The 57,135-nt window shown below is 38.9% G+C and overlaps 3 protein-coding genes across 5 annotated transcripts; all 3 read right to left on the minus strand.

Annotated features, from left to right (window-relative positions):
- Positions 1–16,094: 16,094 nt before the first annotated feature.
- On the minus strand, positions 16,095–22,121 carry LOC115680281 (ribosome-recycling factor, chloroplastic). 3 transcript variants are annotated; one of them, XM_056320084.1, is made up of 13 exons: positions 21,978–22,121; positions 21,673–21,811; positions 21,331–21,468; positions 20,950–21,019; positions 20,723–20,818; positions 19,768–19,865; positions 19,332–19,443; positions 19,199–19,240; positions 18,714–18,770; positions 18,522–18,572; positions 17,861–17,917; positions 16,533–16,607; positions 16,095–16,493 (listed from the first exon to the last, which is right to left on the minus strand). In XM_056320084.1, the coding sequence occupies exons 1-12, from the start codon at positions 22,063–22,065 to the stop codon at positions 16,590–16,592; spliced, it is 966 nt and encodes a 321-aa protein (XP_056176059.1). In that variant the 5' UTR covers positions 22,066–22,121; the 3' UTR covers positions 16,095–16,493; positions 16,533–16,589. The 3 variants fall into 3 exon arrangements, with proteins under 3 accessions (XP_056176059.1, XP_056176070.1, XP_056176065.1); XM_056320095.1 differs by lacking the exon at positions 21,331–21,468; XM_056320090.1 differs by lacking the exon at positions 18,714–18,770.
- A 357-nt stretch (positions 22,122–22,478) lies between these two features.
- LOC115665841 (very-long-chain 3-oxoacyl-CoA reductase 1-like) lies at positions 22,479–29,674 on the minus strand. Its single transcript, XM_056309107.1, has 6 exons — positions 29,335–29,674; positions 28,927–29,252; positions 28,379–28,448; positions 25,979–26,093; positions 22,638–22,899; positions 22,479–22,533 (listed from the first exon to the last, which is right to left on the minus strand). Exons 1-6 carry the CDS (start codon positions 29,626–29,628, stop codon positions 22,479–22,481), a joined length of 1,122 nt encoding a protein of 373 aa, XP_056165082.1. The 5' UTR covers positions 29,629–29,674.
- An 8,815-nt stretch (positions 29,675–38,489) lies between these two features.
- Positions 38,490–42,986, minus strand: LOC115664139 (very-long-chain 3-oxoacyl-CoA reductase 1-like). The gene is made up of 4 exons (XM_056318212.1): positions 42,645–42,986; positions 42,237–42,562; positions 41,706–41,775; positions 38,490–38,935 (listed from the first exon to the last, which is right to left on the minus strand). Exons 1-4 carry the CDS (start codon positions 42,960–42,962, stop codon positions 38,690–38,692), a joined length of 960 nt encoding a protein of 319 aa, XP_056174187.1. The 5' UTR covers positions 42,963–42,986; the 3' UTR covers positions 38,490–38,689.
- Positions 42,987–57,135: the final 14,149 nt, after the last annotated feature.

The following is a 57,135-nucleotide window of genomic DNA, read 5'->3' on the forward strand; positions in this document are numbered from 1 at the left end:
TTCACACGAAATAAAAACATAAACACATCAGATAAGGACTCCAATAACAATCAACAATAGCCACAATGTCATCATAGTTGCATCATAAGAAAAAACCAAACAATAGCCACAATGTCATTGTAGTTGCATCATAAAAAAACCAAAGTCTCAAGTACATAAGTCATACAATGAAATTAAGCCAAATATAAATCCATAGCATATTTCTCAACAATTACTTAAAGAGATCTATCACTTATTCAAAGTGTTATTCTAAACCATCTCAAGAAGTCTATCTTCTAATAATATCAATCTCCTTTCAGTCTTTTTGGTAGAAATATGATGAAAGCCAATCCAAGTGGCATTAAGGCTGATTTGTCTCAAGTTCCAAGTGCATTATTGTAAAGATTTTCCTCGCCGCTATCGTACCTTTTAGGATAAGGTTAGACATGCCATTTAGGAGGGCTTCCACTTTGGTATTTTTGAATATTGCGGAACCACAACTCCTATGGAAAAGGTAGGGTCTACAGGTGGTGGGATCGATCACGGGACGGCCTTTGGCGGTGGTTCTCGACGAGCTCAGCCAAGGAGGGACCGAGGATGGTTTCTTGGTTCGACAACATTTGGGGAAACCTGCAAAATTAAGCTCAACTTCGGCCGTATAAATAAGTTGCAGTGAACTCGTTGATCTTGTTGCTATTGGTGGACTGAAGTTGTGCCGATGCTTGCTGACTTGCTTTGCCAAACCTAGACACAATCAAAGGAACCACTTCAAGCTCTCTAATTTGACATATGTCGTGCTTGCCATTGGCTCCTCCATCTTTGTTTTTCTTTTTATTTTCAAGTGCTCACGAGGGCATGAGATCAGAGAAGATAAAACAAAATAATGATGGGATGTTAAGGATGGAATTTCTATGAAGAATCGAGAGCCCCTTCTGTTCTTTTCTTCTCTCCGTATGTTAACGATCCCTCCTTTAAAACTGCGGCTGCGGCCGTCTCTCTTCGGTCGGGCAGAGCATGTTGTCCAAGTGATCCACGATGCTGTAGCAGATAAGCAACAGGTCGTCGTTGATGCTCACGGCTGACTGCTTCGTTGTCGGAGGAGATTGCGCCGCAGCTGAACACCGTTGATGAGGTTGCCAATCCGTGCATGAATAGAGCGGGGTGGCAATATAAGCCGTCAAAACAAGGCGGCAGAATTGAGAACTCTCTGCATGACTTGTCTTTAAGATTTGTAAATGCGAATTTGATCATTTCTTGAATGGCTTTGCATGTGCCACTAACAACATATGTGTTGCTCTTTCTTCTTCTCTTGGAATTTGGAGTCTTATCCAACATGTGCTTCTCACAAACTAGGGTGGCGTCATGTCGGCGTAAAGACTCCCTCATTAATATGATGTTCATTAAATTCCTCTAAATCACTACCCCAACACCACCACCACCACCACCACCACCATTGTCTTCTCCTCCAACATTAACAAGTCTTCGACATTTCCCGTTGCATACTCCCTAGTAGCATATGTATTACCAAACACAATACACACTGGGATACAAAGGCAATCCATCATTATTTAGCCCATTCGCTATTATCCTACAATTTTCACAATAATGACATACGTCACAACATAATTGAAGCTTACATCCTTAATAAAAACAAAATGACCCAAATAAAGTAATACCTTGATGTAAGACTCCCATACACTTGCATCGTCTATGGTAACCTTTTTGTTTACATTATTCCATCCAAATCCAGATTGTGAAATAAGCTTCTTAAAACTACCATACTGTCTCTTCAGTTTGTTTACCCTATTCTTCAACTCAATTACACTAAGTTGGAGTCCTACTTGTTTATTGAATTCAGCATGTATGTTATTCCACCCTGCTTTGTTGAAAGTACAGGTGGTGCGATTTCCTTTTTTTACCTCTTCTACCAACAAGCTTACAAGCATATTGGTCAAAGGCTCGGTCCACTTTGCCATAAGAACCTCTTTGTTGGATGTCATTTAACCCTTAATAGGTTGAGCATCAAATGAGCCACATCAGATGATGTACCAATTCAAGTGCAAAAGTTTTGATATCAAGATCACAATAATATGTAATGACCGTTAATAAACCAAAATACACGAAGAAATTGAAAGAAAACATCGTCCTATCAGATCAAGCAAGCATATATCGCGCCAATCAAATTGAAAGAGAACATCCTTGTGACAACCCGATCCGATGAGGACGGGGAGTGGTCGCCGAGGTTTGAGGACTTGGACAAGGAGCGGCTCCTGGTAGGCTTCTAGGATGGCGAATGGGGCACGTCTCTCCTGTCCCACATCGCTTGAGGGGGGGAGTCCTGGGCAACTTATAAAGGCTTGAGAAGCCTTAATTTACAAGAGGCCTTTTCTAGGGGTAGTATGGGCTGCCTTCGGAGGAACAAAACCGTGAGGACTTGGTGTCCAAAGCGAACAATATCTTGCGAGTGGGACCCAGGTCGTTACAGGTGGTATCAGAGCCGACTCCCGATTGCGTGTGGGGCCACAGCGAGGACGTTGTGCTCGAAGGGGGGAGAGTATGACAACCCGGTCCGATGAGGGCGGGGAGTAGTTGCCGGGGTTCGAGGACCTGGACAAGGAGTGGCTCCTGGCAGGCTTCTAGGATGGCGAAGGGGGTACGTCTCTCCTATCCCACATCGATTGAGGGGGGGAGTCCTGGGCAACTTATAAAGGCTTGGGAAGCCTTAACTTGCAAGAGGCCTTTTCTGGGGGTAGTATGGGTTGCCTTCGGAGGAACAAAACCGTGACGACTTGGTGTCCAAAGCGGACAATATCTTGCGAGTGGGACCCAGGTTGTTACAATCCTCCTACCAATTCAACTTTGTAGCTAATGTCTAGTTGGATCTTTTCTATAGTAATCATTTAAGTAGGTTGTAATCTCCTTTTCTTTACTGTTTTCTAAACCATATGCCAACTTGTCCAGTTGGTTTTTTTTTAATGTAATCACCTGAGTTCTCCAAGAAAAGAGGTTTTTAGACCTCGTTTGAAGCATATAATTGGTGATTATTGTTCTGTTTGTAGATGCATGGTTGTTCTGTTCTTTTCTTTTTTCGTCTCCAAGCAAATCCACCATAGTTTTGAAAAGCTTAAGAACTTAAATCCTTTATTGTGCAACATAATAACATGATAGTATTACTACAAATTTGAAATAAGTATGCAATACACAGAACAAGACATCTTTCATTGCAGACAATTAAACACAGTTGAACTTGGATTTGCTAACACAGTTGAATACAATTTCACTTTTTTTGCATCATAACATTGGTCTTGCCTAGCATCTAGCCCTACTTATGCTACCCAGAAGCAAAAGAGATAGACAATCATCACCACCATACCCAATCCAAACTAGCAAGAGAGGTTATTGATCAATCCAAAAATCACTTCTCCTCATATACTTTCAACTGATTTCCATACTTTCCAATGATTTCTTTTCATTGATCAATCCAAAAATCACTTCTCTGTCATGTAATGAGGACTTAGGATCAATCCTTTTGAAAAACTCGCAATCATCGACCAGTCCAAGACAAGCAAGTAATTCACATTCCACAACATATGAAAAAATATTGACTTATTGGAAACACTAGAAATTATGTGAAACAGAGGCATTCAAACACAGCACAACAAATTCAAATTTAACAATGCACAATGAACGACACATAATAGTGAACTGGTCCTATACTCAACTATTGAATGAACAGGCGCAATTCTCTGTTCTTGAAGCGGAAATTAGCCTTGAAATGAATGTAATCATGTAAAGCTAAGCAAATTGCTCCTTCTCTAACAACAACAACATCAACGCAGAATCGAGTCGGTGGTAGGAGATGTGAATCAACCTATCCAACGAATCATCCTTCTTCATTTTTTTCTCAGCTTTTGAGTTCATAAAAAAGAAAACATGAATCCGAAGCATGTCTTCGGCACACTTCCACGGTCACGAGCCAACTAACGTAATCTAACATATAGCACCATAACATAGCCATCCACTCCAACAAATTCCACACGACACTCAAACACGTTCGACAAGACCGTGCCATTCTGCACATAGAGAGCGCAAAGACAATGGCGCTACGGCAAAGTCAAGGAACGAGGAAAGTGGCGCACCTAGAGTGAGACAGAGAGGAGACAAGGCGACGAGAGGCGGAGCAATGGCGGTAGCGAGCACGGCAACGAGAGCCGGAGCAACGGCGGCGGCGAGCGCGGCGACGAGAGGCGTAGCAACGTCGGCGGCGAGGAAACCAGGGCGCTTGAGGTCCGACGGGGGGAGCTTCGTCTTCGTCTCTTCCCGGCCCTCCTCCTCCTCCTCCCTGCATTCCTGCGGTGGCAAGGAAGACGGCGTCGACGGCAGTGAGGAAGACAACATCGTGGCGAGGAAGACAGGCTAGGGTTTTTGTGGTCTCTCTGTTGAAGAGGTGGAGATTTCGTTCAAAGCTGGTCTTCGTCTTTGGTGGATGTCTTTTAAGGCTGAAGAGATATAAATTGTTTATATTTCTCTTTGGTGGATGTCTTTTAAGGTTGAAGAGATAGAAATTGTTGCTATTTCTGTTTTAAAAATAGAGAAGCAAAATTTTTTTACTTCTAATTTATGTTCCAAATCTATTCCTGGAACAAAAATTTGTTCCAGAAATAGAAATTAAAATTGCGTTACCAAACGAATTTTTGTTCCAAACTTATTTCTGGAACAAAAATACAGAAACAAAAAGGTTATCATTCGCAGCCTTAGCCACAAAGAATTGGACGGGGCTTCTGATAGGTTGGATTCACAAACAAATGCCAAAGAATCATTATCTGCATGCTCACGCCCAGACAACCAACTCTTATATTTGTTGCAGTCTTTCTTTATGTGACCCTTCTTCCCGCAAAAGTAGCAACCACCATCATCCTTCTTCAAGGATGTTTTCTTAGGACCTAGACTGTTAGAATGATTGGCGGGTTCATTAATTCCTTTAGGAGTATGAGTTTTGAACCTCTTATTCTTCTTATTGTTGGAACTAGAAGCATACATGGCAATGTGCCCTTTCTCTTTCTTTAGTTTCTCTTCTTCTGCCACCACCCTTGCTATCAGGTTATTAATTGACCATGTCTCATCTTGGGAATTGTAATTAGTCTTGATAATTCCAAAATCAGGTGGAAGAGTATTTAAAACTTGATGCACAATGTAAGCATTAGGAATAGTAACATTAAGAGCCTGAAGCTTTGTCTGCAGATTTACCATCCTTAAAACGTAATCCCTAACTTCAATAGAACCATTATACTTCATGTTGAAAAGTGCTTGCAAGTGTGTTCCAATTTCAGCATTAGATGAGACTCGGTTTTTAGCCTCCAAAGCCTTCGTCATTTGTTTAGTAGTGTAGTTAGCTGGCAAACCACTTTTCAAATGTTCCTGAACAGACCGCTTCATTAACAGTAAGAAAATTCTATTGCTCTTTTCCCATGTAGCAAAATTGTGCTTTCTGGGCTTCTGTACTGGAGTCAGTAAGATCCGCCAGCTTATTCTCAGTAAGAGCAATATGAACATCCGCCAACTCCATCCTAAACATAAAATCCTCTTTCCATTTCTTAAAGTTTGAACCCGTAAGAACGTCAATCGCAATGGAGTCGCCGTTTAAAGAGAAAGTGACTGATTTGGAATAAACAATGTTTATAATTAGCATCATGTGAGAACTGTGTAACTTGAAAACCTTATAAGTACACATCCTGAAAGTTACATACAACATCATATAAACACCTTTGGACAGAATACATGACATACAGTTGTATATTTTTCACATTACAATGGCCATGAGAATTTATTCCAAACTTCGTAAATTCACCACCTTTGGGTGTATGAACCACTAGGATTAGTCACTCCTCAAGCATATGCTGTACATGTGTCCCTCCATAAACTAATACACGATCACCTCCTTTGGGATTATGACCACGCATTAGAATAGGAGACACCCTACCACAATATGAAATCGATATTTCTCAAACCTAATCATATGTGCCACTTTGGCGGTTACAATTCAATTGAATTCTTGAAACTCTCTCATACTAGGGATATAAACTCTACGTCTCACATTCACCATATACATGCAATTTTAGACTTGAAGATGGGCAATTTGTCGCTAAAATCATATGTCATGCCAATTACATTGTTCCATTCATTGATAGACAATGAATTTTACACTACATATACTTTACGTGATAACATTCATGTGAATCAACATTTGTATTTCCAAAACCATATAGAAATACACGAAAATACTCAAAATTACCCTAAAAATACACGTATACAGGCTTCCATATGTATTTTCACATCCATAAAAGCACCAAACACATAAAATAAATATACCACAATATAGAAAATCTCAATACGAGAACATAGGTACCAAGAACGCTCCAATTGGAGTTTGCATGGGCCTTCACACGCCTCCTCATTGCGCGGTGCGTGAGGTACACATGCCCCTGTTTCATTCGGCCTATTCGCCGGTCCAACCGCCGACGGTTCGACTGGTTTTCAGCACGACCAGTTTACGGTCCCACCGGTTGACCGGTCGGGTCAATGGATGAATTGGTTCAAGCGGGTCAATGGGTCGGATCTTCGGGTCGGGTCAACCGGTCAATCGGGTCGAGTCAACTAGTCGGGTCGGGTCGAATCTTTGCCTGTTCGCTGACGTTAGCCCTGGGCGTGCCTTCCACGTGTGCGCACACATGGACAACATACGCCACCACCCAGCGGCGGATGGCCGCGCGTGTGGCATCCCCCGGTGGCGTGCCGCATATTAAAATTCTCGTCTCGATGAGTACATTCCGAATATGTAATCAAAATCAAATTTTGATTAACAAAAAATCACAAAAAAGTGCAAAATCCGTACATTCTACATCTAGTCTATGGAAGCTCTAATACCACATGTTAGTCGCGATAAAACGACACCCAAGATCACAATAGCTAGAATCTAGAACACATTCATCGAGCGAAAGAGATTTGCGCACCTGATTTGGAATCCATCGTTCTTGATGTAGAATAGCGACGATCCTCTATGCAAGTCTTCTCCTATATCACCCTCTGTATCACTGGCTCAATGAGACTGCTTCTCACAGATAGCGTTTATTCCTTATGTGAGATATATGTGCGTTAGGGTTAGAGGAGGAACTTGAGCTCTATTTATAGAGTTTTAAGCCAGGCCCTCTCATTACGGGCTGGGCCTTACTCGGCCTACACTAGCCAGCCCCAAATTAGACTAATTAAGAAACTTTATATTTGACCTTATTAGACCAACCCCGTAAAACAATAAACTACAATATCAATTAATGTAGCCCACATCAGAAAAACTCTTACAATAAATACAAGATATAATCCTAATCTTTTCCCTATCTTCAATGCAACATATGATCTTTTCCTCATCTTCAGCATAAAATGAATATATCTTGAAGTGTATATATAAAGAGACTCACTTTGTAAACATAGTGTAAGGGAAAAAATGATCAATACTAAAAAGTACTCTTTCACTTTTCTCATCTTTGCATCCATTTATTTTCCTATTATCTCTCTGATCCGATTTGACGCTCAATTGGAGGTTATTGTGTCTTTCTTGCTCACAATCTTATTTTCCTAGTGTCCTCGCACGCAACTGACACAACTACAAAACTTATGTGAATTGAATATCTATTGAAAGATCTTCATGCTCTTCCACAACATCCTTTAACTCTTTGGTGTAATAGTATCAACTTTGTACCTCACTGCGAATCCTATATTTCATGCTCGAACAAACCAAGTGGAAATTTATTGTCATTTTATCCGGAAAAGCCTAGCCCACGGACAGATCAATGTCCATTTCATTTCATCTGTGGATCAGTCAGAGGTCACACTTTCACACGCTTTAGACTTCTGAGGTACAAGCTAATTGTTTGTCCTGTCCCGTTAGCTTTCGGGCATGTTAACTAAAGTCAAATATATGATCTTTTCCTAAGAAGATATGATTTTGATCTTTTCCCCATTTTCGGCACAAGATACAATATTTTCCTCATCTTCAACATAAGATTAATATTTTTTGAAGTATATATATAAAGAGGCTCACTTTGTAAAATAGTATAAGGAGAAACGGTCAATACTAAAATGTACCATTTCACTTTTTCTTATTTCTGCATCCATTTATTTTATAATTATCTCTATGATATGATCCTCTGTCAAACTTGATATCAGAGCTGGTAATAAAGATGATCGACGCTCAATTAGAGGTTATTGCGTCTTTCTTGGTCGGAATCTTATTTCCAGGTGTTCTAGCAAGCAACTTCAATAACTGCATAACTTATGTGGATTTAATATCTATTGAAAGATTTTCATACTTTTCCACAACATCCACCAACTCTTTGGTGTGATAATAAATCAGCTTTATATCTCACCGCGAATCTTGTATTTCATACTCAAATGAAACAAGTGGAAATTGATTGTCATTTTACTCGTGAACGCCTAGCCCGCAGACAAATCAACATCCATTTCATTTCATATGTGGATCGGCTCGCTGATATCTTCATTAAAGTCTCTCTTACACACACTTTAGGCTTCTAAGGTCCAAGCTAACTATTCTTCCTGTCCCGTTAGCTTGCGGAGATGTTCAACTAAAGTCAAAGATATGATATTTTTCCTAACAAGATATGATTTTGATCTTTTCCTCATTTTCAACACAAGATACGATATTTTTCTCATCTTCAGTATAAGATGAATATTTTTTAAGTGTATATATATAGAGAGAAAAACTTTGTAAAATAGTGTAAGGGAGAAACTATCAATACTAAAAAGTACTCTTTCACTTTCCTCATCTCTGCTTTCATTTATTTTCCCGTTATCTCTCTTATCCAATTTGACGCTCAATTGGAGGTTATTGTGTCTTTCTTGCTTGCAATCTTATTTTCTAGTGTTCTAGCAAGCAACTAACACAACTACATAACTTATGTAAATTGAATATCTATTGAAAGATCTTCATGCTCTTCCACAACATCCTTTAACTCTTTGGTGTAATAATATCAGCTTTGTACCTCATTGCGAATCCTATATTTCATGCTCGAACTAACCAAGTGGAAATTTATTATCATTTTATCCGTAAAAGCCTAGCCCGCAGACAGACCAATGTCCATTTCATTTCATCTGTGGATTAGCGAGAGGTCACATGCTTTAGACTTCTGAGGTCTAAGCTAACTGTTCATCCTGTCCCGTTAGCTTGCGGGGATGTTCAACTAAAGTCAAAATTATGATCTTTTCCTAACAAGATATGATTTTGATCTTTTCGCCATTTTCGGCACAAGATACAATATTTTCCTCATATTCAGCATAAGATGAATATTTTTTGAAGTGTAAATATAAAGAGACTCGCTTTATAAAATAGTGTAAGAGAGAACGGTCAATACTAAAATGTACTCTTTCACTTTTCTCATCTCTGCATCCATTTGTTTTCTAATTATCTCTCCGATATGATCCTCTGTCAAACTTGGTATCAAAGCTGGTGATAAAGATGATCGATGCTCAATTGAAGGTTGTGTCTTTCTTGGTCGCAATCTTATTTCCCGGTGTTCTCGCAAGCAACTTACATAACTGCAGAACTCGTGTGCATTCAATATCTATTGAAAGATTTTCAGACTTTTCCACAACATCCACTAACTCTTTGGTGTGATAATATATCAGTTTTGTATCTCATTGATAATCATTTTATCTGCGAACGCCTAGCCCGCAGACAAATCAACATCCATTTCATTTCATCTGTGGATTGCCCACTGATATCTTCACTAAAGAATATTTCTTGAAGTGTATATATAAAACAAGATATGATCATAAGTTATTGACCTTACATTTTTCTTATATCTGCATCCATTTATTTTTTTGTTATCTCTCTGATCCAATCCTTTCTCAAACTAATGGCAACGCCCAAAAGGACTGTTAGTCATTTTAAATATTTTTTTTAGTGGCTACTCTATATCTTTGCCTGAATTACCATACATGAGTGGGCTTCGGAAATTATAGCGACAAGTCCATGTTGGAAGAAAGGAAATCATGCGATGTTTGTATTGCTCGATGCGCAAAAATTATGATCAAGTCTTATTGATTCACATGAGAAGGGAAGAATTACCAAAAAAGAACCTAAACCTATTGAAATTGTGCCCATTCAGTCTCAAACTTTTTTCTTTGCCAATTAAGTCTAAACCTTTTGCATTTGTGCCAATTCAATCCATCCAATCAGAAATCGATGACATAGATGTCAGCCATCCTACGTGATACAGCCGGCGCTGACATGAATAATTTTTAATAATATTTTTATATCTTTTCTATTTTTTATTTCTTTTTTCTTTTTCTTTTTCTTTCTTCCCTTCTTCCTCTGGCAATCATCCAACCATGGCGAGGCTCGCCCTCGCCCAGTGATGGCGAGGGTACGGCAAGGTCACCCTCGTCGGCCCTTGTCTCTAGCCGGTCACCAAGGTCCAACGACCAGCTAGAGGAAGAAAAGAAGAAAATAAAGGAAAAAGAAACGAAACAAATAATTAAAAAATCGAAAAAATATGCACATCAACGTCGACCGCACCACGTAGGACGGCTGACGTCCATGTCAACGACTTCTAGCCAGCTGAATTGGTACAAATGCAAAAAATTTAAAACTCAATTGGCGAAAAAAAAAAAAGGTCTAGGATCGATTGGCACAATTGCTATAGTTTTAGGACCTTTTTTTGGTAATTTTTTCCTATGAGAAGAGCCTCGGTCAGCCTTCGTTCTTTCTCACCTCGGCCCTCCCAAGCCCTATAGAGTTGTAGTTTGGTTTTGGATTTCAGTTATGGGATGGGTTTGGGGGTCTTATTTAAAAGGAGCAATGACATCATAAGAGCCCGACTTTTTAGCCACTTTAAGATCAAATACCTAAATTCTTTTTTTGTTCAGTCGAGTACCTCAATTTTTCGAATTGAGCTCAATGGGATACCCCCATTAAATCCATATGCCAAAAAATTCTGATGTGCCACCAGCATTGTTAATTAGCCACTTGACATGCTAATATAGACTCTTACTTTGAAAATTTTGTCCACGACCTCCTACTTGGAGATGCCAACCACCATCACGATTGGCACCTCCACCTCCACCTCGCTTCGACCGCGGCACCATTCGAACAAATGGCTCACAATTCGGGAATCAACGTAGGAGCCCACCAGCAGCCAAATATCAGTTGCTTGCAGTTTTAGATACCAGAGGCCAACAATTTCTCCAGTCTGCTGGTGAGGTCGTTTCCCTCACTATGATCACGCTTTCAAACTCACCATATTGAATACAAGATTAGGTAACATTCTCCAGAAATGTCACGGCCAAAAATTTTGTCAAGCAATTGAAATGTTTCTTTAGTGCTAATATTTTCCTTTTAATGTAATCGTTTGCTTCTCGTGTATGAGATATGTTACTACGCCCCCAAAAAAATAGCTATTTCATTTGTTCTTGAATTAATATAGATATTTATATTCTAAATAAAAAGCACTCGTTTATAGAAATCCCAACCAAGGCTCTGATACCATAAGGATGCCCCAGGTTGGGGATAAAGAGACAGAAATGAAGTCAAGGATAAAAATGAAGATTATTTAATAAGTCGTATCTTAGAAACTCAAGATAATCTATAAAGTCAAGAATATGTTCTATGTCAACAAGTAAGTATGCAATGGTTAGAAATAATATGAAACTAAATAACAGAGCAAGCATTATTGATTATATAAAGACCATAAGCAGTATATAAGACAAGAAGTAATATGATAAAACCAACCATATAGGTGGTAAGTACTTAAATATATGTATAGAATATTAAAGATTACAAGAAATGAAAATTACAGGAATGTCAATAAAAGGTTACAAGATATGAAAATTACAGGAATGTAAATAAAATGTTACAAGAAATGAAAATTACAGAAATGTAAATAGAGTGAGATTATTTTCAGGGGCGGCCGAGGCCGCTCTCCGTTCAATAAATCTCATGCTATGCAAGTGGAATATTTAAAAGATCTATGGATTTCCAAACCATGAAATTGGTTTGTAATCTTAGATCAGACAGTGATATGGATATGAAAAGGTAGGTTGGTCGTAAGAACAGCTTACCAGGTATGATCAGAACCAGGGGTTTTGTTTCAGACCTAAGTGAAGAGAGAAGGTTGGTATTAGTGTGAAAGCCGATGGAAGTTCTGAAAGAGAGGGTTTTGGATTCCGTTTCGGAAAAACCTACTTCCTTGGTTAGACAAGGATGGCTTTTATAGGATGAGAGAATCTTTAAAAACTATTGCATTATTCTAAGTTCACGTGATGTTACTGTGTCTTTCAGGAAAGATCACTAGTATGAACAGGAAGAGGTGCACAGTGTTACAGCGAAAAGTATAAAAGACATCATGCAATATGAAAGCATAGTATGAAAGTAACAAAGACTAAGACATTGGTTGTCTTTCTTTTGCCATTAGTCTCTTTTCGCATTATGGAAATGTGAAAACTTTGTCAATAGTCGTTCCACCTTTGTCTTTTAGTCATCATCATCATCACTAAGGTATATGCCGTAACAGTCATCTTCATTTGTGTTCTCACTATGATGTGAGTGGGAGGAGCTTGATTCTTCCAATTCAATAAGGACTTGTTTTAAAAATCCCATCAGTTGTTGCTGGGATTGTGCAGATGCCAGTCTTAATAAAACAAATCCTTTATCATGGAAAAAAGGAGTGACATTATCTGGACTGATATGGCTCGGGTTTCTTTTACTCAACCATTATGTTATTGTTTGCTCATCAACCCTATCAAAAAATTTAATACCATCCCACCACTTAACCTTGAATTTTCTGATTAAGGTAAGGGTATCCGTTGCTATGGTTTTTCTGTAATCAAAACTCTAAGTCATTACTCATGATACTCCAAAGTATATGAAAAAGAGCATTAGGTGTGGGAATTTGGCTTCATATGAAAGAGGTGCAAATTGGGTAGAAAATATCTTGTAGCTGGGTTGCACTAATGGGTGTAGTATTTCACTAGTAGATCCAAAATATTCCCATCATCTGATGAACTAGAATGGCATTAGGCGAGTATCAAATTCTTCAAAGAAGAATAGCCATGTATGGGTATTATTGGCATTCTTCCTTAAAAAGGTATTCCACCAGGCTTGTTGGTAATCAAAATAATAAATGAGGTTATATGGAATTTGTTCCCCATATTCTTCTCTTATCTTATTGCGAACTTGTTTTTCTATCAATTTTGGTAGATCAGTAAAAAAACTTTTCTTTCCAGAAAGGCTTATTACAGTTTGGCCTAAGGAAAACTTTTTATAAGAAGATTTCTTTATATTCTCTAAATTCTCTTAGAGTCTTGCATTTCATATTAGATAAGAGGTCTAAATTCTTATCACGAATATGAGATGAGTCCCCTATGAAATGCTAGGATATGGAATATATCAAGGTATTGACAATATCTTGAATGGGTTGATCTTTCTCATCAACAATCCTTTGACCATAATCATCTAACTTATAAGCATTAAGAATCTGTATTCTTTGCTCATCAGTAAGATAATTATCATACCATCCTTTTAACTGGCCAATAAATCCTACTATTATAAGATAAGCAATAGAATGGTTTGTGGTGTCAGGGATGGTTTTATAGGTATTGGCAAGTATGACCATTTAGTTAAGTATGTTCAAAAGATTATGTTCGGAGACCCTATCTATGTTCCATTCATAAATCAATCATGAAGAATATTTATTTTGGGTTTTAGAAGATTCTTCTAAAGCTATAGAAGGCAGTGTGGCTATGGAGAAATATAATTTTTATGGGTCCTTCCACGTGATTCTATTAATTTCAGGGATAGATTCATTATCAGATTCATCAAGAACATTGAGTTGGTATGGAGTATCTTTTATTACAAGATTGGTATTTTCTATTTTGGGGTTTATAAAATTATGGAAGATTTAGATTCTTCTTTAGAAATTGATTTTCCCTTAATAGCTCTTTTTCTTTCTTCTAAGGCTCTAGCAAAATCTGTGCTAGAATTTTTAGGGAGTTCAAAATTTCTAAAAGGATGTGTTTTTAATAGATTGGGTTTAGTAGTGATCTGGGTCAAATTGAATTGGACGGAAGATTCTATCATATCTAATTGTTTTCGTATAGTGTGAAGATGTTGATTAAAATAATTATTTTGTTCAACTATCTTTTTTATACCTATACCCTACATTTCTGAAAATGTTTTGAAAGGGAAAGCTATTATTTCAGCTTCTCGGTGTTGTAGTTTTATTTTTCTAAGTAGAGGATGATTAGATTTTGTTGTTTAGCCATTGTCTAATTTCCACTTGTAAAATTGATCTAAAACACATATTTCTTTGTTTTGTAGAAAACATTCTTCAAACCAGTCATAAAAGAACATTTGAATTTCATGCTCGTGCATGTATCCATAATATTCTTCTTTGATCTGTTTTGCTTGGTCTTTGAAGTTTGCAAAGAACCAATTTCTGATTTGAGAATTTTTAAAAGAATTAAATTCTTGATTTAGAAAGATCCTATTTGGCACGAACTCTTTCTCTAAGACATTGATCTCAAGATCCGCCATCTCAGAAGGAGTGGATTTAGGATATTCTGAGTTATGTTCTTGCTGATAAATAGGCCTAGATATACATGATCCGTTGTCTATGCCGCTGATATTGGTGAGAGGATGAGCACTTGGTTGTCCTATTTCTAGAATGGATTGTAGGAGGTAGATTTGGACTTAAATCTATTGATCTTCTGGAAGAAATAAAATGCCATGAAGGAATTAACCTAATATCACAAGATCTTTTGGAGAATTGTATCGTCACTCTTCCTTCTGAATCTTGGATGATATCTGTAGGATCATAATTATGAACAACTTGTTGGGGAATTTGGTTCTCTAATTCCCATTGTTCATGAAGGGCTATCTAATTCCATGGAATTGTTTTTGGGATGGTAATATTGACACTTGAAATGTCAGTTTATAAAGAAGTGTTTCTCTTTTAGAACTGAGGTTAAAAGCTTTGTAATAAACTCTATAAACGAGTGCAAGGGGAATTGACCCTTCGGATATTGAGTAATTATGGGTTTTTATTTAAAGAGTAAGAAATTTTAAAATATTTTTGTCTTTAAGAGAGACTGTAAATCCAAGATGACTATCAAAATGTATTGGACCACTGCAGAGACTAGTTTATACTACCCCAAGTATAGATTCATCATATTTCAAAAGTCTTGCATCTCTCAATACAAGGAGTAAGGAAGTGTCTAGTCCTTCTTTCATAAGAAGTTTGGCTCCTATTTGGACTAAAGCTATATGAATATAATTCCTTTTCTGGGCATGTTTTTTTATAGAATCCTTATTTAATAGTTGTATTGAAGCAAAAGAGTTAAAAAGAGGAACATCTCTTTCTTCAGTAACTATTATGTAATCATTTTTCCGAAAAATTTAAAATTTGAGTGTTCATATATTTGGTTGAATTTAACCTTTGGAATAATCCAATTTTCTATGGATTTATTAAAATCTTTTCTATTGATTTCTTTTCTATTTATGGGTCCTTGATATGAGGACATTTGTGATATAGACTTTGAAGAAGACATGGATCTTCTTAATAAGTTCATTGCACAAGACTACTTTCTTCTTTCTATAGTTCTTTAACTGATGCTGACCAACGGTCTCACTATCTCTCCAGGTTTTACTGCCAGGACGACAATAGACATGCAAAGAACAATAAAAAGATCTCCACGAAGGAAATCGTCTCAAGTGACGGATGATCTTAAAAAGAGTTAACTGTATCTCCCCCTTTGCTCTGATACTATAAGGATGCCCTAGGTTCTGGAGATTATAAAAAGAGACAAAAATGAAGTCAAAGATAAAAATAAGGATTATTTAATAAGTCGTATATTATAAATTCAAGATAATCTATAAAGTTAATAAGTCGTAAATATGCAATGGTTAGAAATAATATGAAACTAAATAAAAAAGCAAACATTATAGATTATATAAAGACCATAAGCAATATATAAGAAAAGAAGTAATAGGATAAAACCAACCATATAGGTGGTAAGTACTTGAATATATGTATAGAATATAGAAGATTACAAGAAATGAAAATTTTTATGTATCTTAATCTCCGATATACAAAAGATGAAAATAACCAGCATTTACGTTCTCACAAAAGAGATGGATTAGGACTCCATCTAACAAGTGCGATCAAGCGCTAGGTTAGGGACGTGTTCAGCCTGCCCATATCCGCCTCTCCGCTATCCCTAATAATTTACTACTCATTACATTCCCACAATGTCATGGAGGCGGTTAATATTGAGAGTTATGCAAAGGAACTGCCGGTTGAAGATCTTATGTAGGCCAAAGATTATCTTCGACGAATAAAACTATCGATTTCGACCAAACTGTCATTATCACTCCAAAAGAATTGCGATGCATGTATAAGCATATTCAGCAGTCCATGCATCCCTGATTGCCGGTAACTATTTATAACCTCTGTACTCTCTCTCGGAAGGGATCTTGACAGTATAACCTCTGTACTCTCTCTCGGAAGGGATCTTGACAGAACTTTACCCAGGATGCCTGTTCCTTAAACAGTCAGCAACTCCTGAAAGATGAAACCACGAGTTAGAGACATGTGAGAATGGACTAGAAACACCCAGTCCAAAAGAGAGTCGGACCGATGATGTAAGTATAAATAGACGAAAATTTGAAAAGCAAATTCTAGCACAAGCAGAGGTAAATTAAGCTGGTGCTCAGGTACACCTCACTGAACTCACTAAGTGGGGGCTGGGTCCAAGGTTTACTCTCTTACCACTATAGATTCTTATATGCCTATGAGAGAAGCAACAAACAAGTATCTTCTCTCTCATATGTCATTTGCATTTGCTAGAACAAAAACTACCACATTTGGTTTACCTAGAATCTGCACAATGATCATAAGGAGGTGATATTCTTTTCTTTTTCATTGCTTTCCTTTTTGTTACGAAGCAGCTGATATATAGGGTATAGGAATGAAAGGTATATTTCTTCTAATGCTCAATTTTTGGATCTGAGTTCATGAGGCCAAAGTGTTGGAGGATCACAAGAGGGTGCCATTGATAATACTCCAGCAAAGGAGAAGTTTCAGCAACTTGAAATAACCCCAACCCCACATAAGGTTCGTCCTAAATGGTGAAAAGGCTTGGGGGGGTGGGTGGGCAATGATCATAAGGAGGTGATATTCTTTTCTTTTTCATTGCTTTCCTTTTTGTTACGAAGCAGCTGATATATAGGGTATAGGAATGAAAGGTATATTTCTTCTAATGCTCAATTTTTGGATCTGAGTTCATGAGGCCAAAGTGTTGGAGGATCACAAGAGGGTGCCATTGATAATACTCCAGCAAACGAGAAGTTTCAGCAACTTGAAATAACCCCAACCCCACATAAGGTTCGTCCTAAATGGTGAAAAGGCTTGGGGGGGGGTGGGGGTGGGGTTGTGTGTGGGAAGCAACTTAAGTGGTAGAATTAGATACAATCAAAAAAGGATTATTTCCATATATCTTCAATTGATCCTAGCAAAATCAAAACAGAAGTTCATAATTCAAGTATAGCCCTTGAAATTTTAAGTGATTGAGCATTTCCCAGCTTGTAATGCAGACCATAGGTGTCTTGAAGCCAGAGGTATTTCCACATCAAATGACACAAAAAACAACTTTTTGTATGTGACAAACCACAACATGCATGATGTCCATGCCTGAGATGTTTCTAAGTATTCAACAGCATGAACCATTAGTTCGTGTTGAGCTTGATGCTATCACAAGCAATTTCACGTTCGCTAATAATGGATGAAACAACCACTGTCAATAACATATCATTTACCTTCTCTTTCTGCTTGTAGATGGTGTCAATTTTCTTCATATAGTCATCCGTCAGCTTCTGAACAAAGTATAAAGGTTTTATATAAGAAAGATAGGGACATCTAATGAGTTGTATGGAATTGGAAAATATGCATCCGCAGAAGAAAAAAGCCAAGTAGACTAAATCGTTTGATAGGCATAGTTATTGGTGCATTACAGAATTTTGGTGCAGGAGGATTATCATGCAAACCCCTCTTCATCCGTCACTCTTGTTTTTCTCTTTTAACTTATTGATTTATTGTGCAAATTGTATGTACATAAGACTCTGGAGCATCGTAAAAAGAAAACGACGAAAAAAAAATCAAATGCTTTACTCTGGAAGAAGATTTGAGAGTCAAGAGTAGAGAAAGCATTTCAAGCTCCCCAGCTTCAGCATAATTGGACAAAGCATAACCACTAAGCAATCAGAAATTTTTTCCTGACTCATTGGAAAAATTCAATGAGCCATCCCAAACACGACATCTCCTTATCTCAAAGATCACTATAAAGTTTAAATGTCGATGCCATTCATCAATAAAGTATATGAGAATCAAAGGTAAAATAAGTGGCCAGAAGATTTCTTTATGCCCGCTATAACAAGTTTGGAAGAAAATATCTCAACATTTGATAACGCAGGAAATTACCTGCAAATCACCAGACAAATCTTTCACATTGTCTTCTGAAAGTTTTTTCTCCTGTCAAAAGTGGATGTGATGAGAAACTGAACATGCAAGTAGACCAAGGGAAGAAACCACACATAGAAGAGATAAAGTTCAGAAAACAAGAATTGAGACAGACAAATGGATTGAAAGAGCCGACAATCCAGTAATCAGAACCTTCTCTAGCTTTTCATAGGCTTTCAAGGCATCTCTTCTTATATTCCTCAATGCCACCTGAAAATCAATGATCAGAGATGAAAACAATGGTGGTAGAAGATAGTGTGAAGCAGCAATCACACATATTGATCTCCAATGCATCATATAAAATGAACATGCACAATTCTGCACGCATCAGCTAATTATACAATTTGCTGACACACTTGATTATGACAGTCATATTACAAGCTATGCAATTAAGTCAGTGACGTTAAAGACTAGTAGTCACCAAGATCGGTTCCACTATCAAGACTTCCTGTAACATAGCAGGAGCTAAAGCCTGTGCCAGATTTAATCTTTGGACTTCTTGTGCAGGGTCAGTGGCTTTGTATGCCTTCTTAACAAGATGATGAAGATCACAATACCATGTAAATGATTTATTTACTCAAGAAGTCAGTGATGTATTCCTAGTTGTCATAAGCCATCGATACAATATGTAGATCTACCTTCCCTTCTTCAGCCTGCCTTGCCACAACTTTTGACAACTCCTGCAACAGTAGTGTAAGAACCAGTAACAATATTAATGTATTAGCAAGCTGTTAGAAGTAGCATTGAATGTATAACGTCATAAAGGAGTACCTTCCTTCTTTCAGTTGTGAGTTGTGGGAGAGATAGGCGGATTACTTCTCCATCATTATTTGGCGTCATACCAAGATCAGAGCTGACAATGGCTTTCTCTATCGCCTTTAAGCTGGAATTTTTATAATTCAAAATGCATGCCGTTATTTGAGTAATGGGGCAAAACAACAAGACATCTCTTAAATCAGAATGCATTCTCTAACAAGAACTTTTTCCCCACCATTCAACAGCAACCACAACTATAAATTCTCCAATCAGTAGAAAATGAAGACTGAAACATCTAACAAAAAATTGTAGAGTTCCTAGGATTCCCAGATCCGCATCAAACAAACTACTTCAAGGATTTAACATGACATTTCAGCTCCGAGCTTTCTGATAGAAGGAACAGAAATATACGGCATGAGGATATCAAAATTCCACAATGTGTCTAACATACCTGGATTTATCATATGGCTGAATTAAGAGAGAACTTGCTTCAGGTGTACTGATTTGAGCAATGCTCTTCAAGCTGACTGGACTCCCATAGTACTCCACCTAAATTAATGTCATGTTACTATTACTGTAGATAGCAGTACAGTGCTCCTAAGAACTACGATTGTTAAGCCAACATAAGGACTTCAGAGATGTGCCAATATTGAGCATAGTTTAGGGCCTGTATCCAGGGGCAATCAAGAAATTAGCATTTACTCTATTCATCTTGTCATCTTCCCCAGAAGTTGTTCTCCACATACGAGGAATATAACAATCACACGAATATAAAGAAGGAATAGCCACACCAGAGAAAAATCTCATGGAAAAGTCAGTATGTGATTTTAATGCCCAAGAAGGAATAACAGGAAAGGCATCAATCTTCTTAAGTTAAAACAATCTAAAGGACGCAAGAAGGAACGGAAGCAGCAGACCCAATAAGGATGCTAATCCGAGAAATTATCTAATATCGGCAATTAAAGCCTATGCTCTGACTTTACAAATATGCAAAACGCTACCAAAAACTGAAATTCTGCAAAAAAAATTCTAGTTAGAAACACATGTTCATCAGCTTCTGACTTCAGCCACAAATTTGGTATGGTTTCAGATGACAGGATACTTGCCTCCTAAGGCATCTACGATTCTTTAAAAAAAAATAGAGAGAAGGGAGATAGGCATAATGGCATTAAAGTTCATATGTGAGACACTTAGAACCAGATCAGGTAGCCTCTTAGATGGAGTTAGATCATCAGGTATCAACATTAAGTATACAGAGAGAGAAGGGCCATCATAATAGCAGAAAAGATGGAAAATTCTACTGACCAGATGGCTTGTTTTGGAGTCAGAAAGAAAAGGCTCATTTGGGTACAATATGCTGTTTTAGAAACACATTGGTACCGAAGGAATAAGCACAGAGATGATACCTCAACTTTGTCCAGCATAGCTGGGTTCGCCCTTCCTGTTCTGACGGAATTAAATTTTGATCGAACCGTTTCAATAGTCTTTTCCATTCTTTGTTTCTGAGAGAAAAACGACAAAGTAAACAAAAACCCTCTATGTAGCGTCACTAAGCAGATGCAGAACAGTATGCCCATTCTTTCTAATTTTCAAAACGCTCAAAGTCCAAAATAGTTATGCAAGAGCCACTTACGACATCTTTTTCAATCATAGATTTCTCAGCTTCTATTTCTTCGGTAGTAGCACATGTCACAACTCCTGCTCTGAAATGGAACGAAGTAATCTGAAATTTAACACCACTCTACGGAATACAAGCAGAAGAACAGTAGCTCACCCAAAGCAACTTCAGAAGATTGTAGGCAAAGTTACTCAGGGCTCTAATCAAATCCAGCTAGTTCAATTAAGTAAATCTAGACTCAGCTAGCTACATCAACTCAACCCGACTCAAGCGTCGAATAAATAAAAGCTTGGGCTTGCTAACAATTCAACCAAGTACCTCAAGAGCCTAATTAAGTAGCTATATTTTTTGTAATGGGAACTGCGAAACTGATTTAACTACTAGTTTTGGTTTTACCTTGAAAGGTCTAATTCGAGCTCATGCTGGGAGCTTACATCAAAACCTCTTTGTGACAATCGAATCGCGTCAAACTCAAAGTTGAGAAAATTGAACGGTGAACACCGTCTCCAGTCAAGATTACGATCTCTAGTCCAGCTACTTGACATCGGATTTCGTAAGTAAGGTGAGTTAGAACGTCACTAGGCTCCATCACACACACTTCAAGCAGACTTCCAAGTACAGCAGTCTCTCAAACACTGAAGCAATGCAACGCACACATCGCTCCATACAAACCAGCATCCAATAACCGCAACCACAACGACGTAATCCAGTTAAAAAAAAAAAAAAGGAAGGACTCGCCTCTTTGGCAACAATCGTCCGGGGTTAACGCGCCTCTCGCAACGGAGCTTCGCCGCGCCGGCGCCGCCGCGGATGCTCACGTAGCTCGCGGCCGAGCGCAGCGAACATCCGGAGCCGTCCGACCGTCCACGACACGAATCTGCAAAATCAAACCCCGTCACTCCGAAGCACGGAGCCGTCTCCGGAAGCCGGCGCGCACGATCGGCGCCGGTTCCTCGGGAGGCCGTTGCCCCGCGCCGCGACGCGTCCCCGGCGGTCGAGCGGGCGAGCCACGCGAAGAGGAGGAGGATTGGAGCGGGGCGTACCTCGGAGAGCTAGGAGGGACCGGGGAGGGCTCGGCTTGGGCCGGAGGACGGAGCGAACGGGAGGCGCGTGGGAGAACGGCGACGCCATTCGCTTTGGTTTTTCTCTGCGCCGTAAGCAGTATGAGTGACAGAGCGAGTGGTCAATTTTGGAAGAAGAAGAAGAAGGAGATGGGTCCGAAATGGATAAGAGCTCCTCGGCCCGGATGCTCCTCTTTCGGGTCGGATATATGCTCGTCGGATTCGGGGCGATGGTCAGCGGGCTCGGACCGGGCCCGGTTTACTTGTTGTCCAGGCCCACCTGTCAATTGTGTGCAGTTGCTTCGCCCTGCGGGGGTGGAAAATGACATGTACGGTGCCTGAACTTTGACTCAATGTGCAATGTACCTCTTAAATTTTTAATTTTTTCAATGTTAATCATAGTCTGGCTCGAATGAAGCATGACAAGTAAGCCTAGGTACTTTGTGATTGTGATTAAACTATCTATTAACTTCTTATGACTACTTATAGTCTATCACACTGTTCAGCAGACCAAATTTGTATATCAATCTTGATATAGCTGCGATCCAAAAAGAAAATAGCAAGAAAGAGAAGACTTTTGCAATATATGTGAACAAATTACCAAAAAAGGAAAACACAAAACTGGTGACAATCAAAACGTACGGTTTGGTCGATGCATACAGGGTCCGGAGAGGATACGAAGAGATATACACGGTGGAATCGGACCCAATATCCATGATTGCTCCTCTCTTCTTCTTCAACATTCCATCGATCACTCCCTTCATCAACCACAACCCTGCATTCACGTTCACTCTCAACATGCTCCCCATCAACTCTCGATACACCTTGTGCAAGTATTTTGGGTAGGGATAAGCCACCCTTACGTTTGTTGCGACCTTTCCAGAGGTGAACAATCGAGAGAAAACTAATGGAACACCAAGTAGACACTTAGTGCGAAAGCTTATACTAATCGCAACTTTGGGGTTTAATTTAATCAATTAAACATGCAAGTTAATTCATCTAAGAGTCTTTACCAATCTATTACGGGTCGATTAGAAGCTGAATTAAAATGTCCCGCGAATGAGAGATTTCATGGATTTGGGGGCTTAATTATGCTAGATATATCAAACGCCATTTTGGTACATTTTCTCTTTATTTTGAAAATGTTTTACAAGCAGTCTTGGTCGATTTTAATGTTAGTCACAACGAGCGCTAAGTGATCATACGGGTGCACAAATAAGAATATAACGCTCAATAATCAAAGTAGTAGACTAATTGTGAAAGGATTTGAAGAACCTTGATGCACTAAGCAAGCTAAAGGCTCCATTATGTCCAATACGTTCAAGTATTTTGCAAAATGCTAATTAAAGGCCAAACAATGTACGCATGACCTAGACGTGATTTCTAAATGCAAGTATGCAAGGCTAATTAATTCTCTTTGATTTTTTCCTTGTTTAACATGAATATGATTTAATTCAAATGTTATGACTATATGAGTTATAAATAAACATGCATTGATGAACTAGAAATCTAAATAACATGTATGCTATGTTAATTAAATAAATGCAACCTATATGCAACTCTAATTATATGAAATACGATCAATTATGGACTAATCCTGTTATATAAACTACGTGAGAGATTTGTATTTTCTTTTCTTATAGAAATAAATACTAAGTTCTAGGACACCTATACACGACTTAAGTGACAGTTATTAAGGAATGATGACCTAATGATGCAATGCATGACCCGGGCATGATTTCTAAACATGATCACTAAATAACATGCAATGGGATAAGGATATCATGAGTATCATAACTTTCGTACAGCGTTCACTTGAGTGACATAACTTTTTTTTCGACAATTAGAGTGTTATAATTTCTAAAAAAAACATTCACTCAAGTGCTATAACTTTCAATCAATCACTTAAGTGTCAAAATTTTTTAAAAACGTTCACCCAAGTGCCGGAAATCCGATGTGGCATAACACTTGTGTTAAACGTTTTTAAAAAATTATGATACTCAAATGATTGATTGAAAATTTATTTGGCACTTAAATGATTGAAAAAAAAGTCGTGTTTAGGTGAGGATTGGGCGACAACAACTCGTCGAGAACCTGCGAGAAAACTCGCCGGAGTTGGAAATAGCACGGAAGCAGGTGCTCGTGAAGGCTGATTTGGCGTGGCAGGAAGCGACGGTGAAGGGTCCGACGTCGTTGCAAGGCTTGATGGATTTGCATGCCGGGCTAACTATTGGCGGTTTTATTTGCAACTCTGGGATTGTAGGGATGACGCCGAGGTTGTTGCAGCGGGCTGGAGACATGGCCAAGTGTCGGGTAGCAGCGTCTAAGATGATACAGCTCCGGCATGGTGGTGGCAGCGTGAGGTTGAGCAGCGGCAAGTTGCGACGGCAAGGCCAATTTTGTGAAGAACAGCCGCAGGCCAAAGGGAGAGCTGTTCTTTCTCTTTTCTAACCGTGTATTGTAGTCTCCTCCCTGTTGTGTCAACTCCTTCTAATTGTGAGAAAAGTGTGCTTATATAGACAATGATCAGGGCTTTCTTTTAATATGGAATTTCCTAATTAAAATCAAAAGCATATATATATATATATATTCAAGATTAGGAAATTGTTGAGACCTAAATTTTGACTAATTATTTAGGAATTTATTGCGTAGAAAATTAGGATTGACCCCGACCCTTAGCAAAAATACTTTTCATTAAGTTGCATGTAGATCTTAGGAGCATATTTTATTAATAAATAAGTTCATAAAATAGCATTAAAATTGGACCGGAGGTGGATTAAGGTTTTGAGCTTAATTGAAATATCTAGACCGAGCCCATAAGTGAGTAAAATTCAGCCAAGCCCATGCACACTAGGACTGGCCAAAATTCACTAGAGAGAGGGGGGGGGGGGGGGTGTCTAATTTAGTGAATTTAGCCCATAAGAGCTTTAATCAGTGAAAGGCCTTAGGTTATTAGAGTCCATTATTTAACAAAGGCTGAAATTAAGCTCGTAAAATTGAGATTAGACCTAGGTTACCACAATAGAAACATGTTTAGGTCTTCAATTTTAAAGGTCGGCAACTTTAGAAAGAACACATTAAAAAACTCATAGAGAGAGAAGACGAGAAAAGAGAGAGAGGCAGTTCCTTGGCCAGGACACCCTATGGCTGAGCCACCCTCTGCCGAGAGCTGACTGAGCGGCCCCCCTTGGCCGCAAACCTCACCGGTGCTGCTGTTGCCTCTCATCGTTGAGCCGCGAGACGATGAAGCACCGCGATGAAGTCTGCTGAAGCTTTCTTCTAATTTCTGACTTTTAATACTTAGATATGGATGAGGTAAATGTAAGAAGTGTAAAATGTAATGTACCGTTTTTTGTATTTTTCCACTTATATTAAACTAGGAAGCCCCATGAGTTCTCCTTACATTGTCTGTTTGAATGTGAATGTATGTTTTGAGTGATATTCTTTTCTTGGTGCTTTACACTTTCTTAAAATTTTGCGTTACACACGCATTTTGACTTTTTTTCTTAATGTTGAATGCTTGAGACCTTGAAAATAAATGTTTATACCAACTTTTAGATACACATATTTTTTTTTTCATTTTTTTGGAGTCTGGTTTTCTTATAAGTGAAATGCAAATAAGGGAGGACAAAAATGTAAGTGGACTTATCGATGGAAATCCAATCGAGCACACAAAACCAAGAGTTTTTATAACCTAACATGTCAACTCCAAAAGAGTCACAATAAAAATTTTACATTATATCTATCACCATGAACTCTTATAACTAAAGCATGCACACTAGGCACACAACATCAAATGCGGTACCGTTCGAGAATTCTTGCGGTGCACCGCCATATTTGACCTAAAGATGGCGATCTTGCTCAAGCCCCTCCTTTCTCATCCATTTCATGTAGTGTTTGAAGTACCAAATGGTGATCGCGTCTAGGGCATGCAACACAAACCCTTACTAAAAAAAAATTTGCGTGTGACCAATAGGGGTTACATGGCGCTCGTAACCAATCCATCTGCACGCTTGCTCCGCTGAACATCTCGGAAGACGGTACGAGCATCGGGCGCCTCCTCAACATGGTCATCTTTGTAGCAATGAATAGGGGAACCTATAAGGAGAATTCAAGAATACATCGGTTTTTAGCTTCTTTGCATTGCATATGACTTGTATGTAAACTTAATTCAACGTGTAAAGTGAATCTTTTGACACGTGAGTAAGAATTATTCTTACCCAGACTTTATACACAGATAATCTAATGCTGCTTCGTAGCATTAATGTAACTTGCAAGCACCTTCGCTATACATAGCTATGTAAGGTAGCCCGCCCCCTAATGAGAGAATCACGGGGGTTTAATAATGTTAATTTCCTCTAAGTTTCACCCTTTCAAATGAATGCTTGGGATATAACATGCAGAAACCATGTCTTTCTATCTAATTCGACTTAGATATATTCTATATGTTACTGTCGAACAAAATGTTGGTGTAATTAGCTAGGCTAAGTTGCGCATGGGAATGATTGCTGCTGTTGCTATCATCGCTACTGTGAATTTATTAGGATGAGAATTACGAAAAGAACAAACGAGGGATGGAAGAACCTTGGGCGGTGGAAGACTGAGGAGACAGAAAAGGGAAAAAGAAAAATTGATTAATAAAAAAACATTTGCTTCCGAAAGTTACCAACCGCGGACTCAACATGTGGCCGGTGTAGGTTGAAGACTTGATGCCGAAAAGACAGATTGATGTACGACGAAGGTGATGACCGTAGCACATTAGAAGTTGCAAGTGAACGAACACGAGAGAGGGATACACATGTGCTTATTTTGAAAGCCAAAGATCTGTTGGAAAATTTTACTGATATTAAGTTGGCATTTTGTAATAGAGAGTCCAATAGAGTGGCAGACTGGATAGCGAAGGCTCAAAGAAAAATGTTCTGCCACAGAATTGGAAACTCTACCCTCCTCCCGATCTTTGGAGTTTACTTTGTGTCGATGCTTTGCCGTTGTACTCGCAAGCTAAGTCGTGAGAATTGTATGAATATGGTTCTTCTGATCAAAAAAAAAAAAACGAACACGAACACGAAAGAGAGAGAGAGAGAGAGAGAGAGAGAGAGAGAGAGAGAGAGGAGGAAATATGGGACGACTAGGTTGGGCAACTTTAATGAATACGTAATGTCATTCACATCAATTAGGCTGCAGATATCAATTAATTCGGGTGCATACTAATTCTTAATATGCCAAGAATCAGATATGAACGGGTGACATGAGGATTTTTAATCTTGTGTTGGATTGTACCAGCTGAGCTATCCTGACCCTTCTTCAAGCCTTATCACCTAGATAACATGATTTGCTTGATATTATTAAAAATGCCCAGAAAATAGCTTTCGAGAACTATTCGATTGTGGCTGGTCATTGGTCAAGTACATGAATTTTGATGGGATCCATGTAAAATCTTACGGTCTTTAATTGTCTTTTCTCAAAAGAAGAGGAAGCTCGCTAGTTAGGTAGTGAATATAAGGCTCATGAAATGCCTCAATATCCTATTAGACCGGATAAAACGCAAGCCAAATTAATTTTGATGAATGATTCAAACAGAAAATTGTTACTCTTTTTTTTAGCTAAAAAGGAATTGGACGGGATTTGGAATAACCTCTTTAGTTGCTAAAGAGTTCGATTTAAGGTACCTAGGAAGCACCAACTATTCATCGAGCAAGCGCGTTATCGCACCCTCACCAAATGCGACTTGGAAAGCCCAATATCAGTTATGCACCTAACCCTAGGCCCCTTCTTCACAGACTAACCACGATTTCATGAGAGTGCGACTATACCAGAGAATATAAATTGGCCTTTTGACTCGTAAATCAAGTCTTGGACCACGGCCGATTGGCATAAGTTCATGAACTTCAATTTGATAGATAAGTGGACTATAGCAAGGTTGGTCATTTTGTTTACATTCATGTACTGGAAGGTTCAACATGAACTAAAATATAAAAGGGTTAACACTATGAAAAATCCTAAACTGGTATATTTATGACAAATTTACTCAAAATTTATTTTTTGATCACAAAAAATCCTAAACTAGTAACGATAAATTTACCCCAAACTAAATTTTTTACAACAAAAAACCCAAAAATGATACATTTGTGATAAATTTACCCTTCGTTAATTTCCGTTAAATTAGATTAATACAACGAAAAACCACAAACTGATACACTTGTGACAAACGGAGGGTAAAACCCCAAACTGATACACCCGTCAACTGCCACGTATCATTTAATTTAACAATTTGACAGTAAATTTTAATGAAAACTAACAGAATGTGATTTGTCATAGGTGTATCGATTTGAGATTTTTCGTATTATTACCTCTATATAAAATAATAGATAACACACAATTACCTGACATTGAATATCAACCCCACGCTCCTTGTACTCAAGAGCGATGCTCCTCGAGAACGTTGCCATAAAACTGCGATCAACAAATGAAATACAATTCTTACTCAGCATATATAAAGAGCACACACGTTACTCGTAAAGAGAAATAATAAGAAAAAAATAAAATTAACAAAAAATAAAATAAAATAAGAAAATTTTGATCCGCTATTTTGTAAATAATTTGGTTAGCGAAAGAGGAAATTAATTAATTTAATTCTTTATATTTATTTTGAATTTAAATTTAGACTGTAAGATATTCATTTGATTGCTTATCAATTATCTTGATTATGAAATTTTACGATTTTGTCCACGTATTGCTTGCAGTCGTAATGTATTTCAAATATATAAATGAGTTTTTCACGAAAACTTTTATAAAAATTTGAAATGAAAGCGGCTATTGAATTTCATCGATAAATAGTATACACATGAAATTTGATGTCGAGTCAACTAAGAAAAGGTTTTACGTAATTTCTGCAATATTTGTACACTAACCTAAAACAGATGAAACTTACGCTTTGGTTGATGCATACAAGGTCTGAAGTGGATACGAAGAAACATACACACTCGAACCAGATCCTATATTCAAGATCGCTCCTCTCTTCTTCTTCAACATTCCATCGATCACTCCCTTCGTCACCCACACCGCTGCGTTCAAGTTCACTCTCAGCATGCTCTCCATCAACTCTCGATCCACCTCGTGAAAGTACCTCGCGTACGGATAAGCCATCCCCGCGTTGTTAACGAGCAACCCGACGTCGAGCCCTTCCGTCGCTCCCGTCATCGTCCCCGCTATCTCATCTCCGCTCAGCTTCGCAAAGTCGGCGATCACGGTCTTGACCTGGACAAAGCATGTCATGCATAAGCTATATCGTCCATCAGAGCATGCAACTGAAGCTTGAAATACTTCCTATACGATGGACCTCGATGGTTGTGCCGTATCTCTCCCTCAGCTCACTCGAGGTGGCTTCGAGTTTGCCGGGGTTCCGACCAACGAGTACGAGGTTGAGGCCCTTGGAGGCGAGCTTGAAGACCAGGGCTTTCCCGATGCCGTCGGTGGCACCGGTGACGACGGCCCATGAGCCGTAGTCGCGCAAGTCCTTCGGCTTCCTCAGGAACGCGGCGTGCAACCATCGGCCGAAGGCGAGCAGGTTCTTGACGAGTGAGATGAAGCCTAGTATGGTGGCCGTCGCGATCAAGAAGTCCGCAAGTACCATTGCTTGGTATGGTGTGTAGCTGCACAGGGACTTCGTGATGGCAAGTGCTAACATCTACTTTTATAGATGTGTTTCTCACTCACTCTTCTCCACAACTACGTGTCTTAATAACTCTCTCTCTTCTCACCGCGCGTCCGAAGACACTTATGTAATCAAATCTTCCACGTGTAAAATTAATAGTAAGTGTGTAAATTATTTTCTTGCAATGATCTATACCCATCCCCTCCCCTTTCTCTCTCTTCTTTTTGGACCTCTTAAAGCGTTTGAGTAATCTCGTTGGATCGGAGCAATCCCGTTTTAAGTCTGGTGGACATGGTTACTAACCATGTTAGGAGGAAAAATTATTAAAAAAATTTTAAACCTATTGTAATTGTGCCAATTCAGTTATAAATATTTCTTTTTGATCAATTCAGTTCTAAATATTTTGCATTTGTATCACTTCATTCCATCCGGCTAATTTTGGCTGGCCAGCATTGACATGAATGCTGATCGTTCGTTCGGACGTTGACGTGAAAATTTTTAAATATTTTTTTTTGATTTATTTATTCTTTTCTTTGTTTTCTTTTTGATTGTGCTAAATCTTTTGACAACTTACTAAGTTAGTCCTAAACATTTTGATACTTGCCAATTTAATCATAAACTTTGAAATTGTACCAATTTAGTCTTAAATCTTTTGATAATTTGTCAATTTAATCCTTTTGACCAATTTTGGCGGAAATCACTGACGTGGAGGCCTAGTCAGCGCAAGTCATTCTATATTGCATGACCGATGCTGATGCGAACAATTTTTGCAATTTTGTTTAAATTTTATGATTTATTTTCTTGTCTTTTTCCCTTTCTCCCTCCGCTGGCCAGTGTTGGGCTGCCCTCGTTGGATCGGCAAGGGCAACCCTCACCGACCTTTGGCTAGGATTGCCCTCGCCCTCGCCTACCCAGGGGAGGGTGACCCTCGCCAACCTAGGTCCGAGAGTCCCTCTCTCGAGGCTAGCTAGGGCGGCCTTGGCTTGAGGCTGGTGGAGGTTGCCGACCATTGACGAGGCCCAACAGAGGGATAAAAAAAAAAGAAACTAAAATAAAAAAATTACAAAATTATCAACATTATTGCCAACCGTACCATGTAGGACAGCTAGGACTTTTTTATGGCTGTTGCGATCAGGAAGTCTGCAAGTGCTGTGCAGTTGCCCCAGGACTTTGTGATGGCAAGTGCTAATAGTTATAGACGTCTCTCTCACCTCATGTTCTCAACTACTTGTCTTAAATACTCTATCTCCTCGCCGCATGTTCGAAAATAGATTTGTACCCGAATCTTCCACATGTAAATTAACAGTGAGTGTATAAATTATTTTTTTACACTGATCTATCCCATCCCTTGTCCTTTGTCTCTCTTCTTTCTCTCTCCACCCACTCTGTTTCCGCAGCCATCAACTTATGAGATTTTGTGAAACCATTATCATCTCTCGTAAAAGTTTAAGCTGTTAGATGAAAACGTGATTTAATACTAAAATATTCTATCATTCCCCCTCAAAACAGGTGGTCTTGAGTTCGAATCTTTCTAGGCCCCTATTTACCTCTCTAATTAAATATATTCATGCTTAGTACTAGGAGAAAAAACAAAACTAAGCATGCGGGAGAGTGATCGAATATTTAAAAAACACACTTTCATCTAACAGCTTTAACTTTTAGAACATTTGATAGTAATTTTACAAAATCTTACACGACTTATGGCCACACATCCGCCGCCCCCCACCTCCTTTAGGCTCTTTGGCCTCTTACAACGTTTGAGTAATCTTGTTGGATCGGAGCAATTTCCCGTTCTAATTCTGGTGAACATGGTAATGACCATTGCCTTCTTATTGACCTAGTTTCGGGTGAAGTTATTAATCCTTTAACCCGGGGGCTGCAATGGTGAGAAAACCTAGCTAATGTTTGGCAACAGTTGCCAATATTGGCAAAGGATAGGAGACTGTTATCCATTGACTAAAGCAGGCACCTGTCCTGTCGATTGCCGAACTCGTTGTACGAGGGGGCATAGACATGTGTGGTTCATGCATGGACCTCTCAGCCAGGCTGGCTTCTCTCCATCTCTTCAAACTCTAAAACAAAAGCTGTGGCATCTTAGGAGGATCCAATGAGCTCTCCATTACATAAGACTAGTTTGGCTTCTAGTTACGCATATTATGATTAAGCTGTTGTCGACAGCTAAATTTTAATTACCTGTTTAGTTATTCCATGCATAGAAAGAAACCCCGATCCCTAACAAAAAAAAATCAATAATTGCATATGCATATTTGTTAAATTCATAATGTGCATTGGACCGGTGGCGGATGGACTTAAAGAATTGGTTCTGAGCTTAATTAGACTAAGCCCAATATTATGAAAATTTGGTCAAGCCCATTGAATATTTAATATGGCCGAAATTTTGCATATATTATGTATGCAGCGTGCTAAGCGAGTACTTTATTTGATCGAATTTGGGGCGGAATGAAAGATATTATTTTTCAATGTTTTAATGGAATTAAAATAAGAAGTGAGGATATATTTTTTGGTTTAGAATAGGAAAGTGATAAACTAATTGATATCTTGAAAAGCCCTAAAACCTCATCAAGACAATACAAAAAAGGTTGGTGAGATGGAGAGAGAGGAGGGCCACGATACAAAAACGAGAGAATCCACGCCTTTCACAAGGGGGACGGCCACAAAAAGAAGAAACAAAGAGTGTCTTCACATGCTTCAGAGAAAAAGTAAAAGAGAGGACCCCCGTTATGACACACTCTCAAGAGAGACTCTCCTTTTCCGCTGGGCAAAACCAAGGTTTTCTCCTCCGGGTATTGACCCGCACGGTTTTGTCTTCCTCTTGCAAACTAAAAATCGAAAAGATGGAATTGAGGAATTTATGTATATTCAATATATTATAATGAGGAATATATCAGCTTATTTATAGGCTTTTTGAGAGACTATTAAAGGTAACACATATCAATCAATATATGCACAATCGAAGGAGATATCGCATAATTTTGAAATATTCAAAAAACAAACAGAAATATTCTAATTATCTATAATATAGGAAAATATCCTAATTTTCTTTAGCATCCTCCCTCAAACTCAAGCTAATAAATTCAAGATAACTAAATTAGCTTGAGTTTGGACAAAAATAAAAATTCAAAAGACGCCTAGACTTAGATTTTAGGATCTGGCTTGTCTGAGGGCGGCAAGTCTTACTGTCGTGTCAGTTCTCCGATATGAGTAGCGGTAAAACAGCAAGTGGCCTATACCACGAGCTTTGCTTACTAAAATAGTAACTAGACGAACGCGGCCGATACGACTGGCGTTGTCATAGCAAGGGACCGATGTGGCTGGCTTTGCTTTTCAAACAGTTACTAAATGACACGGCCTGTGCGGCTGGCGTTGTAATCCACCACAGCAGTTCAGTGACTTCCTAGTGTTGCCCGGCGGTCTAAAATCCACCGTTGTTGTTGAAATTCCTGCTGGTCTAGTCACGCTCTTGCTCAAGGTTCATTAACGTCATTGCTTCTTTGTCGCTCCCTCAACCACTTGCATCACGGTTACACTTGCCAGAATCATCCTTGTCGGTCACTACCGCACTTCCTCGTCGCCAGTTTGTGGGCATTAGGTAATAAAATAAAGGGCAAATGCCACTAAAAATCCTAAATTATGCTCACTGTGACATATTTACCCTAGAATTTTTTTTGTGACACCAAAGTCTACACATTTACCATATGTTAAGGAGAATATTAAAAATTTGTCTACATGAACGCTAAAAAGCAAACATTATTGACATGGCGCCAACGTGGCTTAAGTGAAACAAAAATTGAAGGATAAATGTGTCACATAGGTACGAGTTTGGTTTTTTTTATATCACAATAAAAAGTTTAAGATAAATGTGTCAACATAGTTCGAGGGTTTTGATATCACAAAAAAAAATAATCACCATTGGTATAGTTTGATGTTTTTTGTGCCTTTTTTTTTAAATTAAACCGAATTCAATTCAAATATTGTGTTGCCTCATTCGGATTATTTGATCCTAAGTGATTTATTGTTCGAGTTTTAGGCATTTACCGGTTAAGAAAGTTCCTTCGTTGAAAATATATTGATTAAATATATTAATAATCAAGAATTTGAGTTGCAAGACGTTAGATTGGATTTTTTATTATATTGATTTCTTGTGTTTGGGTTGTGGTAAATATATTGATTAAATGGGTTTATTAAATTGCATGTTTATTTTAAGAAACTTTCCTATTATGAAAAATACAAAAAAAAAAAAAACTTCTTTGCATGTAAGGATAGATTAGCTTCCCGTTTAGAATTGTATGTTTAGTAGCAATGTATTAATTTAGGACATTCCAAATTTAGAATAGGGTTTAATATAAATATTTTCTTGTTTGAATTAGGTTATTACACATTTAGGTAGTTTCATATTTTAACTTTAAAAGCAAATAATGAAAAATAATATGCATATATCATATCGGATTAGTTGCATAAATTCAATGTCATCACTATGTTATCAATGACATGTCATCACTCACCATGTCATTATTTTCATGTCATATTTTCGTGTCATTTGGTTATTGCATGTTTAGGCTAATACAAATTAGATTGCATGTCATGTTAGATTAATTCGTAATTTTTGCTCGTCATTAAAATTAGGTCATGTCATATGTCATTAGTTTAATAATTCATGCATCTTGAACTTAGATAAAAATTGCATATAGTTTAGTTTTTATAAACAAGAAAAACCCAAACATAATTTCTGAATGCTATTCGTCCATGCATGCATTTTTAATTGACATCTTGCAGAACAGTTATTGGAATTAATAAGGCTTTTGCTTGCTTGGGGCATTTATAGTCTTTCCCTATTCTTAACAATTTATTTATTGCTTTGATTTCTTGAGTGTTACATTATTTATTGTGCGTCCACATGATTATCCTTCTAGGTTGGTGGCTTAGGATTAAAATTGACAAAAGACTGCTTGCGAAATATTTTTGAAAATAAATGAAAAGGTACCGAAAGTGCGTTAAATTTATTTAGCAACCAAGTTTCCATATCCATGATATCTTTGGTTCACAAGAATAAAGTATTCTTTTACACTGTACTTAGGTGTTTAATCGACCTTTCAATAACTGATTAGTGGCGACTCCTGAATAAACTGATTTGCATGTTAAGTTAATTAAATCAAAACCCAAAAGTTGCCGTTTGTATGGACTTAGGAGAGTCCGTGTTAAGTCTTTGTGCTTGGTAATCTATTAGCTTTCCCTTGGGTGGTTCACCTTCGGGAAGGTTGTGACAGCTATGATCGATAGAAACTCAATGGTTTCAATTATTAAAGTCCAAAAGTATCGAATTTGACTTCAAATCAAAAGAAAATGGATTTTAATATTCCTTCAAGTTTCAATAGCTTTGTAAGATTCGAACTATAAAAGTAACGTGCAGACAGTAGATTGGGAACAAATAAGCAAATTGCATGATTTGTTGTCAAATTAGCACTAATAGCCGGAAAGCTTTTATAAACAAAGGCAAGTGCTAGAATTGGGAAATCTAATCTCCGCATTTGTGTATTCTCTTGGGGTTATACTCAGGAGCATAGATTTGTGTGTCTCCAGTAATTACTTCGGGATTGCCACACTCGATGGGGGTGCTCAAAGAGTCCCGGACACCCTATCAATATCCAAAAAGTTAAAAAAAAAAAAATCTTACAATGAGCATAATGCATCTAATTGGAATGTTAGATAATTAAATGAGTAACTGTTTCCAACTTAAGAAATAACTCGGTTTTGTGCTTTGGGAAAAAAAAATTGTGAACACTGTGTTTACTATTAGATCAATTCCAATTTTAGTAACATTAAGTTTGATTGAAAGGTTGCATCTATTGGGTCTTAGAACAGATTTAAGGAAAGAATTCTATTATTAGGGAAAACAGGGATAATCTTGTGTTTTATCAAAAATCTAAAGCTATTGTAATACTTAAAAAGATTGTTAAATGAGTGAGAAATCTCTTAAAGAACAGTTAAATATTAGTCTTTGCTTTATAAATCAAGATGTATTTTTATCCATATGATTAAATAAAACAAAGAGGACCTCTACTTCTAAGGAATTTCGATCAATTTTTTCCTCATATACCCTTACTTACTTATCATATAGATATTATATCCATGGTTAAATGAGTAAATTAATAATGCTATTTTGTCTCTCACATGTTTTAATCCTAAAATTCGAATCTTTTCTATCCTACACAAATTTTCGTGAAAAAATTTCAGTCTTGAAACATTTTTATCTTTGCGAATATACTTATGCAATCTCTATGTGATACTACTCTCTTTCCAAATATTTATTATTGAAATATTAACAATAGAGTGGTTTTACTTAATTTTTTAAATGTCAATTTCTTGCATACATGCAATGCTCTTTGTTAGTAAAATATTCGTATTTTTACATAAAGTACACATACGTACTTAAGTTTAAAAAAATTTTCCTCTTTCGCACGTTTTGCTATTACAAAAAAGCATTTGTACTTTTGGAGTAAACCAAATTATACACGTATAAAACACATGCCGTGTTATGTTCACAAAAAGTTACTCAAATTATGAATTTATTTCATGTATTCTCTTTAGTCGATTAATTATGTAACATGTCAGAAATCATTTATGCCAAAAATATGATAATTGCGACATCACCAAAATTTTCAACGGCTTTTCCAAGTAATTTTCAAAATTAAAAGTTTTCATTGACCCTTCAATACGAGTACAACTCGTAAAAAAGCACAACACGCTCGGAACCCATGAGATAAACTCAAAATTAAGAAAATTGTCCAAACAGTCCTGAAATTATTATGCGGAGGTCAATTCAATCATAAACTCATAAATTGTGTTAATTTAGTCTTAAACCTTTTGACGATTTACCAATTAGTCCTAAACCTTTTAATTTTGCCAATTTAATCCTAAACCTTTTGATGATTTGTCAATTTAGTCATTCTGGTCAAATATCCAAATAATAGGTTTATGACTCAATTGGCAAATCTTTAAAAATTTTAGGACTAAATTGACAAAAAGAAAGATTTTGGACTAAATTTGCAAATCGTCAAAAAATTTAGAACTAAATTGGCACAATTGAAAGGTTTACGATTGACTTGATCGTCATACAACTTTTTGGATAATCGTCCCCTCAAAATCCAACGTCACAATATAAAAGAGACAAAAAGTAAATAAAATAATAAGATAATTAAAATGACAATGCATGTCAGTTAAATAGAAATGGCGTTTGGCTTTATGTACGTTGCATAGCAGAATTGGTGGTCTTTTTTTGTTTTTTGGTGGGAAAATTGGTGGTCTTTTACGAGCATCATGTCTAACGAATTCGTTCAGGTTGAAATCTATGGAACGGCTAAGATCTACGGCATCTCAATTCAAACGGAGAAAAATTGCGAGGGTATTGTGTCATATGGGCTCTTTCTGGGAAGACTGACAAGTGAAAGAGCAAAGGTTTACTGCATAGGGTGGGGCTCGAATGACGACAACTTATATAAGATGTGTGTCAAAAGGCGTATGGATGTCATGGCGGATACGAAGACCAGCGGTTAGGTTGTCAGATCGTCAACCCCAAAGTACCAAGGCTTCTACTTGCCATTATCGATGTCATCCAAAAATGAGAAGCAACTCATTGAAGAAATATCTTTTATCAAAAGGAAAAGACATTTTAAAAACCCTCTTCAATGATTAATTCAAGCAGGTGTTTGAAACCCTCCGGACTTCGAATCAATAGGAAAATGAGAAAAATTTATTCGAAATGTTTTAAATTAATTTTACGACAGTCAACTCAGTCTTAAACTTTTTTGTTGTACTAATTTAGTCATAAATCTTTTGACAACTTACTAATTTAGTCCTAAACCTTTCAATTGTGCCAATTTAATTCTAAATATTTTGATAATTTGTCAATTTCATTTTGACGATTTGCCAATTTTGGCTGAAAATCGCTGACGTGGCGGTCTAGTCAATGTTAGCCGTTCAATGTGGCATGGACAGCGCAGGTATGGACAACTTTTGCAATTTATTTAATTATATATTTTAATTTATTTTTCCCTTTTTCCCTTTGCCGGCCATTGCCGGGCCTTGTTGGTGGCTGGCGACCTCAGGCGAGGGACGCCCTTGCCAAATCGAGCGCTAGATTGGGTGAGGGTAGCCCTCGCTTGGCCTGGCAAGGGCCGCCCTCAATGAGGTTCAGGCGAGGTCCCAAGCAACAATGGTCCTCACCAGATCCGGTAAAGACAACTCTCGCCCTCCCATGCCCAGGCCCGAGCATCCCTCGCCCGAGGCCAATGAGGCCCAGCATAGGGAAAAATAAAACAAAAGTAAAAATGAAAATAAAAGAAAAGGAAAAAAATTCAAAAAATTTAAAAAAAATTGCAAAAATTGTCTATGTCAGCGTTGGCCTGTCATGTAGGACGGCTGGCGCTAGATAGACGCCACATCAATGAAAATTTTAAGACTAACTTAGTAAATCATTACAAATTTTTAGAGTTAAATTGACATAATTGAAACTTTTAGGACTAAATTGGCAAGTTGTCAAAAAGTTTAGGCCAAAATTGGCACAATCGAAACGTTGAGGACTAAATTGGCTACCGTACAATAGGTTTTAAGACTTTTTGGCCAATTTTCCCAGAAAATGACAATAGACTTATAACTCGTATAACTTTAGTAGTAATCCATTATGATTTAAGATAAAACGAAGAAAAAATCAACGTGCAATATGGATTATAATTCTTTTCATGTTTTCTTTTTTATAATTGAAAACTTACAACGGGTTAGATAATTTTAATTTAAAAAGTTCAACCATGATCAGAAGATAAATATTGCACTCCCTAAATAGACTTCTTTTCACCTTTACCTCAAGGTACTTATACAATATCGTTCATTGAGGAATACTTAGGCTCAGAGGGTGGTCCCCCTTTCTCACCACCCCAAACTCTCATAACTAGACCATGCACATTAGCCGCACAACATCAAAGGTGGTGCCGCCCGAGAATTCTTGTGGTGCATGGCCATATTCAACCTAAAGAAGGCGATCGTGTTCAAGCCCCTCCTTTCTCATCCATTTCAGGTAGCTTTGACCGTACCTAATGAAGATCGTGTCTAGGGCATGTATCACGAACCCTTGCACTGCATGTGACCAATAGGGGTTGCACTGGTGCTCGTAACCGATGCACCGCACGCTCGGTCCGCTAAACATTTCAGCAGACGGTACGAGCATCGGACGCCTCCTCAACATGGTCATCTTTGTAGCTATGAAAAGGGGAACCTAGTAGGACAATACAAGAATACGTCAGTTTTAACTTCTTTTGCACCGTACACAACTCGTATGTAAACTTAATTCAACGGGTAAAGTGATTCTTTTGGCCTGTACTTTATAAATGTATGATCTAATGCATAGCTTTAGCCCAGCATGAAGTAGCATTAATTTAACTTGCAGGCACAGTAGCTACACATAGCCTTCCCCAATGAGAGAAGCATGGGGGGGGTTGCAATAGTGTTAATTTCGACGAAGTTTCATCGTTCGAATCGATGCTTGGGATGACATGGAGAAACCAAGTTTTTCATCCTTCAAACCGGGGAATCAACATGGGGCTCGTGGAGGTTGATAACTTGACGAAGAGGGTGATGACGAAGATGACGGTTGATGTGCGAAAAAAAAACGAAGGTGATCACAGCAGCACAGTAGCAGTTGCAACTGAATACACACACGCATGAGAGAGAGAGAGAGAGAGAGAGAGAGAGAGAGAGAGAGAGAGAGAGGAGGTAATATGGGGATGATTAGGGTTGGGCACTCAAAGGAATGCCCATGAAAACTTGGGTGGTATGTTCCTATATCATAAATTTTTTTCTGAAACAAAGACACCCTTGATTGTGGTTGTCCATGAAAACTTGGGTGGTCCGTACTTGTCTTTTTTGGGAAGATGAGGAAGCTCGCTAGTTACGTTGTTCATGAAATACTTCACTGTCCTATTAGATTGGCTAAGACGCAAGCCAAGTAAACTCGAATGGATGACTCAAGCATAAAAGATATTTGAACGGGCCGGGACCTATCTCACCCGTTGCTAAATCTATTAAACGGGTGGGTCGGGTCATAAATGGTCCGACCCAAATTGACCCATTAACCCGTTTATGGCCCATTTATTTGTAATGTAAATATCTCAACCCATACCCGATCCATACCCATATTGCTAAAACACTTCTATATTTAACTCAATATAATAAAACTTATTTCTTATGACTTTTTTTTAAAATCATAATACTAAAACATTTTCATACAATACAGTTTTTAATTATTTTTTATTTTATTAAATTTAATATTTTTTTATTTTTTTAAAATCCAAATTTTAATTATTTTTAATTTTAATTTTTCCTTTATTTTTGGCTAGTGGCCGGCTAGGACGACGGCCGGCGTCTGGCCACTGGCCACGAGCAAGATGAGCTCGCCGGAGGTCGGGGAAGCTCGAGCTCGCTGATCTGACGAGGCTGAGGCCTTGCCGGCCTTAGGCGAGCCTCAAGCTTGCCCGATTCTGGTGAGCTGAGCCGAGCTAGCCTCAGGCGAGCTTGAGTATTGCCGAAATCGGGCGAGCTCGGCCTCGCTGGCCTGTGGCGAGACTCGAGCTCGCCAGCCTCAAGCGAGCTCGACCTCGCCTGAGGCCGACAAGTAGGGGTGATCGGTTCCCGATCCGGTCCGGTTCTAAGGTAGAACCGGGAACCGGACCGAGAGAACCGGTTCCCAATTTTGGGCATTGCGGATCGGACCGATTGGTTCTATGACCGGGAACCGGACTGGACCGCCGGTCTGGTCCGGTTCCGGTCCGGTCTAATGGAACTGGTCACTTAGAGTTTAGTTTTTTTTTTTTTGGTTAAACACTTAAGGTTTGGTTCACATTTTACTAATTTTTGTTAATGAATTTATGTCAATGAAGTTCACTAAGGGTTTAATTCACATTTTACTAATTTTTATCAATGAATTTATGATAATGAAGTTCACTTAAAGTTTAGTTCACATTTTATTAATTTTTTTAAAGAAAAAAATAACAAATATATATATTAAATAGTCAGTCCGGTCCAGTCCGGTTCCCCCTTGGAACCGGGAACCGGACCGCCCGAAAACCGGTTCCGCTTTTAGGAATCGGGAACCGGACCGATAGTCTCGAAAACAGGACCAAACCCGTCGGTCCGGTCCTGTCCCGGTTTGGGCGGTCCAAGTTGCTCACCCCTACCGACAAGGCCTCAGCCTCGCCAGATTGGCGACCTCGAGCTCGCCCGAGGCCGGCGACCTCGAGTCTCACCAGATTGGCGAGGTCGAGCTCGCCAGATTCCGGCGAGCCCGAGGCCTCGCCGACCTATGGCAAGGTCGTTCCTCCCTTGTGGCCGGTGGCCAGCCGTCGCCGTGGCCGGTGGCCAGCCGTCGCCGTGGCCGGCCACCAGCCGAAAAGAGAAAGAGAAAAAAAATAAAAGAAAAAAAAAGAAAAAGAAAGAAAAGAAAAGAAAATTTTGATTTTTATAAAAATGGGTAAGCTTAATGAGTGGGTTAGAAATGAGTTCCACACTTAACTCATTAAGGCCCATTTATGATAAGCTTAAAACTTTAAGACTCATTTAAGATAGGCTCTTTAAAGTTGTATTGACCTATTTATTTTTAAATGGGTCATATATGGGTTTTAATAACCATTTAACAGGTCTACCCGTTGCTAATATGTTAAGCTAAGGGTGTTGACACACTAACTTCCCACTAGATGCCCGTTATCACAGCCTTGTCAAGTGTGAGTGCAAAAGCCTAATATCGGCGATACACCTAAGCTTTTTCTTTTTCTTTTTTTTGAAATCGCTGATATATTGGGGAAGCAAACAAGTGACTTTTCGACTTACATATCAAGTCTTGGACTAATTTGTCCAATTAATTGGCAGAAAGTATCATACCAAAAATTTGATAAATAAATGGACTAAAGCAATCGTTTGACTTACATTCTTTTATTGAAATTTTTGACATGATCTATATATGTTATGCATAAGAATTTATAGTTAACATTTACCTGACATTGAATATCGATCCCCCGCTCCTTGTACTCAAGACTAATGCTCTTCGAGAACATTGCCATAAAACTGCGATTAACAAACAAAATACAATTCTTACGCAGCATATGTAAAGAGCACATGCGAAGAGAAATAATGAGAAAAAAATAAAAATTCATGAAAAAATAGAATAATATGTAAGAATTTTGATCCGTTAGTTTGTAAATAATTTATTTAGCGTAAAAGGAAATCAATTTATTGGATACATTTAAATTCAAATTTAGAACGTAAGAAATTTAATTGATTACTTGTCAATTATCTTCATTATCATCAATAATGGTTTTGTTCACGTATATTTGGTCGTGGTGTATTTCAAATATATGTATGGATTTTCCATAAAATGTTTTCATAAAAAATTTGAGATTAAAATGGAATAGGATTTGATTGATAAATAGTATACACATGGAAATTTTATGTCTAGTCAACTAATAAAAAAGTTATACATAATTTCTGCAGTACTCATATACTAACAAAAAATTAATGAAACTTACGCTTTGGTTGATGCATACATGGTCTGAAGAGGATACGAAGAAACATACACACTCGAACCAGATCCTATATTCAAGATCGCTCCTCTCTTCTTCTTCAACATTCCGTCGATCACTCCCTTTGTGACCCACACCACTGCTTTCAAGTTCACTCTCAGCATGCTGTCCATCAACTCTCGATCCACCTCGTGAAAGTACCTCGGGTACGGATAAGCCATCCCCGCGTTGTTAACGAGCAACCCGATGTCGAGCCCTTCCGTCGCTCCCGTCATCGCTGCTGCTATCTCTTCTCCGCTCAGCTTTGCAAAGTCGGCGATCACGGTCTTGGCCTGGACAAAGTTTGTCATGTATAAGATGTATCGTCCACCAGAATATTCAACTGAAGCATGAAAGACTTCCTATATGATGGACCTCGATGGTTGTGCCGTATCTCTGCCTCAGCTCGCTCGAGGTGGCTTCGAGTTTGTTGGGGTTTCGACCGACGAGCACGAGGTTGAGGCCCTTGGAGGCCAGCTCGAAGGCCAGGGCGTTCCCGATACCGTCAGTGGGGCCGGTGATGACGGCCCACGAGCCGTAGTTGCGCAAGTTCTTCGGCTTCCTCACGAACATGAGATGCAGCCATCGGGCAAAGGCGAGCAGATTCTTGCAGAGTGAGATGAAACCTAATGCGGTGGCTGCTGCGATCATCAAGTCCTCAAGTTCCATTTCGTTGCGTGTGTGAAGTTGCATGCCTGGACTCAGTGATGGCAAGGGCTCATATTTTATAGACCTCTCTCTCTCTCTCTCTCTCTCTCTCTCTCTCTCTCTCTAACAAATGGCCAGTTGATCGTGTGGCTCTCATGTGTGGATCTCTCATGATTAACGGCCACAATAGACTCCTTTCACGTGGACTAAAGTCCAGGCAAGTATTTGTCATATCATTTCGTCATGACGATTCCATGTTCCAATGGTCTTAGTGATATCAGTTGCGGATTTCTATGACATAAAAGCTAACTAACGTTTTGAAATGTTAAAAAAAAAAAGATTTTATGATTTAAAAGACACGTAGATCAAGTTTATTTGTATTATTAATTATGTGAATCTCACGATGGGTCTCAAATAATTAGAGAATGAAAAGATATTGACTTATGCCATGAATTATGCAATAACTTCCCTTTCGAAAATGTTGCCATATTAGTAAGATCTTGGTGTACGAGGAAAAGGGGACAAAGACATGCTATGCGCATGGGTGACCAAAACGTTCATCAACTTTTTATTAGGTAGGCATGCCGGCAAGAATTGGCAGGAAGAGCATTCATCCATCACTCGTAGGCCAAACTGGCTTTTCTCGATCTCTTCAAACTCACTAAAATGAAAGAATCGTGCCGTCTTTAAGAAGATCCAGTGAACTCTCCTTTGCATGGAACCTGTTCCCAACTCACTCTGATATGTTATTCTGTTCTTGTTTGCGTTAAAGGTTGGTCGGGCCTTTAGTCCACGATGATGCGATCTGGTCTCCTCCATCGACGGAGGACGTGAGGTGACACCGGCAATTTGACAGAGAGGGGAGAAGGACGGCGGTGGCTTGGAAGTGGTGGATGGTGACTATGGACGAGGAAATGTCGGGGATGCGTCTTTGTAGTGGCTGGGATGGTGGCCGACCGCCACAGCTACGGCGGTGACTAGGTGGTTAGGTAGAGAGGAGGAGAGGAGTTAAAGCGCGCACCTATAACATCGTATATCTGGATGGCCACGTGGCGTGTTTGTAATAGAAAGCTCAATTAAAGTTTATAGTTGTGGCTCCATGCTTCCGTGAGTGGCCATTTCAAAGCATTGGAAAAATTATCCAATCAGTTCTAAACCTATTGTCTAAATGTCGATTCAGTTCTAAACTTTTTCAATTTTGTCTATGTAGTCCTAAAACTTTTTTTTATGAAATTCAGTGTAGTTCATTCAGTGAATTTTGGCAGCCCTACGTGGTATGACTGCCGATTTAACATAGACAAGTTCTTCTTTAATCATCTATCTTCGACCTTTGGTCTTCACGTCTTCAATCTCGTCTTCTTGCATACCTCTCGTCACATACATGTGGATCAAATCATTCAACACTGATGCGGGAGCATCGGGCTTTATCGATCGATTCAAGTTGAAGATGCCAATTATCCAAGAGAGTTGCCAATTCAGTGGAAAAGTTGTTGAATTCAAGGTTACCGAGATACCGATATACAATTTTATTGTCAATTTCGAGACTTCCTATCGATTACCTTATGACTGAAAGGGTGTTCTTATCGATTTCTATGGATGTTTGGTGATCTCCTACGATGACTATTTGGCTCCCAAGGATGACGAACGAATTTAGAGTCTAAGTTTAATCATTTTACATTTGGTCAAATGTAGTTACTTTTAGTTTTATGAGTCTTAAATGTGTTGTAGGGTTCAAGAATCAAAGTTTAGGTCTCTAGGTGTTTTAATACATTTTCTAGTTCCTAGATCTGTATTTTGTTTTCTATTTCCCAAGTCATTGATGTTGGGTGGTTCCCGTGTCTTCAGTGATTAGTCTATTTCCTATGTAATCCCTCTATATAAAGAGGCAAATTCTCAAATGTAGGTCAGTCAATTTGAATATTAAGAATATATGAGATTTTCCTCTGTGTGAGCGAATTTCTTTGAAGAGTGGATAACTCCTATTCCGACATATGTATTCTTAGAAGTTGGATTCTTCCTTGGCGGTGAATTTCTTCTATCCCGAAGTCTTGTATCCTCGGTTAGTGATTTTCTATAGGCTTTGGTGGTGAATTTCCTGTATACCTTGGTTCTGGTCATATTTTATCCTACCCATTTGCGGAATCACTCGCCCACACAAACACGGTGTGGATGCATGGACCCACTGCATTGTACAAAGTGGCAATCCCCTCTGCTGAGGACAACGTGATTATCGAAGAGACTATAGACCGATCCAAAAAATACTCCATGATGATCTTCCTGCTATGATAAAATAAGGCGTAAGATCGGCCGCCGAAAAAGGGAACAAACTGAAGAGGATCCATTTGTCTTCAGAGAGAGCGAGAGAGAAAGACAGTGGTTTCCGGTTTCCGCTGTGGTTTAAGCAAACGAGAGAAACTTTAGGCGGAGATTTGCTTGTGGGAGCTATCTTGTGATGTATATTACAGTGATTGAGGACTTCGGTAAGCTAGACAAAGAGGATTACGAGCTACCTGCCAGATCCAAAAGCCCACTTTTCAAGCAAAATGATATTATAGATCTCTCATCTAAAATTCACATCCATGCCATAAAACAAATGATGTCATGCAGTCTAACTAAAGCGAGGCTGTTGCTAGCGGATGTCCATCCTGTCAAACCGAATTGGAGCCAGCACTGCTACCTCCCCTACCCCTTTCTTGTTGTGGTGGTGCCAGGGCCGTTGGTGGTGGTGGTTGTATCGCCCGGAACCTGAACAAGGATCCCAGATTGCGTACACTGCCTTACAGCAACGGCTGCAGACAGAAATTCTAAGGGGAAACTTTGTCATTAAATCATTCATTTGTAATGATGGATTGTTGAGATAATGATACCTCCGTAAACCGTCTCCACTCCTGGAGAGTATCATACAGCCCGGTGAAGGTCACCATAGTATGTAGGGTGATGGGGCCACGACCGTAATGGTGATTGCAAACATAGTGTGGATGCATGGACCCACTGCATTGTACAAAGTGGCAATCCCCTCTCCTGAGGACAACGTGATTATCGAAAGAGACTATAGACCAATCCGAAAAATACTTCATGATGTTCTCCCTGCTATGATCAAATAAGGCGTAATATCAGCCACCGAAAAAGGAAACTAACTGAATAGGATCCATTTGTCTTGAGAGAGAGTGAAGGAGAAAGAGAGACAACGTGATCATCAAAAGAGACTATAGAATTCTCCGAAAAATACCCCATGATGTTCTCCCTGCTCTGATCGAATAATGTGTAATATTGGTCGCTGAAAAAGGAAACAAACTGAAGACGATCCATTTGTCGTGAGAGAGAGCAAGGGAGAAAGAGAGACGCCATCACCGAAAGAGACTATAGAAATATCGGCCATCGAAAAAAGAAACAAACAAAAGATGATCCATTTTTCTTGAGAGAGAGTGAGGGAGAAAGAGAAATGACATGATAATTGAAATAGACTATAGATTCGTTGGAAAAATACCTCATGATATTTTCCATGCTATGATCGAATAAGGCGTAATATTGACCGGCGAAAAAGGAAACGAATTGAAGAAGATCCATTTGTCTTGAGAAAGTGAGGGAGGGAGAAAAAGAGACAACGTGATCATCGAAAGAGACTATAGACTCATCTGAAAAATACCCCATGATGTTCTCCCTACTGTGATCGACTAATGTGTAATATTGGCCGCCAAAAAAAAAACGAACTAAAGATGATCCATTTTTCTTGAGAGAGAGCAAGGGAGAAAGAGAAACGATATGATAATTGAAATAAACTATAGATTTGTTGGAAAAATACCTCATGATATTTTCCATGCTATGATCGACTAAGGCGTAATATTGACCGCCGAAAAAGGAAACGAATTGAAGAAGATCCATTTATCTTGAGAAAGTGAGCGAGGGAGAAAAGGAGACAACGTGATCATCGAAAGAGACTATAGACTCGTCCGAAAAATACCCCATGATGTCCTCTCTACTGTGATCGACTAATGCGTAATATCGGCCGCCGAAAAAGAAACGAACTAAAAATGATCCGTTTTTCTTGAGAGAGAGAGAGCGATGGTGAAAGAGAAACAAAGTGATCATCGAAAGAAACTATAGATTCTTCCGAAAAATATCCCATGATATTCTCCATGCTGCGATAAAATAAGGCATAATATTAGTTGCCAAAAAAGGAAATGAAGTGAAGATGATCCATTTATCTTGAGAGAGAATTAGAGAGAAGGAGAGACAATGTGACCATCAGAAGAGACTATAGACTCGTCCGAAAAATATCCCATGTTGTTCTCCCTGCTACGATCAAAGAATACATAATATGGGCCGTCGAAAAAAGGAAACGAAATGAAGAGGATCCATTTGTCTTGAGAGAAAAGGAGTGAGAGAGAAAGATAACGTGATCATTGAAAGAGATTATAGATTTGTCTTAAAATTACCCCATGATGTTCTCCCTACTATGATCGAGTAATGTGTAATATCGGCCACCGAAAAAGAAAACAAATTGAAGATGATCCATTTGACTTGAGAGAGAGCGAAGGAGAAAGAGAGACAACGCGATCATCGAAAGAGACTATACAATCGTCCGAAAATACCTCTATGATGTTCTCCCTGCTAAAATCGAATAACAAGTAATAAGGGCCGCCGGAAAACGAAACGAACTGAAGATGATCAAATTGTCTTGAGAGAAAGCGAGGGAGAAAAAGAGAGTTGTTTCCCGCGGCATATGTTTCCGACGTGGTTTAAGCATATGAGGGAAACCCTAGGGCTTTTCTTTTCGCTTTTTATAGTCCACGTGTCCTCAACCTACCGAAAACGGAAAGTTTCGGGCCGTTTCTCTTTAAGTTTGGGTAGCAGACTGAAAAACCGATTTTTTTTCCTTTAAAAGATTTGGAAAACCAAAAGACAGCCCCTTCTTCCAAGTTTTCAAGAACTTCCCTTAGACCTTGAGCCTAAGAGTGAGCGGTTCCAGACTCCTTGGAATCTACCATCGGATATAGGTTTCTCATTTTTTAGAACCCGGAACCTACCATGTCGCAAGTTCCAGGGTCGTTTTCAGGGTCTAACAGGTTCTTTTCTTAATTTCATTTTTAGTTAAACAAAACGAAAATGAATGTAATAATTCCGAATAAGCTTGTCATTTACCAAAGAGAATACAAAATGAACAAAATTATCAACAGAGGAAACAGAATTGGCTGCCGTTTGGCAAGGAATTCAACTAGATAAAAGAGAGGAAACAGAACAAAAGTCACTAGACTTGTAAGAGGACATCACCAAGTTTCAGTCACTAGACTTGTAAGAGGACATCACAAAATGAAATGGATGCTGCTGCCGTGTAAGAGGACATCACCAACTCTTCTAAATCTTGCTTTTGTCAATTTAAACATTTTAAATGAAGACATTCATACTAAAAGAGCTAAGTTTCAGTCACTAGACTTCACTGTTGTTCCCAGAGGAGCAAATGCATGGTGCCCATTGGAGTTGCTCTTTTCCTGCCAAGCAAACAACATGAGAACATATTAGCCAAGAGCATTTGAACATTTACAAGTGGTCTCTCTAACATTTACAAGTGCTTGTTGTGATACGAAACACGCAAAGCCAGTCACCCATTATCCAAATTCTTTCTAGAAATTCTTCATATCAATATGAAGTGATATCACGATTAATACAAAAACCGCTTAGTAATAACACAAGCAGAACAACCATGGCTGCCTCGGTCGAAGAACAGCCAAAGTGCATCAAAGTGTAAGTAAAAGTTAGATGCATTTGATGAACAAAATTGAAGTTGAATGCAAGTTGCTCCAAGAGCTATCAATGAAAATTATCCAAAAAGATTACACACCCAATACATCCTCAATCCTCATTTTGCAGAACAACAACCAAATTATTAAATAACTAAGCCCCAATGTGCTCGTTCATATCAGAATGCGAAGCTGAGATAATTCGTCGGCCAGTGTGAAAAATGAAAGGGAGGTGCTTTTTTATTTCACCAACTTACAAGGACATAATATCAGAGAATAGAAAGAGCAACACCAAATCATAACGCGACTCCATCAAGTTCAACTCGATCTTATGAAAGATTGAGATAAAAATCGACTCTAAAAAAGCAAAACACTTGAAAAAAAGAGTAGACAATATGATTACAAGATTTTCTTGTTCATCAGGACTTAACAAGCATCGCTCCACATTATACATAGCAAGCACATTCCAATAAGAAAACAAGCACATATATCTTCTGCAAACAACATGAGAACAGATTAGCTTAGAGTACTTGAACAGTCAATCAAACAACACGAGTACAGAACAAGACAGAGATATATTTCCTAATTTTCATCCCCAGCCTACCCATCATTTTGTCAAATATCTTCTGCAACAGTGAGAAAGACAGGCAAATGCATAAGCATCCAAAGCTAGTATGCAAACAAAACCAGTTCATGCCTATATATCAAGCACAAAATAGAACCCACCCAGGCCCACCAACTACGAACCGTGTAGCATACACATATTGAGCTAAGCTAAACCAGAGCAAGCTCTCTGTTCGAACTACGGCATCTACATTCAGTCTCCAGATTAGACAATTTTCCCAACGGGAATATAATGTGGTCGACGGCAGCCCAATGTGGTTCACCACCACCGTCACACAAGCGAAAGCACGCTGCCTTTCTCTGCCTTCACGCAAAAAAATAAAAAGAAAAATCCAAGCTCCATATGAGCCCCAAAAAAATCTTTCATACATAGCTCAAAATACCTGGTCAATAATCACGCAGAGAGAGAGAGAGAGCGAGATGCACCTTAGTCCAGATGAACGAGGTTTGCTCAGCGCGAGCGACTGATTGATTTGAAGCCTCGAAGTGAGTCGAATCAAAGACTCGACGGGGAAGACGTGGCCTTCGTCGCCGACCTTCTTCTCGCTTGCTCGCTCGCTCGCTCGCTGCGCAGAGCCCAAAGAAGGAGGCGGTGGTTTATTTGTTAATAGCAAGCGCTAGTGAGCGCTTCACCAAGAGTAGCCCTAGCTCAGAACTAAACCCCCAATAGCGCAAACTTCAACGGATAAAGAGAGAGAAACCTGAGTGACGATTAGCTAGCTGATGGTCGCTTGCTGAGCCGCGGTCGGCAGTGGCGAGTTGGTCGGTGACAGCAAACAAAATCGGCGGTGATGCGTCGCAGAGATGACAAGGAGCTGTGTCGTCAATGGAAAGAAAAGGAAAGGACATGTGTGGCCGGGTCTACGGGGAAGAGCACTCACTCCTACTTGAGCCTGTTCAACTACTTTAAAGGTGCAGTTTGTCTCTCGTTAAATATGTCTTGAATTTTATGTTCTCGATCCGGTTCAACACCCGACCTGACATATTTTTGTGCGACCCAAAATTGAGATTTAGTTCGCGACGCGGAGAGTTGGAGCAACGAACAAATGTCTCGAGGGGGTTCGGGGGCTATGCCCCGAGGAAATTTTTTTGGGAGCACTATTTATACCGCGCTAGGTTTTCTCATTGGGGTACAGAGAATTTTGTTTTCGAGAGTTTTGTGAGCCGTAAGCTTTTGTCGTTGTTTTCGACTTCGAAAACTGTACTCTCTTTGATTATAGTGGAATTTTGTCTTGCCTCGCCCGTGGACGTAGATCACGTTGTGATCGAACCATGTAAATCCCCGTGTTCGTGTTTGTTCTTCCGCATCTGTTAAGTCTCTATGTCCTGATTAATTATTCCCGTCTTTATTGGAGATAAGTAGCAAGAACCCCACGATGATAACCTTTTTGTGCTTAAGTTTAATAAGCTTGCGTTTCCTTGGCTGGATCCACATCATTATAAAGTGTCTTGCTTGGTCAATGGTTGTTGTTGCTCTTAGATATGCAGTCCCGGTTTTACTATATTTCATTCTTACACTGTGAATCTCCTTGTGAGTGTTAAGGGCAAAAAAATCCTAAAATTATGTCTTGGCCGCCTTTTTCTAATCAAAGGCAGCGTAAAGAGCCCTGAAGGTATCTGGATTATGTGGTATCAAGGTCATATGCGATCCCATTGTAGGCATAAGAATTTTTTGCCCGGAATTTTAGTTGCTAATTGAAAAATATGAAAACATGGAGACTTGTATGCTTAGTAGACCACATTCCAAGGTGAAAAGCTAATTAACAGTGAATGCGCTTGATTAGGGACACATTTTCTATTGTCAAGACGATAAGTGTTGCTATTCGGAGACTCTCCTATTTTCGGCTCATCATTTGAAAACTTCAAGCAACATTTTTTCAATCACCATTCGCGTTAGGCCTTCCTCAGGGCTTCATACTCTCATCTCATGTCCCATAGAAGACAGAGTTCGAGAAGAGCAGCTTGCATTGGCAAGGGCCATATGCTGATCATTGAGTCCATGATGAATCAAATCCCTAGGTTTTCCTTGTTCTATGGTACTATAAATGAACAGAACCGACCAATGGCTACTCAAATCAATTAAGATATGATCGTCCAAGGAGATCCTGAGTATATTAGTCCAATTCAGATGGCAAAACGTAGCACACTACATGTACAACATTTCTCAGTGACGAGTCACTTTGTCAGTATCGGAAGATCAATTACGGTCACCCTAAACAAATAGAACAGCTTGCATAGGCAGGAGCCATATGCAGATCGAGTCCATGATGAATCAAATCCCTAGATTTTTCCCTATTCTATGATACTAGAAATGAACAGAAGCAACTAATGACAACTCAAATAAACTAATATATGATCGTCCAAGGAGATCCGGTAACTTGGCAATCCATATGCAAATTGCAAACAGAGGCGCATCAACAATAGTTAAGGCACAAAAGGGTAAAGAAAGTATAGATCTCTCATCTGAAATTCACATCCTTGCTGTAAAACAAATTATGTCATGTAGTCCAACTAAAGTGAGACTGTTGCTTGCAGATGTCCATCCTGTCAAACCAAATTATTGCCTTTACTGCTGCCTCCCCCACCCCCTTTTTGTTGTGGTGGTTCTAGGGCCGGCGGCGGTGGCGGGGGTGGTGCTATCACCTGCAACTGGAACGCGAAGCCCCGAATGCGTACACTGCTTTGCGGCATCAGCTACATGCCGAAATTCTAAAGGGCAACTTCGTCGTTAAGTCATTAATCACCAATTAAAAGATGTTAATGAAGGTTTGTTGAGAGAAGAATACCTCCGAAAACAATCTCTTTTCCTGCAAAGTATCAGACATCCCAATGAAAGTCACCACAATACGTCGGGTGGCGGGGTTCATCTTTCTAATGGTGATTTGATACACAATGTGGACATAAGGACCCACTCCATTGTACAAAGCGGCAATCCCCTCTACGCCAAGGACAATGTGATTATCGAAAGAGACTATAGACTCATCCGAAAAAATATCCAAAGATGTTCTCCCCGCTATGATCACATAAGGCGTAATATTGGTCGTCGAAAAAGGAAATGAACTAAAGAGGATCCGTTTGTCTTGAGAGAGAGTGAGGGAGAAAGAGAGTGTTGTTTCCAGCGAGAGATGTTTCAGGCATGGTTTAAGCAGACAAGAGAAACCTGGGGCTTTTATTTGTTCTTTTTATTGTCCACGTGTCCCCGACCAACCCGAAAACTGAAGTTTCGGGCTGCTTCTCTAGGAAATTCGAGCTTAATCACTAGTTGTGATGATATAAGCAATGAGATTTGTGTATGAATAAAGCCATAAGTAGATTTCATAATTTGATGATATTCAGTTTTAGCGTAGAATCTAAAGAAATTGAATGACATGATAATATCTGTGTAAAAGCCTTTGTTGATGTCCACACTGTCACTCTAATGATATCCATGCAATAATAATGATGATATACACGAAGTAATTCTCTTAATCTTTAGTCGCAATATTCAAAACAACAGTAGATAAAGTCTAAATATAATCATTATTGATATGAACTTCTCTTAACAAGTAGTTCCTAAAACAAAACACTTGAATGCATTTATCAGATTCAAAATAAATCTCGGATGGTTTTGTCATCTTTAAAATATACTATGAGGTTTTCTTAAAACTCCTTGTTAGTATTCTTAACGAATGTCACTTGGACGAGAAAATATTCGGTGGTTTACTATCACCACGTCACATGCCTACGTGGCGTATATTTTCTCATGTGGATCCATTAATAAATCGCCAAGCGGCGTCTGACATGGAGAAAAGAAAAGCCCTATTATGGCTCTCTCTCCTCTGGCGCACCTATTCCCTCAAAAAAGAAGCAAGGCATCTCGCACTTAATGCGAGCATTTATTGTCTATCCTTTCTCCTCTTTCTTTCACGTTTGAATTTTTTCTTTTTACTTTTAGAAACTCTTCTCCTTCTTCCCAGAAAGCTTCCCTTCCCTCCTCCTTCATCTTCGCTTTTGTTCTTCGCTTCCTCCAAAAATCAAAGGTGAGCTTGGGTTTCCGACGATAAACGGACGGCCGGTCGCAGCGGGGCAGCCGGGTCCCGAGCATCCTCCGCCTTCGCCTCCAACACGTGGCTCATCTCCTCCGCCTCCACCTTGTGGCCGTCGGCTCCGTTCGTCGCCATGGCCTCCGCCTCGTGGCTATGGGCTCCGCTCGTCGCCGTCAGCTCCTCCTCGTAACCTCCGCCTCCACCTTGTGGCTGTCGGCTCATCCCTGTTCTTCTTTGTTTTGTGTCTGGAAACCTTGAAGAGGCGATGCCATGCTTGATTGTTGTTCATAGTTTGGATTAAAAAAGTGCATCGATTTCGAATATGAGACTTGAGTTGAAAGTGCACACGACCTATTCGACAAATTGTTCGTAAGATTTATTTGCGAAATAATACTTTCTACTATCGAATCCGAAGATTAATCGATGTAGTTTTTATGTTATAAATCGATTAATGGTCATTGAGTGTAATTTCTTAGTCACCGAGAGTCTCTTCTGTCTTGTATTTTTTTTGAGAATGAAGAAAGCCTTGACATGCTGAGAACCAGTTTAACTTGAAGCATTTTCATGAGCATTTTATTTCATAACAAAGGCTTGTGTGGTGTACCTTCTTTGCCTGTCCTCTATTTTGTATAAAATGGCCGCTTGTCCACTGGTGGTAAACTTGCCATAGCCATATCGTGTCTTGTTGTGTTCTCTGTGCTGCTTTTAGTGATATACATATGCTGCACAAGAAGGGGAGGCATGACTATGACTTTGCACTGCTGTTATCTCCAAGGACTGGTTTTTACGTACTACTATGTTGGCCGACGTGTTTCTGCTGGAAATTCAAGTGAACATGTTTGCAATATGTTGCAGCCACTTGAGGGCTAGTGAACTTGTTTGACTTGTTTTTTTTTTTACTCTGGTTGTGCTAGTAAACATGTTTGACTTGTCCGAGATGAAATTTGACATTTTGGAGCATGATTTGAACTTCAACATTGTCAGTCGAAGTAATGACAAGAAATGTTTGCAATAAAGTGCAGCCACTTGAGGGCATTTTGTACGACGGACTGCCATGAGAAGTAGGTTGCCATCGACAAAATTGAGAGAAAAAAGGTCCACGGAATCAAAGGAAGTTGGAGGAGGGCACAAAGCAGAATGAGCAAGATGAAGGATGACTTTTGACTTTGAAATGATGAGACTAGTTCTCCTGAAAGTGTATGTAGTTGACTAACTTCAGCTAGTGCACCTTCTGGGTCTTTTTGCTATGAGCATGCACTTCTACATAGGGTAAGATCGAGTTGCAAAATGTTTTTGGGACTTGTACCGATTCACTGCTCCTTCTAGAATCAACAATGCCATATTTTGATGTTGAATTGTTGATCAATACAACAATCTTTGCTTTTGGGTGTAAGCAGTTATTTGTTTTGGAAATTACGTCTCGAGTGTTATACCTACTGAACTACTATTGACACCCTCTAATGTAACTAAATATTTGTCAAAAGTTCTTTATGCATGGATTCATGAAAGTGGTGATTTGGATGTGTTCAAAATTCGGTGTGGTGATTTCTTTTAATTTCTATTCCTACTGCAAACTGACCAAGCAATATTTGGATGCAAACTGCACCTTAACATTCGTTGATATGAACTCAGTTGGGGACATGAGTATGATCTGATACAGAAAAAAAGAACAATTTTGAAAGGATGTTGCTTTTTGCTCGGCATTTTCCAAGTTCCAAGTGAATGGCATCCACCTTTTGCAGATCCCCTGTTTTCTGACCAGAAATCATGCATGTCGAAGAAGCTCCCTCCTCCCCAAGTTAGAATTGTTCTTCAAATGCTTGTGAATTTTAAAATGCTTCCATAGAAATTGGGAGGAAAAAGTGTTTTGCGGAATGTAGTTTGAAATAATTGTATGAGCATTCCTAGCATTTCCTACTACAAACTGCATTTTACCAAAGAAGCAAAACTCACTTCAACATATGTTTGGACCTTTGCGATGGCGCATCGCCATTTTGGTTGGCCATGTGGTTGGCCATTATCAAGTAAATGAATCAGCTGCCTCGTCCCTTACAAAATTTGGTAAACTAGTGTCACAGGCCACCAGACTTGACTTCAAAGCATGTATACCAAGATGCAACTGCATCTCCCAAGGTTACACTTTTACAAATGAAAATCTGAACCAAAGAGGCATTAGTCCTCTCACTGGTTTAAATGTGACAACTATTGCAAAACCAAACATTGGGTTAAACTGTCACTCTAGTATTTGATTTCGAAATCCTTTTCATTTGCACAAGATGAAAATGACATTAAACACTTCAACTGAAGAAACACTAAACCGAGTTCTAGAACAGTAGGCTTAATCTCTGCACATTCAAAATTGCAAACAATGCCACGATAGATGAAACAAAAACAAAGCATATTAAAAAGGCAACTTTATATGCCAAAAGTTTCCTGTATCCAAATATCAATAATTAAATCCTTCAAAATAACATTATTATGCCCCAAAATAATCATAACAATTTTGCAGAAGCTGGTGTTGCGTGCTTCCTTGACATGTGTGCTCCGAAAATCAGAAGTTTGAAGAGTCTCCTGGTCAACTGAGAACGGATGCAGCCTGGTCCCATGTTGCGGCTGTTGCTTCTATACGATATCCAAAGTCCCGTCGCGGAGGCTGAGACGGGAGGGCGGAGGCGACGAGTGAGAGGTGGAGGCCACGAGGGGGAGGCGGAGGCGAGAGGATAGTGGCGGGAGCGCGGAGGCGGAGGCGGAGGGGTCTCGGGACTCAGCCTCTGCGACTGGCCTTCCACTTTTCACGGGCGGTTTCCAGAGCCGACGACGACGAAAGTGAAGAACAAAAACGAAGAACGAAGGATGAGAGGAGAGGGAAGCTTTCCGGGAAGGAGAAGAGTCCAAAGTGAAAACATTCAAACTTACGTGAAATAGGAGAGAGAGAGAGAGGGGGAGAAAGAGAACAGAGCAATTAATGCGCGCATTAATCGCTTTGCTCGCTTTGCTCACGCCTCCTATAAGCGCAAAGGAGAGAGAGTCAGTTCCTAGGGCACCAGAGGAGAGAGAAGTCCAAAATATAGTCTTTTTTTTTTATTTCGGGTCAGAGCCACGTGTCCTTTTATCAGTGATCCACGTGAGTTTATACACGTCATGTAGGCACGTGACCTGAGGTGCATAAATCACTGAATATTTTCTCTGCTTGGACTTATGATTTGCAAGATTTCTGATCATTTTCCTTATTACTAGAACATTTATTTGCACTCTCGACTCATCTTGCTTCCAAAACAATGATTCTTCCATCTCTTAAGTTCTTGTCTCATTCAATTCCATTGGTTTCAATGAACTTTAATGTGAAAAATTAGCAATGCAACCCTTTCTATTAAGTATTTACTCCGAAAATTTTTCTTATTTTTATCGCAATCATACAATAATATTATTGATGACATATAAAATATTGCTATGTCATATAATAACGATAATTACAAATTTAGGACCGTTATTAGGTCCCTATATTTCACATTAATATGCAATATGAACTCAGAATTTTGTCCAAAAGAAAGTACAAATAATGAACCCATTCGACCACTCAAATAGTTAAATAGAAGACAGTTGGAAAACGAGATTTTTTTCCTTAAACTATGTTTTTTTGTGTGGTTATATATGTTTGCTAAACTCTCCACTTTAAATTATTATCCTCTCACATAATCCCAATTTCAGAGATATTTTCAAAAACTTTTAGATCATTATTGTAAGTTATGTAACTAAAACAGGATATTGATTAATTTTTGCACAAGAATTACCATATGAATTCATATGTGATTACGGTTTTCTAACACTTAT

This window comes from Syzygium oleosum, unplaced genomic scaffold (genome assembly GCF_021117445.2).
Source record: "Syzygium oleosum isolate NSW1041296 unplaced genomic scaffold, Sole_v2.1 Sole_v2.01, whole genome shotgun sequence".
Lineage (NCBI taxonomy): Eukaryota > Viridiplantae > Streptophyta > Magnoliopsida > Myrtales > Myrtaceae > Syzygium > Syzygium oleosum.

Bases quoted from the DNA above. Each gene is read 5' to 3' on its own strand.
- LOC115680281 (XM_056320084.1), bottom strand. From the start codon at position 22,065: ATGGCGTCGCCGTTCTCCCACGCGCCTCCCGTTCGCTCCGTCCTCCGG. The intron at 21,812-21,977 runs GTACGCCCCGCT...TTGATTTTGCAG, and splicing joins GTCCCTCCTAGCTCTCCGAG to ATTCGTGTCGTGGACGGTCG. The intron at 19,444-19,767 runs GTATGTTAGACA...TAAAAATTCCAG, and splicing joins CAGCCATATGATAAATCCAG to CTTAAAGGCGATAGAGAAAG.
- LOC115665841 (XM_056309107.1), bottom strand. From the start codon at position 29,628: ATGGTACTTGCGGACTTCTTGATCGCGACGGCCACCATACTAGGCTTC. The intron at 29,253-29,334 runs GTCCATCGTATA...TGCTTTGTCCAG, and splicing joins GATACGGCACAACCATCGAG to GTCAAGACCGTGATCGCCGA. The intron at 22,534-22,637 runs GTACGTTTTGAT...TTTGGATCGCAG, and splicing joins CTGTATGCATCGACCAAACC to CTATATCAAGATTGATATAC.
- LOC115664139 (XM_056318212.1), bottom strand. From the start codon at position 42,962: ATGCAACTTCACACACGCAACGAAATGGAACTTGAGGACTTGATGATC. The intron at 42,563-42,644 runs GTCCATCATATA...AACTTTGTCCAG, and splicing joins GATACGGCACAACCATCGAG to GCCAAGACCGTGATCGCCGA. The intron at 41,776-42,236 runs GTAAGTTTCATT...TGTTAATCGCAG, and splicing joins ATGTATGCATCAACCAAAGC to TTTTATGGCAATGTTCTCGA.